The sequence below is a fragment of the Lissotriton helveticus genome, chromosome 1_1 (genome assembly GCF_964261635.1).
Source record: "Lissotriton helveticus chromosome 1_1, aLisHel1.1, whole genome shotgun sequence".
NCBI classification, from domain to species: Eukaryota; Metazoa; Chordata; class Amphibia; order Caudata; family Salamandridae; genus Lissotriton; species Lissotriton helveticus.
Window position 1 is genome coordinate 1,674,771,755 of NC_136057.1, and position 72,089 is coordinate 1,674,843,843.

Below are 72,089 nucleotides of genomic sequence, written 5' to 3' on the forward strand. Positions count from 1 at the left end.
GTTTTGTGAGATACAACTGAGTCACGTTTTAAGTTGTTTATAGGTTGTACGTAAAATACAAAATGCAAGTTTTCATTACGCACTTGTCTAACATGTCCATAGGGATCCAACAACATACCTGAACATTAATATTAAGAAAACCTGAGTGGGGCAGAATACATATTTGAAGATCATACATGTGAAACCTTTTTATGCCGGCCTCAGGGTTGTAGGCGCGTATGCAAACAGTTGTTGGTATTGATAATCTATGTTCTTGCGACAATAAAAGATTAAAAGAAAAAAAAAAACAATGAGTATTATAAACATGTATGTGTTGCAGCAGAGGAAACAGCTGCAGATGAAGACAGTGATTGTTCAGTCGGCCAAATTGAAAAAGTTGATGTCACTAGAAGTGAAGAAATATATGAACATTATACTGTTCATCCTTTGCATTCCAAAGAAGTAATGGGGAATGCAATTGAATTGTTTCAAATGAAAGCAGCAAAAGGAAGTCCTGTTAGTGTATGGGAAGAAAGTTTGGAAGCTCGTTGTTTTCCACAGCTATTTCCAACAGGTCGAGGTGGACGAAATGACGATCGACCACTTCAAATTCCTGCATCTGAATATCGAACTGTAAGATTATATGCTGAAGATCCAAGGTTTCGCCAATGCATTCCCTATTTGTTTCATCTACTGTATGAAAGTGACTTGTCTGGGCTTTCTTATGCAGTAAACCATATACTGAAAAGTGGAGCACATCTGCAAAATGTTTAGGCGAGGGACTTTATGGAGAAAGTGAATCTGCAAGATAATATTTTGGAATCTCATCTAATCAATCTCATGGCATGTCAGCGTGGTACAAACGAGTATTGGTACCGTCGTCATGGGGAATTGAAATGTATGCTAAGAAACTTAGGAACTCCTACATGGTTCCTCACTCTTAGCTGTGCCGAGTATGCATGGGATGACTTACTTCAATTTCTACGAGAGGCAAATGCAAATATACAAAATATAGAATTCAAAACACCTGGAGAACTGTGTTCTTTGGATCCAGTAAATGTATGCAGATATTTCAATCATAGATTTGAAGCTATGATGTCTTTTATTACCAACAAAAAAAATCCTCCCCTTGGAGAGGTTTTGGATTTCTTTTGGAGAAAGGAGTATCAAGCGAGAGGTGCTCCTCACATACATATGTTGTTGTGGATTAAAGATGCACCCAAATTTGGAACAGATTCGGATGAGACAGTGATGAGCTTTATTGAAGAGTATTCAACATGTGCTGTCTTGAAAACTACTGAAGAAAACAGTTTAAGGCAACAAGTTTTACGCTTTCAATCCCATCATTGTGGAAAGTACTGTCCTCGAAAATTCAGAAACAAGGACAAGTTCTACACAAAATGTCGTTTCACCTTTCCACGACCAGTGATTTCTAAAGGAAGAGTAAATAATTTGATGTCTTCTCTGCGACATACTGTGACGAGGAAATCACCAAAAAATACATACAATTTAAAAAGAAACGAAGAGTCCAAGTACATCAACGACTACAACCCAGTGATTTTGTCCATGTGGAATGCTAACATGGATATTCAATTCGTTGCTGACAACTCTATTGCTGTGGCTCGATATGTGACGTCTTACATCACAAAAAAAGAAAAGACAGAACTGAAGGAAATGTGGGAGGACATTTCACATGAAAAGAGTCTAAGCAAGAAATTATACAGTTACAGTCTGAAGATGTTGTCGCATCGAGAAATTGGAGCATATGAATGTTCTGATCGATTGTCATCAGCAAGTCTATATGCCAAATCTAGAACCATCATTTGGGTGAGTCTAGGTCTTGCTGCAACACAAAATCGAGTTTTGAAATCTGAACAAGAAATAGAGTATTTGGCGGAGAAAGAACCAGAAAGTACAGATATTTTGAAGACAAACATGTTGGATACATACTATCCAAATAGAAGTCCTCACCTTGAGAACGTTTGTCTCTATGAAGTTCTGCAAAGATATATTTATAAGAGGAACATCAGAGAAGATATCAATAATGGAATATATGGAATCATTGGATGTGAAGGATGTCTAGTGAAACAGAAAAAAGGTCATTTGATTAATCATCGAAAATTGAGTTGTGAAAATCCAGACAAAAGAGAATTTTACTATTTGGCTCTTTTGCAACTCTTTAAACCATGGCGAGAAGAAGAGGAACTACTTGGAGATTGTCTCTGTTATGAAGACTCTTTTAATGCTACGAAGGATACCATAGAATGTCCTGTTTTTCCAAATTATCTGCAAATGTTGAATGAAGAAATAGAGCAAGAATCAACAATTGCTGCAGAGATTGCGAGAGATAGTTCTCAAGGCAGTCAGAGGTCTGCTTCATTGAGTCAGGATCCACTAGGAGGACCAATTATCCAAAATGAAGCTGCCACTGCCATGGATGAAGTGGAAGGAGCTATGGAGCAAGCTCAAGAGGATGTAATTAATTTAGAAGATTTGGTGAAACAATTAAACCTTGAGCAGAAACTGATATATGACGAAGTCACAGAACAGGTTGAACATGGATTGAGTCATGAGAAGAAAGAGTGCTCATGTACATCATTTAAGCCTGTCCGACTGTATGTGAGTGGAGAAGCGGGAACTGGAAAAAGTTTTCTGATTAAAGCAATTGCATCTTATCTGCAGAAAAGGACTGAATCACCGCTGTCTTGTGTTGTTACCGCTCCAACTGGGCTGGCAGCACATAATATTAAAGGGATTACTTTACATCGTTTACTGATGCTGCCAGTGGAGCATGATAACAAATTGCAATATCACAAGCTATCTGGAGATGCGTGTTCCGAAGTTTCGAGAGTCCTGAAGAAAATGAAACTTCTTATCATTGATGAAGTAAGCATGGTGTCAAATATAATGCTTGCTTTTGTGCATTTGAGAATGCAAGAAATTCTTAGAACAGACTATGATGTTTTATTTGGAGGAAAACATATTATTGTTTTTGGAGATCTTCTGCAGTTGACTCCAGTGAAAGGACAACCTGTGTTCAAAATGCTCACACATGAAGATACCAGGAAATGCCTAGGAAGCATTGGAAACGTTAATATATGGTTAAACTTCAAATATGCAGAACTGCTTCAAAATATGCGGCAGGCAAAGGATGAAGATTATAAAAATATTTTACGAGATGTAAGAGTAGGAAAAATAAGTCAGCAAGGGAAAGAAGCTTTACATGGACGGTTAATTTCTAATTTGTACCCAAATGAAAACATTCTTCCAGAGAATATTTTTAAGAAAATTAACAAGAAGAAATCTGCCATATGTTTGATGCCTACTCTGAAAGAATGTTCCATGTTCAACAACAAAATGCTGAAGTTAGAAAATGAAGAGATAGTGAAACTGGAAGCTATAGATAAAATAGAGCATATGGGAGCAACAGTTATTTTGTCAGAAAATTTGAAATCAAAATTGGATTCATTGGAGAAGACTATATCTAAAACTGCTGGTTTTGAAAAGACTAAATGTGTGTTTAAATTGTCGTATTATTTTGAGAAGGAATTTAAATGTTGAAAGAGGTCTGGTAAATGGAGCAATGGGTCATGTTGTTGGTTTTGTGAATTACAAGAATAGAGATTGAATTGAAATTTTAAAAATTAAATTTGATGGCATTGACGAAATAGAACAAATTTGTCGTTGTTCAGCTAGATTTTTGCTTGTGAAAGACTTATATGTTCGCCGAAAACAGTTTCCTGTTTGTTTGGCATATGCAGTGACAATTCATAAATCTCACGGTTTAAGTGTAGATAGTGCTTTGGTGAACATTGGAAGTTCTGTGTTTAAAGAGGGTATGGCATATGTGGCATTATCACGAGTGAGAACTTTATCAGGATTGTACTTGATTGAGTGTGATGAAACAAAGATTTGTGCTGATCTAGACTGTGTTGAAGAATACAATAGGTTAAGAAGAGTGTATGCTCCACATTTGCCTCAATATCCTCTGATTGAAAAACGTGTGGTAGGCCGAAAAAGAAGAAATGAGAGTAATTGCAGTAAGGTAGTAGCAAAAAGACAAAAAATAGATGAAACTGTAATTGTAAGCAGAAAGAAAAATGATTCTGTTGAAGATGTTGTTGGATTTCAGTTTGAAAACAGTTCCTGTGTCAACTGCTATGCTAATGTAGTAGTTAATGTTGTTTTTTTTCTTCAAAATTTACAAAAACAGATTGTCGAAAATCGAGAACAAACATTGTGCTGTTTATTGAATTCTGTGTTAGAGAAATGTAGTAGTGATAGAGGAAAAATAGAAAGTGTTTCAGAAATTAGGAATCTTGTAGACATATGTTCAGGAAAAAATCAATTTTCACAGATAATTCAGCAGGATTGTCAGGAATTTTTAATGTATATGTTTGATGTATTGGAAGATGAAGGAGTAGATATAAAAAATCTTTTTAATCTTTCTTATCAATGGCAACATGACTGTGATAACTGTGCTTCATCAAGTACTACTAGAATAGACACTGAAAGATTTATATATTTGACTTTACCAGACTGCAAATCAGTGCCTTTTAATAATCTAGTTAAAGCAGCTGATCACAATATGGTGTGTACCCAATGTAAGTCTACAATGCTGTCCACATTATTTCTACAAAATTATGGTCACTATGTCATTTTAATGTTCCAACGATGTAGACCTGATGGAACTAAATTGACAACTTCTATTAAAAATTTCGTGGCTTCACAGTTATCGATATCAGGAAGAACCTTTGCAACTGTAGCTATTATTTTTCATGATGGTCCTTCTACAACATCAGGGCATTACACATGCTATTTAAAAACTTCTAAAGGTTGGACCAAATGTAACGACACTCATTTGACTTTCAAACAACGTTTGCCTTTTGGCTTTATAAATTCATACCTAGTGTTTTTACAGCCAAAATTTAGGTAAAAGTAATTGGCATATGAAGACGGGAGTAGTTCATAAAGGTTATTTTGAGTAAAAGTGTTCCAGGCAATATAAAAAATTGACTTGTCATATAGGTACTGTAATTGGATCTCATAATAAGTGAAGTTAGTATTATACAAAATGATGAACATGAGTGAGTCAGAGATGGTTATACAAATAATTAAATATTGTGAAAATGTTGTAGAGCCTTTCTTTCAGAACGTCGGGAAAAAGATCATTTCAGAGTGCCTTAGAATTAATTTGAACATATACTCATACATCTGACACTATTTGGCCAAATGGAAAGGTGCAGGAATGAGTAAAGACATGACTGAAAAAAGGAGTATATGAAAATATTGAAAATATTTCAGATGTTCTTGGAGCTTTTCTTCTAGAAAGTCGATGAAATGGATTTTTAAGTGAACAGCAAAGTACTTTCCAACGAGAAAAGGACCACCATGATACAGTATTTGGCCTCAAGGAAAAGTAAGTCAATCTAACTTTAGCGTACATTTGTCATTTGTCAGTATCTAAGTTTTTTTTTAAACACAATCTTTTAGATTGTGTTTTTTTTCCCGCTGTCATATGATAAGTAATTTGAGCTCACTCTTTTAAGTGAAATTCAATATATTCTGAGAACAGCAAAAATAAACTTTGTAACATGTTGTACAAGTTATTTTATACTTTGGATTGTGTAAATTAAATTGTATTCCCATTCTCTGACATTTATAATGTCTTTCTCTCACTCTCTGTAACCCCCGTTCCCTTACTCCACTTCTTTGACAACCCCTCATTTTCATTTCAACTGTGTGTATCCTGTCTCTCCCTTGCATAACTTTTCAGCTTTCAGTCTGTCTGCTTTACTTCTCTTTTCCGTATTTTCCTCTTTTGCTCTTTTAGTAATTCCTGTTTACTCACTCAGCAGTATTATTGCACTCTATCACTATAAATCACCCACTCTCCTTAGCTTATCTTTGTTTGCTCCTTACTTTTGACCTCTTCTCTCTGTTTTTCGTTCACTACTTCTATGTCCTCAGTGCCTCACTCTACTTGTGTTATGTTCACTTGTGTTTATCTACCTTCTATCACTTCTTTTACAACAACTTCACTGCTCCTTTCTCATCATTCTTCATCCCATTTCTTTTACTCTGGTTCCATTACTATCCCTCATTTCTTTTCTTTCAATGTCCTTCTCTTTACTTTCATCACCAAATTATTTTTTCTCAGTACCACTGTTTTAGTCGTCTTCTCCTTTCTTTCCTTCTTTTTGCTCACTTACTCATTTCCTTTTCTCACTCATTGTACTCCACCTCACTCACTTTTTCTCTTAGTGTGTCTACCTTATAACTTTCTCAGTCCATTTTCCTCAATCGTTGTATATTATCCTGTCTCCCTTCATCCTTTCACTCTATGACTGTTCTTCATTTACTCTCAGTTATCTTGTATTCCTCATTCTTCTAAATGCATCCTTAATTAGACTGTTTTCTGTCACAGTCATTATCTTTTTACTTACTACTGTTTCCTGATTTAGTTTTGGTAACTCACATTGTTTTAGTATCTTTCTTACCTTCATTTCATTTCTCTGTTCTTCTCTCTCTTTTTCTCAGTGAATCTATATGCCTTACTCTTTGTAATTTGCTCTCCTTCTATTTCTTTTTCCCTCTTTTTGTCCTTCTACCTTAGTTTATTTCCCTTTCTGTGTTCTTCACTCTAACTTTATTTCTAAATAGAGCGTTATGATTTTTAACCTCTTCATTTGGATCTTTTAATTTAAAATACATATTTTACTAATTATAACTTATTTTTTCTTCTCTCTTTCACAGATACAAAGTGTAGTTAAAAAATGTATTTATTATATGGTAAGTATGACTAAAAAAATGTAGTTTGTGATCACCCTTTGCTTTAAGCTCACTAACATTTTCTTAATCTACCACACTCCTGTGTCTTTACTCTGCTTCACTCACTTATTCTTATTCTACATGTTTACTCCCCTTTTCCGATTTCCCATCTCATATTCAACCTCTTTCAATCCCTTTTCTTTACTTTACTTACCCTCTAATCCCTTCCTTTGCTTCTTCACTCATTCTCTTTTTCTTAATTATTTACCTTACTCCTACACATACACCTCATCCCCATTCCAACACATACACACACCTGTAACATACACCCCACACACACCACACACACACCTCATACACACAAAAAATCCCCCCACACACACTCCTGAAACACACACACACATTCCATACACACACATACATCGAACACATATACACCCCACACTCATACACTCCTCACACATATTTCACACACCCTCACCTCCACCCACAGCTAAACACTCCACACAGCCACACCCACAGACACACCTTACACACCCACACTGCGACCTACACCCACTGACTCCCTATAAGTCACACACACTGCATTACTTAATTTTTTTTGCTGTTTTACTCAAGCCCATTCAGGTACTGTTTCCTTTACTCTCTTTGTCCTTTCTCTTTGTCACTCCACATGTGTTTTCGTAATTCAATTTTTCTCCCTCCTTCACCCCTCTTTACTTATACTACCTGGTCTTTTCTCACTTTTCCTCATTGTTCTATATTTATCATGATTCAGCCACTACCCTTCATTCTCCATTTTTTACTGTCCTTTCTTTTTCTTTTAACAGCCAATCACAGTCTCACACTATCTCTACTTTAGTGTTCTTCCTCTCTCTTCCTTTCTTTCGCTCCTTTAGTCATTTTACTTTTTTCACTTTCATCCAATTACACCTTCTCTAATTTTTTACTATGTAATAAACAATCCCTCTGTGGTCATCTTGTAGCTCTTTTTCTCTTAACATAACTCTGTGTCCTTTCCTCACGCTAACTGTTTCATTAATTTTTTTATTTTTTTTTGGGGGGGGGGGCGCGCCCCGGTACGCGTACCCTAAGGAGAAAAAATTGACAGATATCCTTTAAAAATATAGGTTTAATTTTATAAATGTGAGGTAGTTCTGATAAGAACTTTTTTTTTAATTCTTTTTGTTGTTTTATATATATATTTTTTTTGAACATTTTTTGTTTTTTTTGGTTTTTATGAACTATTTTATATTTTTTTAGGGAAGAAACAAAAAACTGGGAATTAACAGTGGCTCGACAGGAGCCAAAAATAAAAAAAAAGCTACTGCTTTCTTTTCTTGCTGCAGTGGTGGTTGTCTACAGAATCATTAATGAGGGAAATACTTAGTTGCCCGTAGCAGAGGGTCTTTCCACAAAAAATGCAGACCATCTTTAATACACCAATTTTTTTTTGTATGTTTGGCACCATTTGGCGCCCTTCTGGTGCTGCAACCGAAAATTCACCTGTGGAGGTGCTGGCCTGAGGATCTCTGTTCTTCTGAAGCATGGCCCGTACCTCAGCCTGTGCCAAATTGTTAGGATGCCACCTCTCCATGTGGCGGATCATTGTATAATTCCCAAAGGAATACTTTTTATTTGGGTTGCCCCTGGAGAGGACTGTGTCGCAAATCAAACAGGTGACATGTGGGGCATTCACTTTTTTTTGCCCAGCAGGGCTGGAGAAGTACTTCCATATAAAATGCACTTTCACATGCCTTTCCCTAGGTTCTTCCCACAAGAATCTCCTAGGCTGTTCCTCCTCATCATCATCTTCCTCCTCTTCTTCAACTCCTGGAAGGATCTGGGGTGGTGGACCTTCCTTTCTGGGTGGTGGTGGTGGTGGTGGGGGTGCACCAGCTGCAGCTACTACTGAAGCCATTTCTCTGCTCACAAATAGCTCTTGCTTTCTCAAAGAAGAAAGTAAGAATGAGGAAAAAAGGAGGGGGCTTTCATCATTTGGAGAAAAAAAAAGTTGAGAACCAATGAAAAGTGTTATTTTCAGGTCACATGTCCCGACGCGCTTACGCTACGCGCCCCGGCGCGCTTACGTTTGGCGCTCCGGGTCGCACCATGGAGCGCTTCCGGGTGCGTTTACGCAGCGCGCCGAAAGAACGCATCACGTGGTTACGTGATACGTCACGCTTACGCGGCGCGTCACGATGTTGTTTTCGTTCACGCCAATTGCGCTGACGGGGCGCTCACCGTTACACGCACCGGGGCGCTGAATAGAGTTGCGCTTACCGGTGCACTGCCCGGTGCGCGTAACGGGAGCGCACCAGGGCAAAAATTAAAAAATAAATAAATAATTAAACAAAAAAAATTGTATTAAAAAATATAAAATACATTATTCATTTTAATGAAGTATCTATTTTACAGCTATTGATATTTGCTATTAAAAAACCATTGAAATTCACAGAAAAAAACATAGGTTTGAGACCATATATAGTTAGGTGAATATTTTAATCATACAAAACCAATGAAATTTCCATATATAGTTAGTTGCACTAACTATATATTTCGCGCACCCGCAATCCACTGCTGATGATGTCCCATATTACATCATTCATGACATGGTCAGAGACATTACTGATGACATCACTGATGACATCTCAAATGACATCACTGATGACATCACTGATGACATCTTAAATGACATCACTGATGACATCTCATTTGACATCATTGATCACACCACTGATGACGTCATTCTTGTGCTAATACGATGAACCTCTTCAGACTCTAATATAACCTTTGATACACTCAGTGTATACAGACACTCACACACTGTCACTCATCCATGGAGTTACTCACACACCTAGTCAGTCATGCAAAGAATCAATCTCACCTCCATTTCCTCAACTATACAGTTATACACTCCTTACTTATTCAAACATATACTAACACATATTTACTCTCTTATACAATCCCTGATACAAGTTCACAATGATCCATACAGCAACTCACACATTCACTGGTTCTCATGCACAGTTATTTATATATGCCAACTCTCACATGTACTGTGTTTTACATATGTACTTACTATGACATGTAGCATTAATATATCCATTCACTCTTCAATACACTCATGCACACAGTCAACCGCCCATGTAGCTGTTTCCACATGCACTCTTGAACTCATACACCTAGTGAATCAACTGCTCACAAATCTATGCACAGAGTCACACACCTCCCAGCCACCCCCACACACACTCAATCTCCCATACATATAGTTAGGAATTAGCATTTAAAAAAACCTAAGAAATTCACTGAAAAAAACCATAGGTTTCACACCAGTTATAGTTAGGAATTAGCATTTAAAAAACTGATGAAATTTAATGAAAAAACCATAGGTTTCACACCAGTTATAGTTAGGAATTAGCATTTTAAAAACCTATTAAATTCACTGAAAAAACCATAGGTTTCACACCAGTTATAGTTACCTGGAAATTTTACTGACATAAAACCATTGAAATTCCCACGTTATAGTTAGTTGGACTCACTATAACTTGCGCGTGTAATGCACTGCTGATGACATCACATATTACATCACTCATGACATGGTCAGTGACATCACTCATGACATCACTGATGACACCATCCTTGTGACAGAGTTACAGACCTCCTTTCAGTGTAATGTAACCCTTGAAACACATTTTCAAAAAAGAAACTAAAATTTTCCAAAAAAAAGAGATATCCATACCAGTTACAACCAATTCAGTATTATCACGATCTATATACACATCCACTCATTCATCAATAGTTCTATATAGTCACTCATACATATACTCACTCATCATATGTAGTGATACACCTATACATCCTGTTAGACACCGACAGTCATCAAAAAGTTACTCACATACATACTCACACATGCAAATAAACTATTGAACATCCATTTATTTGCATATACAGCTATACACACACTACCACCTTACTTCTAAGGAAACTTACACATACTTACTCTCTTAAACAATCACTTATAGAAACACATACTTATTTAAACAACTCTTTCAATCTCTCACACTCACATATACTCACTAAGCATGGGCGTAAAATCCGTTCCGCTCGCGGATTTTGCGGATTTTCGACAAATTCGCAATCCGCGAACTCTCGCGAATTTGCCGAAAATCCGCAAATCCGCACACGGCGGATTTTTTTGCTTGGTGATACAATATTGCGGCGCGCGGCGTGGCGCACGGCGTTCACTTTCCGTCATTCAGCGTTTGCCGAGTTGTTTTTCTCGATATTTTGCGAGTGCTGCGCCATTTTGGATCTTGCTGCGGAATCCCGCGGGAGTTTGGCGCCCGCGAATACGTAATCGCGGCTTGCCACCACCTTGCACAGCACGCATCGCGAGAGTTCGCAATTGCGAACATGTAGGTGCGGCGGGCAGGAACAATCTCGCACTCGCGAAATAGAGATTTTGCAATTCTGCACAAGAAATCCACCAGCAAACAGCATAAACCTTCAGAAAATGATGATTTTTATCAGAATCATTCCTCAAGTTGACATTTGCCTGCACTTTATTTTGCAAGGAGTCCATTATTTGGGGGGGGGGGAGGAAGGAAATGCCCCACAGTCTCCAGCTTCCTGTTCCTGTCCAGCAGGCTCCTCCCAGTGCTTTCTTCATGTGCTGGTCACTTTCATTTGGACCTTGACCTGGAAGGATTACTTTTTGTGGGTGCTGCTGGATATTTGGATTTGAGGCCCTTTAGACTTTCTTTGGATCACATTTGGATTAGAAATCAACTTTCACAAGTAAGTTTGTTTGGGGCATTACAGTTGCTGCAACTACAATTTTGGAACTTTTTCAGAACATTAAATAAAATATATTGTGGGTAGCCACAGTATCCAGTAGGACCAGGGTTGGTTATGGGTGCATGATACAACTGTTTTGTTGAATTTAAACATCATTGAGGCCATGGATGGGCTGGGATTGTGCTGATTTTTGTGTTTTTTGTCGATTTTTGGAGGCTGCTGTTGGGGCCTTTTGCCCAGGGGTAGTGGTGCATGGACTGAGTCTGCCTGTGGGGTCTCACTCTCTTTAATGTAAACATCCTGGATGGCATTGGATTGTGGTGATTTTTGTGTGTTTTTCGTTTTTTTTTGGGGTGTACTGTTGATGTGGACTGGCCATGTGGTTGGTGGTGGTGGCCATCTTGAGTGCTGGTACAGGCAACATGTGCTTGGGGTTCAAGGGGCCATTTTGAAGAGAGGCAGTGTCTGAGGCCTGCACCCATTTTGCCTAGCTTTCATCCATTATGCCCAGGGGTAGTGAGTGGTGCATGGGCCTAGTCTTTCTGTGGGGTGTCTTCTTGAATGTAAACACCATTGAGGCCATGGATGGGCTGGGATTGTGCAGAATTTTGTGTTTTTTGTCGTTTTTTTGGGGCTGCTGGTGGGGCCTTTTGCCCAGGGGTAGTGAGTGGTGCATGGGCCTAGTCTTTCTGTGGGGTGTCTTCTTGATTTTAAACACCATTGAGGCCATGGATGGGCTGGGATTGTGCTGATTTTTGTGGTTTTTGTTGATTTTTTTGGGGCTGCTGGTGGGGCCTTTTGCCCAGGGGTAGTGGTGCATGGACTGAGTCTGCCTGTGGGGTCTCACTCTCTTTAATGTAAACATCCTGGATGGCATTGGATTGTGGTGATTTTTGTGTGTTTTTCGTTTTTTTTTTGGGTGTACTGTTGATGTGGACTGGCCATGTGGTTGGTGGTGGTGGCCATCTTGAGTGCTGGTACAGGCAACATGTGCTTGGGGTTCAAGGGGCCATTTTGAAGAGAGGCAGTGTCTGAGGCCTGCACCCATTTTGCCTAGCTTTCATCCATTATGCCCAGGGGTAGTGAGTGGTGCATGGGCCTAGTCTTTCTGTGGGGTGTCTTCTTGAATGTAAACACCATTGAGGCCATGGATGGGCTGGGATTGTGCAGAATTTTGTGTGTTTTTTGTCGTTTTTTTGGGGCTGCTGGTGGGGCCTTTTGCCCAGGGGTAGTGAGTGGTGCATTGGCCTAGTCTTTCTGTGGGGTGCCTTCTTGAATTTAAACACCATTGAGGCCATGGATGGGCTGGGATTGTGCAGAATTTTGTGTTTTTTGTCGTTTTTTTGGGGCTGCTGGTTGGGCCTTTTGCCCAGGGGTAGTGAGTGGTGCATGGGCCTAGTCTTTCTGTGGGGTGTCTTCTTGAATTTAAACACCATTGAGGCCATGGATGGGCTGGGATTGTGCAGAATTTTGTGGTTTTTGTCGTTTTTTTGGGGCTGCTGGTGGGGCCTTTTGCCCAGGGGTAGTGAGTGGTGCATGGGCCTAGTCTTTCTGTGGGGTGTCTTCTTGATTTTAAACACCATTGAGGCCATGGATGGGCTGGGATTGTGTTGAATTTTGTGTTTTTGTCGATTTTTTTGGGGCTGCTGGTGGGGCCTTTTGCCCAGGGGTAGTGGTGCATGGACTGAGTCTGCCTGTGGGGTCTCACTCTCTTTAATGTAAACATCCTGGATGGCATTGAATTGTGGTGATTTTAGTGTGTTTTTCGTTTTTTTTTGGGGTGTACTGTTGATGTGGACTGGCCATGTGGGTGGTGGTGGTGGCCATCTTGAGTGCTGGTACAGGCAACATGTGCTTGGGGTTCAAGGGGCCACTTTGAAGAGAGGCAGTGCCTGAGGCCTGCACCCATTTTGCCTAGCTTTCATCCATTATGCCCAGGGGTAGTGAGTGGTGAAAGGGCCTAGTCTTTCTATAGGGTGTCTTCTTGAATTTAAACACCATTGAGGCCATGGATGGGCTGGGATTGTGCAGAATTTTGTGGTTTTTGTCGTTTTTTTGGGGCTGCTGGTGGGGCCTTTTGCCCAGGGGTAGTGAGTGGTGCATGGGCCTAGTCTTTCTGTGGGGTGTCTTCTTGATTTTAAACACCATTGAGGCCATGGATGGGCTGGGATTGTGCTGAATTTTGTGGTTTTTGTCGATTTTTTTGGGGCTGCTGGTGGGGCCTTTTGCCCAGGGGTAGTGGTGCATGGACTGAGTCTGCCTGTGGGGTCTCACTCTCTTTAATGTAAACATCCTGGATGGCATTGGATTGTGGTGATTTTTGTGTTTTCTTTGTTTTTTTTTGGGGGTGTACTGTTGATGTGGACTGGCCATGTGGGTGGTGGTGGTGGCCATCTTGAGTGCTGGTACAGGCAACATGTGCTTGTGGTTCAAGGGGCCATTTTGAAGAGAGGCAGTGTCTGAGGCCTGCACCCATTTTGCCTAGCTTTCATCCATTATGCCCAGGGGTAGTGAGTGGTGCATGGGCCTAGTCTTTCTGTGGGGTGTCTTCTTGAATGTAAACACCATTGAGGCCATGGATGGGCTGGGATTGTGCAGAATTTTGTGTGTTTTTTGTCTTTTTTTGGGGTTGCTGGTGGGGCCTTTTGCCCAGGGGTAGTGAGTGGTGCATGGGCCTAGTCTTTCTGTGGGGTGTCTTCTTGATTTTAAACACCATTGAGGCCATGGATGGGCTGGGATTGTGCTGAATTTTGTGGTTTTTGTCGATTTTTTTGGGGCTGCTGGTGGGGCCTTTTGCCCAGGGTTAGTGAGTGGTGCATGGGCCTAGTCTTTCTGTGGGGTGTCTTCTTGAATTTAAACACCATTGAGGCCATGGATGGGCTGGGATTGTGCAGAATTTTGTGTGTTTTTTCGACTTTTTGGGGTATATAACTGATGTTCCTCTGTCTTCCATTGCTTGTAGGTGCACAAGAGAACCACCAGTGCCAGGAAGAAGTCCTGCTGCGGTGTGTGCAGCACAACGTCACGTGTGGCCACAGACAACTCTGCAACTTGTGCAACTGCGGCCTGCTGTTCAGAGTGACATCTGAAGAAGATGGCCCCAAAAAAAGTTCCCCGTAGCTCCTCTAGCAAGAAAGATGCCAGAAAGGAGCAGAAGAAGCAAGTTACCAAGCAGACTGGTGTGCCGCCCGCCACATTTTTTGGGAATAAAAAAAAAGTACGCCTGCAGCAGCAGCAGGATCTGCTGGGGACCAAGCTGGGAGCAGCACCCCCGCTCCATTGGGCTCAGTGCCACCACCACCACGCCAACTTAGGTCCAAGCCCTTGAGTGCTGCAGAGGCCACCAGTATAGTTGTTCAATCACCATCGACCAGTGATGTTGGCTCATCGCAAGAAAGTAGCAGCAATGTCCCTCAATCAACACAGGTTGTTGTAACTCATCTGACGAGTGTTGAACAACCACAGCCGCAACAACAATCACATGTGCAAGTACAAGCCCAAGTACATGTGGAAGAAGAGGCGGCGCAAGGAGAGGAGCAAGCAGAGGTGCATGGAGGGGCACAACAAGTGGCCACAATAGTTGTTCCTCCAGAAGTAGGGGCACATCTGGAAATCGACAATCAAGCCGAGGTATCATTCGAGGAAGCCACTCCTCCTGATGATCATTCATCGTTTTCCACATCCCGAGCAAGGAAAAGATCAAGGGTGTTGGTGTCTACATCTTCTTCAAGCCCACCTCCTTCTGATGATATGGATCTTACTTGGGAACCAGCACCACTGCCGTCTGAGAGTGAGCTTGAGGAGGCACACCATGATCTGACAAAGGTAGCTAAGCGTAAAAGGAAGGTCGTCGAAACTCTCATAGTTATGGAGTGTGATGACGCTCAACAAGAAGTGGCGTATACTCCTGCTGCTGAAGACTCTCACGACGACGACGCAGCCATCATCACTAACGTCACTGAAGCACCAGCGGGCATGCAGCAAACAGACATTTTGACCCTAGCCCGACAAGCTGCTGAGCGTGATGATGAAGTCGACGAGGAGGCAATGGGAACACCACAATCATTGATGTTAACTAGTACACCACAACCTACCACTTCCATATTTCTTACTCGCCAGAAGGGACCTCCATCCACCTCGACCTAAATTAGTGGTGGTGAAAGTGCACAACGTAGTAAAGTTCAGCAATACACATCCTCCACTTCATCTGGCATTAGCAGCACGACCACCACCAGTATCGCCTCCTCCGGCCCCCACAGACATTTGAAGTCCGCAGTTTGGGACTTCTTTAGTGTTTGCCCAAAAAGGGAAAACTTAGCCATTTGTAGCATTTGTAAGCTTGCAGTTAGTCGTGGTAAGCTTGGTACCAACTATGGGACTGGAGGCCAGAGAGGTCATCTTAAGAGACAGCACACTGTCCAATGGTTGGCGCACCTAAAGGAGATCAAGGAAGCCCGAATTGCAAGTCGAGAAAACGTTGATGTTCCATCTGATGATGACGAGGAGGAAGAAGTGTCACACACTTCACTTACACCCAGTACCCCTGTCAGCACACCCCCTGTGAGCCACACTAAGAGTGTGGGACAGAGTGAGACACCAATGCGAAAAAGTTCATCAGCGAGCGTAACTGGGTCGAAGAAGTCATCATCATCATCCCGTAAAATGGTCCAGGGCAACATTAAAACAATGTTGTTTTCAGACGCGCCATATGACCGCAACCACCCAATGGTGCGTCTGTATAACACTAAGCTGGCTAAAATGCTAGCGCTGGATCTTCTCCCTTTTTCTTTTGTAGAAGGGGTTGGTTTTCTAGAATTAGTGGCAGCGCTCTGCCCTAAATGGAAGGTTCCTAGCCGGTACTATTTTGCCCGAGTTGCGGTTCCAGCACTACATGAAGATGTGCTGGAGGTGATTGGGGCAGCTTTGCAGAAGAGTGCTGTTCACACTATACATCTGACAACAGACATGTGGACCAGTGGCGCAGGAACTGATTACATGTGCATCACTGCACACTGGGTCTCTTTTTCAGGGGTTAAAGCAAAGCTAAACGCAGGTGCTGACCTGGACCAAGTTTTTAAAGCTGCTCGGAAACATGCAACACTAGCCATGTTTGGCTTGGAGAAACGTCATACAGCACAAAACATTTTGAATGAGTTCAACACAAAGGTCTTTCACTGGCTGTCTCCAAAAAAACGCGGCATTGGTTATGTTTCCACTGATAATGGCGCCAATGTAGTTAAGGCCATGGAACTGGGTGACTATTTCAGAGTGCCGTGTTTGGCGCACTGTATAAACCTGGTTGTTAAAAAATTCTTGGATAAAGACAGTCCAGCATGCCAGTTAGTGGTCACCTGCCGAAAAATGTGCAACCATTTCAGCCATTCTTTTAAGGCCCGGAAGCATCTGAGGCGCCTGCTACATGAACGTCGAATGCCAGTGAAAGCACTCATCCAGGAGGTGCCAACACGTTGAAACTCAACCTTCTACATGCTTGAGCGTCTGTATGAGCAGTTTACGGTACTCGATCAGTATTTCTTAACACTGGGTACAGCTGTGAAGGAGGACCTGAGGTTAAATGCGGCGGAATGGGAGCTAGTTAAAAGCCTGACAGACATGCTTCGTCCTTTTGAGGTCTTCACGCGTGCAGTCAGCAGGGAGGACTGTAATTTGGGAAAAGCTATCCCATTGTTGCGCATGCTGGAGCACAAACTGAAGGCGGTGTCTTCAAAGTTTCAAAAAGATGAAGAAAAGCAAGAAGCTTTTGTTTTGGCGGAGAAATTATTAGAGCGCCTACTTGGCGATGAACGTCTTCAAAAGATCCACTCAGAACAGCATTACATTTGTGCTACTATTCTGCATCCACGCTACAAAAAGGCGCTGGCAGGCTGTGCATTATTTCCTTTTAGTGATGAAGATGTTACAAAGTGCAAACGTTGGCTAGCCTTGTCAGCCATCAGGTTTGAAAGAGAACGGAAGCAAATTGAAGGAAAAGGCAGTACATCAGCATCAGCAGGCCATCCCCAGTCAAAAGACTCCACTTCTGCACCTGTGGCTGTGGCAGAAGTGACCTCTCAGCCGTTAAAGACACCGGCAACCGCATCATCTGCACCAGACACAACAGAAATATCGGGTGATGAAGAGGATTGGCTAGCTGAGATTGGTTATGGTTCTCAAAAGGTCCGAGCAAACATTCAGCAAAGTGGAGGAACCGTGGAGAACTTTGAGTCGATGGTGCAGGACTATCTGAATGACTCAACAGAGGTCTATGTTAATGCTGACCCATTGGCGTATTGGCATGGGAAAAAAGAATTGTGGCCAGAGATCACCCGCCTGGCTATACATTACTTGTCTTGCCCACTCGCAAGCGTGTCTTCTGAACGTGTTTTCAGTGCTGCTGGTGGCATTGTAACTTGCAAACGGACCCGCCTCTCGCCCAAAAATGTGGAGATATTGACAATGATCAAGATGAATGAGCACCTCATACCACCAGATTTCAAAGTACCAGATTGCACGACGGAAGAAGACGAGGAGGACAGCAACTTAGATGAGGGAATTTCTTCTGTGTTAGGTGACACTGACCTACTCCTGTCTGAATTTGCAGAGTATGAGGACGAACTCTTCTTCCCTGACACCGAGCCCTGAAAATGAGCCAATGAATTCAGAAATTTTCTTTTTCGTACTTATTCACTTTTATTCCTGTGTTTCTGTCTTTCTTTGTTTTGCACAAGTTAATATAATTAAAACTTTAATCACCTGTACTTTTGCTTTTTGGCTGTTTGGGGGTCTTCTACTTGTTTTCGCCTGGGTTGACGGCTCTGGGGCCATTGCTGGGAAGGTCTAATACCGGATAAAACTGGTTTAAACAACATCCATGAGGAAAAAGGTTTTGCATTTTCTGACTTTTCGCTCAATGTAGCGTTTTCGGGGGCCTGTTTGGGGGGCTTCCTGGTGTTTGTGGGTGGGTTTCGGGGTCTGGGAGCACTACTGGGTATGGATAGTTTTGATAGCAAGAGGTTTGAAGGAAATCCATGGAGGCAGAGGGGAGTTAGGGCCTAGCTGCAGAGCGCGCGCTGAGTGATTTTGCAAATTTTCAGAAAAGTGACTAAGTCCACATTTTTGTACTTTTGCTTTTTGGCTGTTTGGGGGTCTTCTACTTGTTTTCGCCTGGGTTGACGGCTCTGGGGCCATTGCTGGGAAGGTCTAATACCGGATAAAACTGGTTTAAACAACATCCATGAGGAAAAAGGTTTTGGCACTTTTTGTAACTTAGGGTTCGTTAGGGTTAGCCCTAGCAGCAGGATTGCATGTGTTTCGGGGTGTTCTTGATTTTTGCAACTGAGTTCTGGGGTTTTAGAGCACTCGTGGGAATGTGTAATTTTTGTTGCAAGTGATTTGAAGAAACTCCATGGTGGGAAAGGGGGGATCACTTACTCTGTGAGAGGCACTTAGTGTTGAAAACATTTAGCCATTTACACTTAAAGGAAGAAAATGACACAGACTTAAGTTTCAGGAAAACAAACTTACTGTTAAACCACCACCCACCAGACTCAACAGCAGTAAAAAACAGGTATGCTCAGATAAAGTTTCAAAAAGTATATTTGTATAGCCCTAACAAAATAATCTCCCTCAAGACCCTCCCTAACCCCAACGATTGTCTTTCAAAAGTCCCAAAAAGAACCCAACTCCCAAATCCCACCCCCCAAAAGTCTCTAAAAAAGGGGCAAGGGACACTACGGTAGGATGCTGTTCGCTGTAGCGGCCAGGGCATCATACTCCTTGCCGAGGGTGGCATGGTCGAAGCGGAGGCCCTCCACCAAGTTCTTATAGGTTAAGACCTCCTGCTCCAGGTAGGACACTCTGAGGGATAAGCGGCGCTGGCGTGCCTTGCAACTCCTGTGGGGGGCATCTGATGTCTTTGCTGCTCGGCGGTGGCGGTTGGCTTTGGTAGCCCGGCTCCGTACCGCTGGAGCACTGCGCTGGGTGGCTGCCCGTGTGGGCCCGGAGGAGGATGCAGCTGTCGCAGTAGATGAACTAGTAGACTGCGTGTCCTCCTCCTCCAGGGCCAGCAGCCGCCGATATTCTGCCGGGCCATTCGAGCCTGCTCCTTCCTTGATGGTTTGTTGGATTTGGAAGGAGCAACTATATAAAGAAAGAAAGACATAGTCTGTAACCAATGCTCTTAAGATTAACACAAAATGATTGAGCAGAAAGTTGTGTCACAGTACAAGTAGCAACTTGAAAGCACAGTACATAACTATTGAGGCCAGTATCTATCTAACCTCCCACTTCTTCATCCTTGGCTTGCTCTAACATTAGTGTGAATTTAAGGAACAAATTCTACGAGCACTATGGACTTCCATTACAGTCGACTATGACAGTGGTACACCAGTCTTATTCTTCTTCTTCTCTCTTGTTTATGAAAATTGGTATGTTATCTTCTGCAAGCCGGCATAATGCCAGCACAGTGAACTTGCACCCGAGAAAAACAGACGCACACCATGATGAGTGAGACAGACTTGCGTTACTGTACCGGTACAGTACATGCAGGTGGTGAAGCTCATATTTTTCCATTACAGGTGGCACTGAGAATACTCTGTTAAAAGAGCTACTGCTTAATTAATTTAACTTTCACCCTACAGTGCAAATGAGTACTAGAGAAGGAAAAAGAAGAAACTAAATAATCTGATTATCTATCACTTCACATGGCATGTATTTGATTACATATGGGATGACTTTAGGCGCTTTGCTTTTTTGAGTGAACAGTGATACACCCACACATGAATGACGTACTACTACTAAACTAAAATTATTAAGAGAGGTAGGGAGGGTCCACCGTAATAACGGTATATGCTGTGCTTGCAGTTGCATACAAACTACTGCTACTATTCATGGTAGTATTTGGACAAAATTACAACTTCTTTTCCTTGCCTTTCCTACACTGGAACGGACATGCGGGTGCGGTGTTACATGCTCTTCAAAGTAACACTTAGTTCAGGGGTCTCCAAACCGGTCCTGGAGGGCCGGATCCATGCCAGATTTTTTGGATATCCCCATTGAGATACATGTAGTTATTTTAAAAATCTGGCATGTATCCGGCCCTCCAGGACCGGTTTGGAGACCCCTGACTTAGTTCATCCAGTGACCGTCTACTCTCTCTAGATACACATATGCTATCTAAGAGTCAGATAGTACCATGATCCAGGCATCCATCCATTCAAAGTATATGCACACATACAGTTTCTGTTTCACCCACCAAGGCTGTTCTCCTTCCACCCATTCTTGCTTCATCATTCACCCAGCCATGCACCATACCATATTCTTCTCAGCCACCTTGGGGACCAAGCAAACACATATCATTCTTCTTTGCCAGTCATCATTAAATTTTTCGTCCTTCCACATTTACTTACACCCTTCTTTCTCTTTTTGTTTTTTTATGTGCACACTAACAAAAGAATCTCTGTGACAAAAGCAGTAACCACAGACATATGCACATAAAATACTGCTTTTCGTTCATCCCATCCATCAAGTTCATCTCAGATCTGATTGGGATTCTTCTCGCCAAAAACTTCACAGCTAAGTCGAAGTACATTTAGAGGAGGCTACTACCTGGTTGATACACCCGTGCAGAAAGCACACTCTGCAGTCTTCAATCTCAATAAGTAAGGAATATATAGCTTACCTCTGCCCGCCACCACCGTGTGAACCCTCACAGGCACATTGGTGTCGTCCGGCACTTGCACCGCCTCCTCCCCAGAAATGTCCTCCGAGTCCTCATCCACCACCACCACCTCCGCGCTGGCCCCACCACCAGATGTTCCACCTACAAAGTACATTTAAGAATGTTAGAATACACCACTCACTACTATATAATATTTGGTCTAGGAATAAAGAAATGTGAAAAAAACCCAGAAAACAATGTAATAATTTGTGACTGTCTAATCTAAAGTAAAAATGTTCCTTTTTCCAGGGAAGGGTCAGTGCATAGAGCTATTGCTGACTAGAATGGGAGTCCAATGGAATTGCCAAATGTGCAATCTTAGTTAGCTACACAGACAGACTAATGAGAATAATCTAGTAATACCACAGGGAGTCATAGTCGAGGCAGGATAAGAATTTAGATACAGTCTAGAAGAAGATCAAAGACGATTTATAAAAAATCGAATGAGGAACGCTAGGAAAAAATAGGTACTCTATATTAAAATGAAAACTTACTGGGGCCTGCAAAGGAGCCCTCGCCTGGCCGATCCTGGCCTTCTACAGCAGCAGCAATCACCTCCTCCTCTGTCCTCTTGCCCCTGGGGGGAGCTGATGTACAACATGAAAGAAAGAAAGACCCGAAAACATGGATGATTGTTGTCAACCAAATCAAACATTTCAAAAGAACAATAACAAAATATTTTGGCGAAATAGCAAATAGACAACTATTCCACGGGATATATTGACCGATCTCATGTGGTCTACTACGTTATTAGTATTGCTTGATTTGCGGACCGTCGACTTGGAAAGTTCTTATGTAACTCACTAAACAAACTACTAAAAAGGTTCGCCTAGGACTGGCAGGCAGCAGTCCGCAGCACGCGAAGTCACAGACAAAGTCCATCGTGATTGCAGATCAGTGAATACTCAAACTATCAATCCACCACCACTATTTCTTCTTATCGCCATGTGTACAAAGGAAGGACTGGACTTGAGTCTGTAGGGGCTGATTTAGAAGCCCCATGCGGCTCTTTTGCTCCATTGTTGCGTGACTTTTGTGACGCAGCGGCAGAACAAAAGAGGCGCCATGGTGCGGCGTATATTAACAACGTGACGCATATGGGAGATGCATCACGTTGTAAAGCCCTGCGCCATCAGGGGGCGTTCCGGCGCAAGTTTATTGCTCTTGGTAAAAAACAAAAATTTGCAATATAATAACACACAGAGCGGGAGAAAACAGAGTAGTGATGAAATAGCTAGAAATAGCTACTACTACTCACCAAGCCCGGGGATCTCTACGCCGAGCACGTCCAGCAAGCTGCGTTCCCGGTCCATGAGATCCGTCCAGCGGTGGGTGGCCTGGTTATAGGTGCGCCGGACCCCAGAGTGTTCAAACATGGCCCGGCACACCTTCTCCCACCGCTTCCGGCGCTCCCGGATCCCGTAGCCGGTAGCGATCTTGCCGCCTCCCATGATGGTCTTGGGGAGGCAGCGCTGGAAGTGAAAGACTAGTGCGGCCACCTCCTCCGCACTAAAAATCTCCCGAGCTATAACTGTCTCCCCCCTCAAACGCCCGCACGGGAGCCGGGCACGGGGTGCGGGACCCTTCTCCTTCGCGGGCTTCTTCCCGGCTCCCTTTGCCATGGTCTGGGCAGAAAGGAAGCAAAATAATAAAGAAGAAATAGAACAGGGAAGAAGAAAAGAAAAGCGTTTAAAAAAGTAGTTTAAAATTAACAAAAAGTACCAGAAAACACAAAAATATAGAGCTAGAAAAATAGAGGGATAGATAATAAGTAAAATAGATGAAAAAAAACTTCAAACAAGCAAAGGATGGCAGAGATTCAGAGAGGATACAGAGAGCATGCCCAGAACCATAGCAATGAATGAGAAACAAGATGGCCGCGCCCGTTCACGACCGCGTGGGTACGTTCGCGCGAGATTTTCTTCGCGATCACACGCAAAATTGTACTAGCGAGCCGCACACTTTGCGAGATTACACATAGCGCCCGGAAACGGAATTACGTCACGCAAACAAGATGGCCGCGCCCATGTACGACCGCTAGGGTAACTTCGCAAACGTTGCGCTACAAGCGGCTTGCGAACACGCAAAAAATCACGCGAACAAACACGCCGCAAAAAAAACAAATCGGGTATTCGCATGAATTTGCGGCTTCCGATATCGATCTCGCACGGATTCGCGCCCCGCAAATCGCGCGAAATTGCAGAAAAATGATTTTTGTAAAACTGAAAGCACTCAGCATGTGCAAAAGTTCAATCTTAACATTAGTAACCATTCACTCTAGTGCTTCCTGAGGGGCCCCTCCAGAGTTCAGTTGCCTATTTGCAACTATTCTATGACCCTGCTCTGACCCTCACAGCAGGCTCATAGAATAGCTACAAGTAGGCCATAAAGGTCCTGTGAAAAAAAATTGCACTGCAACAGAAAGCAAATTACAGATAAGGAAGGAAGCAGGTGCCAGCCAGACTGGAAGTTTAAAAATCAGTGACACATTAATCAACCCCAAATTAATTCATGGCAGTTGAAGCAGGGCAGGTGTGCTTGCTTTTTTACACCCCCATAATCTACAGTGATAAACCAACCAGAGGGTGGCAGTGATGTACCAGAGGGTGGCATGGGTGTACCAGAGGGTGGCAGTGGTGAAACAGAGGGTGCTGTGAACCTGTGATGATGAACCAGACGTAGAAACAACATAGTCGCGGCCGTTGCGAGCTGACAAGTAAGTTCGCAATTGCGAACTGGTACACAAACCTCGCAAACTGGCAGAAACCCATGCGAACACAAAAAAACACAAAAATCCGCAAATTCGCGAGAGTTCGCGGATTTTGCGGATTGCGAATCCGTAAATACGCAAGTTGGCGTACGCCAGATTCGCAAAATCCGCCCATACTTAATACTCACTAATATACATCAATACTCACATATACTAGATTAGAACAAATGTAGTTAATGATAAAGATACTAGTGTGACAGTCATTCACTCACTAACACACACATATACACACTCATCCACCCATACAGTCCTGCACATATGCTGTCTTAAAAACTCATACAAACAGTGAATCAGTCACCAACCCATGCAGCCAATTATACACAAAATGAAACACTGATACAAACATTTAAATATTTAAACAATACTCGCTAATATATGTATTCACTAAGATACACTTAATAAGCCAGTTAACCAATCAAATTTTTTTTTTGTTAAAACATCCATTAAGACACTTATTTAAACATGTATTCTTCCATCGACCTTTACATATACATATATAAAACATATTTATTTTTCAGAAAGACACACATTCACTGGATGGTGTCATCAGTGATGTCATGAGTGATGTCACTGACCATGTCATGAGTGATGTAATATGTGATGTCATCAGCAGTGCATTACACGCGCAAGTTATAGTGAGTCCAACTAACTATAACGTGGGAATTTCAATGGTTTTATGTCAGTAAAATTTCCAGGTAACTATAACTGGTGTGAAACCTATGGTTTTTTCAGTGAATATATATATATATATACATATATACATATTGCAAAAACGCTCGACACTGGAGGGCACTTCCACAAACTCCTGGACGCCGCAGCAGCAAGGAACACGAGACCCAAAGTTCAGGTGAGTAGATTATTTAATCGGCACCTTCGTCAAGCATAACGTTTCGGCCTTCGAAAGGCCTTGGTCACATGACACATGGAGAGCACGATCAAAATTTAAAGTGCTAGTGTTAAAATTCCACAACATTTCATTGGACACAACTAAGTCTTCAAGAATGATATCGAAGACAGACTGAACACATGTTAAGCATCACGGGATAATCCCATGAAAATATCATTGCATTTAACAAAGTGACTTGTGCATTACCATTGGGAACGTGATATGCTTCATATCATTAAATAATTTTAAGATACAATAGACTGTTTCTCGGAATAGCAAAGTACAATTGACTGGATAATCCAAATTGCAAAAACCAAGAAAAAAGTTATGATGCACTTGCCATAATTATTTTCACATAAACCAACTAACTAGTTAATTGCTGTATAAATACAATAAAGCAAGTGAAAAATTGATCAGATGTTCCCAAATAGAAAAACCAACATACCCAAAAGTCACATACATAATGTCCAATTGTAAGCGTGAAAAATTAAGTAAACAAACAGTGAATGTGTGAACACATATTAACAAAGAATATACATGTGATTCATTTTTAAATCCTATTTCATAGGCTGATCCCAACCTATAAAAAGATGTTATTTATTTGCTTTCCTTCCCGAACCGGTTGTTCTCATAGGTCAATTGTAATCCCCAATGCTATCCAATAAAACATTTTTGTACCACAAGTGAATTGGATGTATAGAGGGGATGATAACATAGCCAAAATCAGGCACCATAAGATGTTTACAGACATGGAGTATTTAGTCAGCCAACCATCACTGGTACTACATGTCATAAGATTTTAAAGACACGTGTACAGATCTTCAGTAGAGTTTAATCCCCAAGGGGATTTACTATTCAGCTCAATGATGAATTTAGTCTCCAACGCTCTGAGGATACCCTCCCTGTCACCACCTCTTCTCAGGGGACCCACTGCGTCAATTGCAAAGTACCTAAGTAGTGCACTGTTGTTACTGTGACACTCCTTAAAGTGCCTAGCAACTGGGTACGTGGCATCGTTCGTATTGATGGCTCTGATGTGCTGGAGCACCCTCTTGTGAACCTGCAGTTTGGTACTCCCAACGTAACGCAGGCCACACGGGCACTCCAGCACATATAGCACGTACTCACTTTTACAGGTTAGCTGCTTCAAGATTTTGCGGGCGTGACTGAAAACGGAGTGGTATATTCAGTTTTGTTCACACCGTGCAAACAAGCTTTGCAGCTCGAGCATTTTCTGAAACCCTTGCTACCTGACAGCCAGTTCTTTGGCAAAATCACCTCAGGACTAGATTTCACTAGCGCATCTTGTAAAGAATGTACCTTCCTGTAAGTGATTGCAGGTTTCCTGGGCATACGTTCTCCAATCACCGGATCGAACCTTACAAGATCCCAGTGTTTATTTACGATTTTTCGTAAAGCCCCATGCTGCCTGTTGTAGGTCCAGATCAATCTGGTGGGTTGTTTATTGACATCATTAGTGGGTTTCAGGGTTTTCTTATGAATAAGGGCAGTATCTCTGGATATAGCATTTGCTTTGGTCATAGCGGCATCAATAATGCCGACACTATATCCCCTGGCCAGGAACCTGTGCTTGCTAGCCTCTTGAACCTGCTTGCATTGATTTTCTGTGCTGCATACCCGCCTGATTCTGAGCATTTCCCCATAGGGGATGCTCCTTATCAGGTGGGAGGATGATGACTCGTAAATATATATATATCCAACAAGAGCAGGTTGGCCCCAAAAGAAGCGAAGCCACATGAAGTCACTCGGCACTCAAATTTGGATCCATTTCATTGCTAGCAGATAGCTCACAAATGCAGTCTTTAACGTTAATATCTGCCTGACGCGTTTCAGGAATCTCATCCTTTCTTCAGAGGCAATCATTGAGAAAGGGTTTGGGAGCAGTTTTTATTACGCACTTTCGTTAAGATTTCTAACACCTGCCTCAGTGGGCGTGTCCATTCACAAAGCTTTCTGGGCTTTGTAGTGCTCATACCTTCTTCCCCCAGTGGGGCAGCTTCCAGTCCCTTCAATTTGAACATGTTTAAAATTCCAAGTGGGAAAGCACTGCACAGGGTGATGCCTGCCCTGTTTTCCAGCAATGACAATGTGCCACGAGACAGCGCCATCCTGCACTGGCGCTGCGCTCCTTCATCCCATAACTGCAGGCAACCTCTTAGAGCCTGCAAGGACCCGCTTCCAAGCAGTGGGCAACTCTCCACGGCTGGGCCCCAGCCGTAATTAAATCTAACAAGAGCAGGTTGGCCCCAAAAGAAGCGAAGCTACATGAAGTCACTCGGCACTCAAATTTGGATCCATTTCATTGCTAGCAGACAGCTCACAAATGCAGTCTTTAACGTTAATATCTGCCTGACTCGTTTCAGGAATCTCATCCTTTCTTCAGAGGCAATCATTCAGAAAGGGTTTGGGAGCAGTTTTTATTACGCACTTTCGTTAAGATTTCTAACACCTGCCTCAGTGGGTGTGTCCATTCACAAAGCTTTCTGGCCCTGTGTAGTGATTTCCCACTTGGAATTTTAAATATGTTCAAATTTGAGGGGATTGGAAGCTGCCCCACGGGGAGAAGAAGGTTGGTGCACTGCAAAGCCCAAAAAGCCCACTGTGGCAGGTGTTTCACCGCACTCCTGGAGAATCTGGTGAATTCTTTACGTTTTTATTTGCATACGTGCAAATTCCACCACCAACCACCTCTTCAAGGAACATCATCGAGGAGTTAAGAATTTTAAATCTGCACTTTTTCTATATGCACTTACCTTTTGATATTTTATCCCTCAATATTTTGTCTACAATATTATGATTCCATCATGTTCCTAAACTCGATATTTCATGGTACTATCGCCCCAATGGGTGAGTTCCTTGTTCTGAGTGATACCTTTCAGAAGCGACAGACACAGTGGCATTTGATTGTCCCCTGTGATTTCCAGGTTGCAACAGTCTTGTGAAGCTCAAGAGGAGAACTCAGGACCGCTAGAAGACCGCCAAGGAGCATTGTTCTGCAACAGGACATCAAGGGGACCAGAACTTACCGCACATGACCAATCTGGTGTGTCGATGATACACAGAAGTCCTCAGAAAAATGTCACACTTTGAAAAGAAGACATTTGATATAGTCTACAGATGCTTACACTGTTTACGCTCTCTGAAAACCTGACTGTGCTTTGTTCCAATATTAGGAATTAGGAATTACACACAAATTTAAGAGTCAGTTAGACTCAAAAATACACAGCTAAGTTTGTCACTCATGAATGAACATGTATGGACACATAGAATAGTCTACAGTTGACAGGATATCTTTCATTCACTATGCAAAGGAAAAAGCCTCAGTAGGGTCTTTTGTACATTGTAAGTACAGGGGCGGTGCCTCCATGAGGGCAAAGGATTGTCGCCCCACCGCTGAAAGTGAAGGGAAACATGAAAAATAAAATAGTAATAAAATAAATGTATTGCCATTAGATTTTTCATTCTGGCAAGCAGCCGAGTCTATGAGTGTGGGGCCAGCAGCATGTAGGATCAGTGAGCACAGTGCACTTCAGTTTAAAGTGCGCATGTCACTTTAGCTGGCTGTCTTGCCACGGCCAGCCTGACATGTGCACTTTAAACACTCCAACCTAAGCTGTCTTAAACAGCTGGGTGGAAAGCAAGCACAGGCTTCCAGGGCCTTAAGGAGCATTGTACCAGGATGCTTAAGCCAATCCCGGCACTGCTCTCTTGCGGCCTGAGCACCCTGAAAGCAGCGTCAGGATTGGTAGAGGGGAGTTGGACGAGGCTCTGGAAACTTGATGCCTGTGCTGGAGGAGCCACTGAATGCAGAGACAGGTTAATAAATCCTTATTTCTTTATTTGAATTTTTATTACCTCAGTGACCATCACTGTGAGGAACTTGCAGTGACTTCAGCCTCAACTCCAGATCTACCAATTGTGGTCCATTATAAACGCTGTTTAAAACAGACCATGATAGACAGCTTTGGCACTGAGCCTAAGGGCATTGCTGTTTTTTTTTTTACCAATGCCTGTCTGTGGGTTAAATATTCACCCAACCACTTTTGTTTGCTGCTGGCTGCCACTGTGTATGAGACAGGTAGGGAGCCAGTGTAGTGCATCGTGGTGCAGATTAAGAGATGAGAAGTGCCCCAGCATTGGTCACGGTAGTAGAGAGCACATGAGTTGGCATTGGGAAATGATCTGTTACAGTACACTGTAGAACTGTCTCGGAGATAAGGAACAAGCCACTGTAGAGCTAGCGTGATGGAGTAGTCTGGAAATTATACATGACCGTGCACAGTAGCACAGCGCAGGAAGCAACATGTATCCCATTGTAGTGCAATGTTATATTGTTTAGGACACAATCAAACACTGAATAATCCATAGTACAGTGTAGGAGAGTATGATTGAGTCATTGTAGTGCTCCACAGTATCGTTCAGGTATCGAAAAATTATCAATTGTAGTGCAACATAGTACAGAGTAGGAGCTAAGCAACAAGCCACATGGTGCACCATAGTCAGGGCCGCTGGAAATATGGGATTGTTTGTCTGCTGCGTTTTTCGCATAATTATAGCTTTGCTGCATTTGCCATATAATGCACCGCCTGCTGCATAATCTGCAGATTTTAACAACAACAAAAAATGTACTAGCTCAAAGTTACCCAAAATGCAGCAACACCGGTTGCCGGGCTGCAGAAGGCACTTTGCAAAAGTTGACCGGCCACTTTTATGTTGCTATTTCTGTATTTGGCTATTCAACTGGTACTAGTTATGTGCAACCAATGCCCAGACAGTGTTAACAAGTGTAAACAGTACAAAATAATGAAGTAATACTTTGACAACATATGGCGCATTGTGCCACATAATTTGCCTTTTCTTGTCACATAATTTACTCAACCCTGTTGCTTAATAAGGCCCTATCCTGGTGCATAATTCCCGGGCCCTGACCATAGTGCAGTACAGGAAACATCAAGAACCTCTCCTGGTAGGGCTCAATATTGTAATGTAGGAGACAGCAAATAACTTGTGGTGCTCTGCAGTACTGCATCATTTTACAGTGTATGAGATGAGGAGCAACAGAGGTATTGTCGTGTTTCCCAATGCAGTGTAATCATATCAGATGACCACATAATGAGAATACATACAAAAACAGATGATGGCTTTGCACAATGTACAGATTTTCCCTTGGGTCCTGCTTCCCACAGTCACCAGATGAAGTACCTACAAAGATTGTGTCCATGCCATACTTCCTTACTGGCCACTAAGTGACACTCTCAAGCTTAAAAAACAGTTGGAAGTTTTCAAAACATCCCTAATGAATTGAGGGTTAACTGCTGGTGAAGCCTTCTGGCAATTCCTTTAAGTTTCAAGGTTTGCAAATGTACTCTGGGGAATCCAAGATGTAAGCTTTGGCAAATTGATCCTTGATGTTTTGGTATCACTGCAGCCAATCATGCAACTTTGACTTAAATTTTCAGAGAAACCAGTTTGGGGGCAAAGGTATGGTTTGTGTGTGTGTGCCCACTCGCTTTAAATGCGCATACCATACATTTGTGACTATGGGCTATGTCATTTTTTTTAGGTCTCGCCAAGGAATGTGTTGTCTTGAAGACATATAGTGTCTGGGATATGTGCTTCAAAAAAAAGCCCACTTTTTCATTGGTTCCTCTTACTGCCCTTTAGAAATGCTGGCTTATCATTGGTAAAAACACCTAGTAGTCCCTCCCTTTGTTCCGCCCTGAAGACCGACGTTGGTACATGGATCCTTTCACTATGGGCCATATTTTTTCCTTCAGTGCACTACTTTGCTCCGTTCTAGCTGCAGCTCCCAGTTCATGTAATCAGCCTGCCTTCCCAGAACAACACCTCTGCCCCTCCCAGTTGCTTGTATCCTACATAGCTGCTCTTCGCTTTCTCTCATGCTGCCACTGCCACCTCCTCCCTATGCGCCCCCTCTACCCTCCCCCCTTAATGAGTTGATGAGGAAGCTGGAACTTTGTTTTAATAAAATACTCCCTTGTTTGTACTGTGTCTTTCTGTGACATTTATTGATCTGTTTGGCTTAGTGGTGATTGTCTTTCTAGGGGCACAGATTTGGTTTTGCCAGACTGACTTTGTGTAGCTCTGTGTCCCACAATGACTTAAGTGGCATTGTGGAAATGTGCCTTTTGTAGGGGCACACCGGTGCAGGGTTCACCCTTCTCTGTCCACGGGTCCTTAGACTAACAAAATAGAGATTGACACTGAAGCTGAAAATCAAAATAACAAGTTTATTCACTCATGAGTGAGACCACGTCCATACAACACCCTCAAGTGTTCCAGGAGGTAGTGGAGTGAATACACAGACCATGGTGCTTATATACTGAGTTTGTTGCAGAGTAAGCATGTAGATACAAATAGAAGGTACAGGCCTACATAGGAATAGTTCCAGCCAGACATGGGCAGATGAGTAATCACTTATTCAGCAAAGTGCAAGGGGCAACACACCTGCTTACAGCAGCCACAAATAGTCGACAGTTACATCTTTAACCAGGTGCATTTCAGCAGCTACAGGCCTTTTCTCAGCATGTGCTTTGCTTTGGCTCAGTAAAGAAGAAGTTAACTAAAGTTGATGACTCAAGCAGAATAAACGAGCATTTACATTTTGGACATTTGTTTTAGAAGGTAGACAAGTAGTACAAGTGGAAATACAGAGGGAACAAAACCTCTGTCTGGTCGACTACAGAGACACGTTTTCCCCAACTACCAGCATAATGATTGAACAATTACAAATCTTGTAAATCTTGTCTCCTCCGCCCGCTTAATCAATTTGCGCATTACAACCGGTTCAGTTGTCTGGACACGGTCGATTGACCACAAAATAGACGGAGGACAGTTGTTCGCCCCAGTGTTCTGGGTCGGGTTAACATAAACGCACACTCATCGGTGAATCCTAGTCACTCGTGCGTAGGCAGGCCCCAGGGTCCCGACAAGGAAACGCCGTGCCAAACTCAGGCATTGGTACGCTCATCCAACAATTTTAGTGACATATCTACTCACCCAGGCGATCTGAACACCTCACAAACTGCCCGGGTTACACCGGTGCAAATAGGAAATAGGCCCGAGCCGAGTAGCAACACACTTATAGGTGAATTAGGCTCCTTGTCTATTTTGTCCTGGAATCTGGCAGGGCTAATGAACAAATTAAATTCCCCTGATTGGGGGTCATTTATCGACAAACAAGACGTCTGTCTATTCCAGGAAACATGGGCCAGGGAGCCAGGGAGGACAATTGGCGATCTGGTGTTGCTGCTTTCTCAATCCCGGCAAAATGGGGGTGGAAGGGACGCCCGTCTGGGGGCTTAGCCATCTGGGTGGGTTGTCATCTAGGTTGCAAGGCAAGGTCACTTAACACAAATTCGGAGGCTGTACAATGTGTGCTATTGGAGTGGCCAAATGTGGCCAAATTAGCACTGGTCAATGTATATTCCAGACCAGTGGGTGTAGCAAATGTCTCAGGCACAATTGGCGAGCTCTCCCTCTTCCCTACTACCACTCTGCAAGGTATTCCTTGCCAGGTTGGGGGCGACTTTAACTGCCAATTCGAGCCGTTACCATCTTTGCTGGAGGGTGTGTCCATGGAGGAGGATGACCAGTGGGAAATACCTCCCTTAGTGGGCCCACCGGTGAAGGCATGGATGCCACTAGCCACTCAAATTATGGCTCTGACTCTTAATAACTCGATTAGGGCGTGTAATGGCCGTGTTCAAGGAGACATTCCCCCGAGACCCACCTATAATAAACCAGGGCACGAGTCACGATTGGATTACATCTTAGTGGAAACTCGTGATTGGGCGAAGGTCATTGACTTCACCGTAATTGTGAGAGTAGAAAGTGACCATAATGCACTGATACTACATTTTGCTATGCCTGGTCTCATTAATGACAACCAGACGGCCAATGTCCCTCCGGACTCTAGAGCGGTTCTATCGAATGATAGACGCAGAGCCAGGTGGTCTAAAGTCCTGGAAAACCCAAAAGACATTCATCAGCTCTATGCTCTAATTGTCCCAGTCTTACAAGGAGTTGGGGCGCTAATCCTGCAACCCCCATCTGTAGAGAACTATAAAAAACTGGGGGCACTCCACCAGGAGCTGACTGGAACACTGGCGGATGTGCTGAACCCCATTGCGACTAAAAGAACACACAAGGGGACTAGAGCCTCCTGGTATAATGGAGCATGCAGGAAGGCTAAAGCAGACCTCCTTGTGGCCCTGAAGCAAAAAGGGAAGAACGTGCAAATAAAGGCTAGGAGGACCGAATATAAACAACTAATCCACTGTGCCAAGGCTGAATGGGACCACGATAATTGGGTTAACATGCTAGGCGCCCTTAAATCCAGGGATGCCCGCAAATTTTGGCAGATTGTAAAAACAGGGACGGCAGAGCCAACTCCAGCAGTTGAAGCTAACATCGCGGCTAGCGGGTGGGAGGATCACTTCCCTGCCCTATACACACAAGCAAACCTAGACCAGGCAGGGGACTCAGGAGGGCTTTTGGCCGACCCCAGTCCCCATATAGATTGGGATGAATTCACTGTGGCAGAGGTTGGTGCTGCAATCGCTAAACTTGCAGCCGAAAAAGCCCCAGGTTTGGACAAGTTCCCGGGTGACCTGTTCAAACATGAACCCACAGTCTGGGCCCCATACCTATTGGTCATATTTAACGCCGTCCTGAGTGGGATGGCGGTGCCTAGTACTTGGCTGGGGGCAGAGATTGTCCCTATCTTCAAGAAGGGTTCTCCTCTGCTCCCAGCCAACTACAGGCCCATCAGTCTCATCGACGTACCCCAAAAGATCTTTGCGAGGCTGATTCTCGACCGCCTCCAGGATTGGATGCTAGACCATTCAGTCCTGAGCCCATTTCAGGGTGGGTTTAGGAATAAAGTTTCCACAACGGACCAAATCTTCCGCTTGACCCTTATATTCTGGAAAACGGTGTTGTTGGAGGGTGGTAAGGAAAATGAGAGTGTCCCTAAAGTCTAGTCCTGCCGTTGATATGGTCTCAAGGAATTAGGTACCCACTGCAATTATTTATTGGCACAGTCGCCACATATACCTAAAGTGTCATCTGGATGAACCACATGCCATGTGTATAAGAAACCTCAACTGCGTGCTAGCATGCAATATAAACACTCCCTAGGAAATTATACTATACTATACTATTATCCTAATAGGACAATTTCCTAGGGAGTGTTTATATTGCATGCTAGTACGCAGTTGAGGTTTCCTATACACATGACATGTGGTTCATCCAGATGACACTTTAGGTATATGTGGCGACTGTGCCAATAAATAATTGCAGTGGGTACCTAATTCCTTTAGACCATATCAACGGCAGGACTAGACTTTAGGGACACTCTCATTTTCCTAACCTTTCTCCCCTGGTCCCAGACCTTTAAAATTAGGGGGCCTCCTATATTTTCGTTGGAGGGTGGTAGCCTCTACACCGTTTTCGTAGATTTGCGGGCGGCATTCAACCTGGTCCCCTCCCTTGAAGGAAATTGTGGTCTGTGCTCTTAAACTTGGGTATCCCCCCTCAACTCCTAAATATAATTATCCGTTTACACACGGATAACTATGCACAGGTCAGATGTGGCAGGAGTGGTACGCTATCGAATAGATTCCCTGTTGACAGAGGGGTAAGACAGGGCTGTGTGTTGGCACCGACCTGGTTTGCCTCTACGTCAACGGGGTAATCGCCCATCTGAATGGGGTACCAAATAGTGATGCTCCTAAACTTGCTGGCAGTAGGGTGCCGGCGATTATGTTCGCGGACGACACCCTCCTGCTATACAAATCACCCATGGGAATCCAACGACTGCTTGATGGATTCCAGGCATTCTGTGGTGAGCATGGTCTTGAGATCAACTCTCTCAAAACAAAATATATGATCTCTAATCCTCCGTCAAAAACACGCCCAAATCCAAGAATTGGTGGAAGCAGGTTAGAAGGGGTTCAAACTTTCAAATACCTGGGGGTTACTATAAACAAAAGAATGTCCTGGGGTGATCACCAAATCAAATCCCAACTGAAACTGGCCCAACTGGCGGGCGGAATCATCAGGCTTGTAAATAAAAACAAATCTACCATCAAGCCGATCGGGCCACCCCTAGAGATATACAAACTTCAGGCCAGGGGAGCGGTTATGTATGGTGGTGAACTTTGGGGCCACACGTGTAAACGCGAGCTGGTGGCCACTGAGAATAAATTCCTCAGGCAGCTCTTAACCCTACCCCCTAGTACTCCCCTTCTTCCCCTGAGGAGCGATCTGGGTCTTAGACCACTCAATGAGGAGCTGGGTGTAAAGCCCCTAATTTTTTGGCGGTGGATTTGGACTACGCCTGAGCTAGTGAACTACAGGTTAGAGCTACAGGAAATCCTGACCCTCCCGAATCTGGGGAAAATAACATGGTTTAATTACATAAAAAATGAACTTGGGCACCTAGGTCTGCACACACTGTGGCCTGACCCTGCGACCGCGTGTGCCGGGTCACACGTAAGCAGTTGATTTCATTGTTTTATGAAGGTAAACTTTTAGCTCACACGCAAGGCACACAACCCGGCACTCTTACCGAAATGTTCTTAAAGTTCAAAGACTTTTTTAAATTTGAGCATGTCCTAGATGATATATTTCCGATTACCACAAGGAAATTGTACCTACAATGGAGGTATGGTACCTTGCCGATCCGAGATTTTACAAGTAAATGGACCCAGCCTTCCTTGAGCTATTGCCCTGGGTGTAAATTTGAGCAGGAAAATGACCTACATATATTGTTCTTTTGCTCTACGTATGCAAAGGCAAGAAGGTATTGGATTATACCTGCATGTAAAAACATGGGCTTCACACACTGTATGCAGGCATACAGAGTTTTCAAAACAGATCTCTCACATATGGTTGTTTTTGCTGTAGCCAAATTTCTGGAAGCAATGTGGCATAAGAGAAGACTTTTATCAATCTGGGACACTAAAGAAAATGCCAATTTTTAAACCTCCGTTAATAGTAATACCCCTCAATTTTTACAGTGGACCTTTTTACACATTGCATGTATTGTGTAACGCTATTATATTTGTGGTTGAGCCGGTTTATTCTATTGTGTAGGTACCTAGAGAGAGTGTTGTGACCCAAATCTTCTTGAATGAAGTCACTTACCATAGTAACCGCAGGATTGTTATGTTATAATGCAATGTTTTATTTGTATAATGTGCCTTGCTATCTTTTATGGCAAATTTCTGCCGAAATAAAGAATGGAAAATGAATGAAATCTTGATAGTAGGTTGGGGGAGCTAAAAACACAGGTGGTAGAAGGAAGATTATGTAACAGGTACCAGACGAGCCTGGATGTAGGAAGTAGTATGCCTTAGTTACAAAAAAATAAGTGTGACGTTATGCAAGGAAGCTGCTTTGACCTCTAGTAGACATTTGCAACACTGCAGTACAGTTACATTGGCCCACTTGCACATCGCCTGTTTTTTGTACACAAAGGGGGCCAGTAGTCATGCCAACAGAGATAACAAAGGGTCCATTTCCTTTAGCCAACCTAGAATTTGAATACACATAGTTTGTTGCTACACTTCTTTTACTATATTCTTCAATTTCTAAAGCCGTCCCTTTTGCTTGTGGGTCCCCATCTTTGTTAGGGTAACAGATTTTGTTCATTAGAGGCATGTAAAAGTTTGAATCAAGCTGGGCATGAGCCATTGTGAGAGAAGTGTAGTGGTGACAACGGGATTCCTTTTAAGTTCTGATGAGGAGGAATCTCGCCACAAGCCCAACAGTTAGTAGCATTGCTTAGCTGGTGTGTTTGAGGCAACATTTGAAGACATTTACTATTTCTCAGATTTTGCCAGTATTGCTGTTCATGTTGCGGCAAATCAAAATGATGATACTCTTTTGCAGTAAGTGATGTAACAGTAATGTTAGGCAAGGAGGCTCCAGGCATTACTTCCTTCACTACCCACATTACAGTAGCGATGATGGCAACAGTCAAAGTTAGACCAAGAATGCAAATTGTACAGCCGTTGCACATTGTCGCAGAGATCTTCTTCTTAGGCAAGCTCATTTCCTTCGGCAAACAACAAAACAGATGGTGCCCTAAGGTCCTGGGCAGGCGTTTGTTTCATCACTAACATTGAGACGAGTAGTCACTAAAAGGCTAACCCCCTTTGAAGTCTCTCTTTAAACACCCAGGACAGTGGCTCAAGCAGTCTTTTTCAACGATGAAGTGTCTTTCTTCCTGGGTCGCAGCTGATATTGAGATGTACCAGGGATCATGTGGTCTGGGAAGACTTCCTCAGGTCCTTCAAGTGACGTGGCTTGTCCTTTCTCTGTGGCCAAAATGTCTTGGTGATCTGTCAACGCAGTTGGGCTCACGAAGTAATGTGGCATGGAATCGCCAGGCCGCAGATTGCGACCTTCACCCTGTGACCTGTCTGGAAGAACTTCCTGTACCTGCTGATAAATAGAAGACAAGCTGTCAGTTAACTGGGACAAATAGTCACTCATCAATACATAGGGTACATCATGTATAGGGTGAGGCTTATGAAATCCCCAAATATTCATTGGCTTTCCAAAAACCACCTCATACGGTGTGAGGCCAGATCGCATATGTGGTATTGATCTGATAGAAAGTAGTGCTAGGGGCAGGGCATCAGGCTATTTCAAAGACGTGGAAGCCTGTTGTGGCAATAGCTGGAATTGTATGATGTAGCTGGAATTGTATGATATAATTGTGATGCAGTAGAACTGCATCACAGGTAAGATTCCAGAAATGACCAGTATTTGAATTATAATGCTGAAGGTTGCTGGCATGTAATTTATTACCAATAAATTACTTCAAAAACCACCCCTGGAGCAGTGTGGCTTACTACACCTGTATTTTAGCCAGTTTTAATTTAAGGGTAGAGTTGTAATGGTCTATTAGCCCTGCTGATTGCGGGTGAAAAGCAGCATGAAACTTCTGCTTAATTCCTAACCCTTTCATGAGATACTCAATAACTTGCCCAATGAAAATGAGGTCCGTTGTCCATTTGCAGGACCTCAAAATGTGTAGTTGGTGTCGCAAACCCTCCTATTGAAGTTTGCGTCCACTTTCCAGGATTAAACTGGAGACAAATCAGACAGGACTGGAGTAGTTACCTAGCTGTACCGACAATCTCTGGGTGACCCCAATAAGTTGCTTTGCTATTGAGGATGCTCCATCATGTGCCAGCCCATGTCCATGTGAATCGTAGGGTGTAAATAGGCTGCGTGTAACTTCCAACAGCCCTCATCATCCAATGGTCCCTCCTTGGACCATTGGTCTAATTCATCAACAGAGGCAGATTGTTGCATGTCCAGGACCACTTGCCTGGCATCATGCCAACGTTCAGCCTGTGATTTAACTACATACATAGATGTGGTATTTCGTTGCATGGCAGTCTCTCGAGCTGTGTAGTCTGCAAAGGCATTGCCTCCTCCTATTTTGTCAGTCACTTTCCTTTGTGCACTACACTTAACAATTGCCACTTTCTTAGGATATGTCAAGGCAGTAAGGAGATTATGTACTAATTCCTCATGCACTATTTGTGTCCCATGTGAAGTGAGAAAGCCTCTTTCTTTTCAAAGTTGGGCAAAGCTATGTACCACGCCGAAGGCGTCCTTAGTGGAGTCTGGAGTTCCTAATACTGTGCCAAACAAAGAGCGTGACGTAAGTGTTGAAAAGCATTCTGACATTCAGTAGTCCATGGGAAAGGCATCGGAGTGTCTTTAGTCAAAAAGGGCCATCAAAGGTTTAATTATGTGTAAAAAACTAGGGATCCACTGTCTACAAATAAAAAAGGTAAGGCCATACAGTACACGGACATCCATCTGAGTGCAGGGTACAGGAGTGTCTAAAATGATCTGAATGCGGACTGGTGTGAGTGCGCGACCCCATTAGACAGGAGGTGATCTAAATAGGTAACCTACTGTCTACAAAATTGTAATTTCTTTCTAGAGACTTTGTAATGATGGGAGGCAAGAAATAGGAACAATAACAGTGTTCCTTCTTCACACTAGGTAAGGTAGCCATAGCGGCATCCTCATCGATAAGACATGATCTCTCAACCATTGAATAATTGTTATTTTAATATAAAAAAAAACACCTTCCGGAGAACAACGTATTGTGGCACGAAAATATTTAAGCATATTGATACCCACAATATTGTCAGGTGTGGTAGGGGAAAGCAAAAAATGGACATGCAGCAGTAAATTTGTCAAGTCCGAATTCAAGTGACTGTGAAAGTGGGCAAGGTGTAGGTGTCCCATCGAATCCTATCGATGTTATCATTGTGCCGGACAGGAGAGCCCTAGGAACCAATTTTAGAGAGAGTACTACAGGCAGCCCCTGTGTCAATCAGAAACCAATCAGTAGATGCCAAGACGCTTGCATCAACATAAGAACCCATTTGATCGACTGGCACCTCAACTGGTTCCTTACCCCATCCTAGGCATCCCTATGCATAATCAGAATCTGCAAGAGCATCAGCAGAATAATCAGACGTTTGATATTGATTTCATCTATCAAAAGTATTAGAGTAATTTTGTTCAACTGCTTCAAATCTCAGGCGAGCTCCTGTTCCTCCCCTGTTTCCTGAATTCCCTATGCATCTCTTCTCACACTACCCCTTCCCCGGTGGTACTGCTGACTTTGCAAATGAGGGCACTCAGAACGCCAATGCCCAGTCTCTTTACAATAAGCACACTGATCAGGGGACAAATTTGCTCAAGGGAGAGGGGGCACTCCTGGTGTATACATTGCACATCCGCCTCTTCCACTTCCCCTAAATGGTGGACCATATACTTGAGCCAACATAACTTTTGTCTTTAACTCCTTAACCTTCCTATCCTCCCTGCCATTTGCTTCCAATTCCTGATGCTCATAATACTGGGCCATAGTCAAAAGGGAAACTGGGGAAGACGTAGTCCATGAACTCTCGCTGGCCTTTAGGCAACTAGCTATTTCTGGCAACATGTTAGCAACAAATTTATCAACAAACAAATGCTTACCTGTATCATTGGCCAATGACTGACCACTAAAATCATGGAATGTCTCTTCGAATCTTGAAAAGAAATCAGAAACTAACTCATCATTTTTCTATTTACAGGATGCTTACGTGGTCCAATCTATTTTCCTAGGGGTATGAGAGTCTTCAAATTAGTTACAATAGTTTTGGGAAGATCTAATATCACCTGTTGCGGTTTCTGAGCAATCTCCCTAGCCACATCTATTTCCTCTAAATGCACCCAAGTATCACCATAAGCTGCAATATTGTCTACCTTCCGAATTGTTCTCCACATATCAGGGGACAAAATAAGTCCCCAAAAAATATCAATATCTGGCGGGGTCATAGTGCAGGAGCAAATACGTCTTTCCACTTTTTCATAAAAAGCAGCCAGATTTTTCCGCAGATCAGGCAAAGCAGTTTAAGAGCCATAACATCTGCTCTACTCCAAGGGGTATAGACCCAATTATAAATAAAATATCCCTTTGCATCATCTGAGGTTTAATCTTCATCCGTTTCTGATCCCTTTGGGGGAACATACAGAGGTGCTGCTTCACGCAATGGTTTCATAACAGCTTTACTACTACTATGTTTATTTGCATCTACTGAAGCATCTACTACCTTTGTCTGAGATGAAGCTATTTCTACAATGTTATTTGTTCTAGCTAACTCTTTCTCTTCTCGTAAATGAAATGTTTTATCTCGTAATTTGACCACTCACCTAATCATATCAGGTAAGTTTGAAAAAAGGAAAGTCCCATCTACTAACTCTTTATAATCAATACTTATATTATCTGGCTCTGTTTCATTAGAATTATGCCGCCAACCTTATATTACCTCCCAAGGGAATTTTTCTAAAAAATATAGCTATTATTAATTTTCCCAAGTCTGAACTGTAACTGTGAGGACCGTCGCTGTAGAAGACTCTGGCAATGTCCTGTAATTTATCTTTCTCTTCCTTGGTCAAAGTAGATGAGTTAGCCGCCCACCTTGCTTATCTTTATCTCTTTCATCTGAAGACAAATGCTACTCGTCAGAAACTCATTCTCAGGGGCACTTGGGAATTTATACGGAGATGGAGGTCTATCTAACATGATGGATTCATCTTGAGGTTTATTAAGTATGGGATAAATAGGGCACCTAATAGGGTACTGGCCAGTTACCTCTAAACAACGCTCCCTATCTTCTTTTTCTTTTATTTCTTTCATTTCCTTATTTTTCAATTCTAATGCTTTTTTATTTTCTTATTCCTCATTCCCCGACTCCCCACCCATATCTTCTATCTTAATCCACCACTGGGCTTTTTTATCTCATAAGCTGGTTAGAGGATTGAGGCATAAACTCCACCTGTTTTGAGTCTGGCCATTCTTTAAGCGATCCTTCTTGACCATCTGACTCATCAGGTGTGTCTTTCTCTTACTCTGTTTTTCGTCCTTGAATCCCATATAATAAATACCAGCGAGATAGGCACGGGCTTAATCATCGGAAATCATAGTCTGTGTTATTCAACCAAAACATATAAGGAAGGGTACCCAAAAACCTCGATTTCTTTTAGTATGATCTGAAATATCGAGCTTAGCCATATACCTCATGGCTAAAATCCAATCCAATAAATTAGGGCTAAGTGGTGAGACCCATAACTTGCATATCTCTCTACGAGCTAGCAACATAGCATAGAAGGTAAGCCTAACATTATTATTCATGCTTTTGTTTTCTAAATCATATCTTCCTGTAATCATTAATTCAGGGCTTACCTCAATGCGCAGATTCAAAGATTTGGATAGACAATTACTTACATCCAGCCAGAATTGCCTTATGTTTGGACAAGAAACGAACATATGAAGGTCATCCACATTTGGGGCCTTACATTTCGGACACCCCACAACTCCGCCAGCTTTAAATTTGGATAGTCTACGAGGGGACCAATATGCCCTGTGGATAGTAAACAAAAGATTTTGCCTTAAATGTGCAGGTTTAACAATACTGTAAAGCATAGACATTGTTACTTGCCATTGGTTCTCTGTCGCAATCTTTGGCAAGCTTTCCATCCACAGGGCCTCCGGTAGCACAAATGGTCCATCTTCCATTTCCAGTATCGTCCAATACCATGTAGCCACTTCCTTCTTGAAAATCCCTATTCCAAGCTTCAACTCAAAATCATTCTGAGTCCTAATTACATTTTCCAAATCATTTGCCCAACTCTGAATCTGTAAGTACTTATATCTCGAAAAGACCTGACCCCACAGTTGTTGACAAGAGCCCCAAGACAAAAGTTTACCATCCTGAAACAAATCTTTCCATCTCTGCAGAGCATCTTCTTTTTTCAAATGCTGAGCCAACGCATCTTTTGTCCAGAGTGGAGCACCAGGAGAGTCCCATATTGGGGCCATAAAACTAAAATAAGGCAATTTTAGTAGTCTTCTTATTTTGTACCATACCTCCGCCAAATGCCGTAGGATCTTAAGTCTCACCTTTTTAAAATATTTAGGGTCGCCAAACTTATATAAAAAACCAAAATCATCATATCCAGAACTTTTCAGCAGCACACCAAATATTTCTCCGATCGTAGATTTAAATAGGGTACCCAGCTGCATCCTGCAGTTTTGTAAACAAGCCCATGCATAGATTTGTAAATCTGGAGCAGCCAGACCACCTTTATTAATTCTCCTCCTTAACTTTTTCCACGATATCCGTGAACCCTTTGATGCCCAAATAAATGATATTATCTCGCTCTGCAGTTTAACCAGCCATTCTTTTCTAAATCCAAGTGGGATAGTCTCGAACAAAAACGTATTTTTTGGCACAATCACCATTTTCACTAGATTAGTCCGACCATATAATGAAAGGGGGAGATTCATCCATCCTTTTAAAGTGGCCACCACTTCTTTTTTAATCCTATCAAAGTTAGTTTTAGCAAGATCTTCAATATTTTGAGTTATCCTAACTCCCAAATATCTCATTTCTGATTTACTATTTACCCCCTTCGTATTTAGATTCCAGGCCATTATCTCAGTCTTATCCTGATTTATCTGATAACCTGAAACCTTTCCAAATTCCTTCGGTATTTTAACCAGGTTCTCCAAGGAATGCAGCAGATTAGAAGAATAGATAATAATGTCATCTGCATACAGACCTAGTTTTTTTGACCAGTCATCAACTATAAAAGGGGGTATCTCTTCTGAGGCTCTAATTCTGCAGGCTAATGGCTCAATATATAAGTTAAAAAGCAAGGGTGATAAAGGACACCCTTGTCTAGTGCCACGCATTACTTTAATAGGATGAGTAAGAATTCCATTAACTAGAACACGCGATATTGGTGAACAATACAACGAAAAAAGGGATTGCGTAAAGTTCTCTCCTAAATTAAGATATTGCAATAATGTTTTCAAATATATGAAGTTAACTCGATCAAAAGCCTTGGCGGCGTCTAAAGCGATCACCGCCAAGGGGTACTCATATCTGGAAGCCATATCTATTATGCCGATCAAGGTATATGTTAATTCTTTTAGGTATCTCCCCTTAATAAAACCTTTTTGGTCTTCATGAATCAATTTATGAATAACTTTGCTAAGTCTGTCGGCTAAAATTTTTGAAAAAAATTTGTAATCACAGTTCAAAAGTGATATAGGTCTGTATGCATCTAAACTACTAGAAGACTTTCCTGGTTTAAGTATTAGAGTGATTATTGCCTCATTCCAAGAACTAGGTATTGTTACCTCCCCTCTAAAAATGTTATTGAACAGTTGACATATTGTGGGAGCAATTGTGTCCACTAGGACTTTATATACCTCAGCCGGGAGACCGTCCGGGCTAGGTACTTTCCCTCTTTTACTTTCCTTGATCACTTTGACCACTTCGTCTTGCGTAATTCCCCTGTTTCGGTCCCCCACCCAGTCAGCAGAGAGTGGTTTCAACAGATGTAGCCAGCTTTCCATTTCAGTTACCTTTGGAGAGAGGTCTTCTGTATAGACATTTACAAAGTAATCGTGAAAAGCTTCTGCAATTCTTTTACTTTCTGTAATAACTTCTCCGGAATCAAAATTTTTAATTTCTTTTATTTGATTACATACAAGATCTTTCTTTGCTTTCCACGCTAGTAGTTTGCCACACCCTTCTCCATATGAGAAGTGAGCTAACTGACTGGCTTTCCATCTTTCTTTAACTCTTTGTGAGAGTACTGCTGTGAGTTCTATTTTTAGATCCAGGAGCTTATTTTTAACTTCCTCTTCAGATGGATTTCCCCCTTGTCTGGTTCGATTAATTTCCCAGACTCGTATTTCTTTCTCCAAATTTGAAATCTTATTATAATATAGCCTCCTCTTTTTTGCGCCCTGTGCTCCCAATCTCCCTCTCAAGAATGCCTTACATGTCTCCCAAACTATATCTTCTTTGGCTGATCCTTCATTTACATCCAGGAAAACTTGCAACTCATCCTTTAAGAATTCTAAATAGTCTTCATTAGCTAGGATGGCGCGGTCCAGCCTCCAGATAGAACTCAATTCGTCAGTTCCTAATTCTAGATTTAAACCCACGGCTGAATGGTCTGACAGATGCGCTCCTAAGTGTATCACTTTCGTTACCCAATCTTTCAGCCTGATATCTACTAAAAAGAAATCTATTCGTGAACTGTGATTATATTTTTTGTTGTGAAAGGTGAATCCTAACTGCTGGCCTACTTTCAACCTCCAAATGTCACATAACCCTTGCTGTGCCATGATCAACCTTAACCTAGCCGCCATTTTTCCGTTTACTATTGCCCTACTGTTTCCAGTCCTATCTAACTTGCAATCTAATACTGTGTTAAAGTCTCTGGCCATGATTATTTTTCCTGAAAATTCCATTAATTCTATCTCTATATTGTCTAATGTTGTTGGATCATCGACATTCGGTCCATAATACCCCACTATTATAAAGACTTCCCCTGCCATTCTTAACTTAACAATCACCCATCTACCTCTTTTATCTGCTGACTTGTCTTCAATAACAATATCAGCCCCTCTCCTAATCAGAATTGCCACCCCTTTCGTTACTATCTCTTGAGGTGTAAAGAAAGCATTAGCAATCCATTTTTGAGTGCAGAAAATCTCCTTACTTTCTTTCTCAGTTAAGTGGGTCTCCTGTAAGATAATCACATGAGCAAGGGAATCTTCTAAATATTTCAATATCCAAAGTCTCCTAGCTTTAACCCGAAGACCATTAACATTCCATGTAAGGAACCTTAGTTCCCTAGTCTTAGCCCCACTCATAAAAGCTAGCCCATAACTCCGATTTTTTCATTTGATGGCGAAAAAGCTCCTGCGGATTTTTTTTTTCTCCCACTTCCCTCCCCGCCCCCTCCGTACCCCAACCTCTATCCCTACCCCTATCCCTACCCCCAAACCACCCTGCACCATCACCCCCCCCTCTTCCCACCCTGGAAAACCCAACCAAAACTCCTATGGCCTAGGCCAGTGGATGTCGTAGTAGCGGTGCCTCTATTTTTCTATGTGATTTATTCATTTCTTTTAAGGGTTTAGTTAGCAATCCAACCCCTTAATACTATTCTTCTTGGGGATGATCCAAAAAGGCATCTGCCTCTTCAACTGTACGAAACGTGTACATTTTATTTTGCCACATTAATTTTAAAAAAGCAGGGAATTTCAACTGAGCAGTTGCCCCTATTGCCCTAAGTGGTGCCAATCGCTTTCCTAATTCCCACTGTCTGCTTGCTGTAGCTGGCGATAAATCTGACCTAATATCCACTGCGATTCCATCCACCATTATATTCTTTTTTTTTAGGGCTGCTGTCAAAATCTTCTCTTTTAGGTTATACGTAAAAAAGTTAATCAATATTTTCCTCGGTTTAGAACGATTTGGATTAAGGCGGAAGGGGTCTCGATGTACTCTCTGGATGTTGCGTAGCAACATTTCTTCTGTCTCTACTAACTGTAGTTCCTTTTTCAACAATTGAACTACGTAGCTTTTTATATCTGACCCCTCCTTTCCTTCTGGTAATTTTAAGATCTTCAAATTATTTCGCCTTTGCATGTTCTCCAACCTCTCGACTCTCTCATCAGACTCTCTATTCTTACATTTTATATTCTCAATTTCCTTTCGGTTATCCAACATTCTTCCCTGCATAACTTTCACCCCTGTCTCGATAGCTTCAGTGCGAGTGCTTAATTTGTCAAGTTTGTCCTCTAGTAAAGTACATGTAGCACTTATACGCTCCTGATTTCTTTTAGAGGCTTCAAAACCTATATGGATATCTTTTTCCAGTTTCCTTAGCAGCTCCAAAACCGACATATCTAGTGTGTCAGAGTTATTTTGCTGAAGAGCTGTCTGCACCTTCTCCAATCCTTCCTGAGATGTCAACACTCTCTCAATACTTATGCTGTTTGCCTCTTCCTCCATCTCTTCTTCCCTTTCTTCACTTTCTCCTCCTATTGCTCCTGCTACTCCGTCAGTGGCTAGTAATGTGTTCAGCTGCTGAGACCCCTCCTTGTTAGTCATTTCTGTGGTCTTTAACGTGCTTTCTCCCTCCTCTGCTTCCATCTCAGTTGCTAGTGCCTGAAAAGGGTTCGGAGTTAAATGTACAGACCAATCTTGCTCTTCTATAAGTTCGGGCAGAGGATGCGCTAACTCACCACCCTTAGCCGAGGCGATAGTAATGTCTTGAACTAGAAGTACAGGGTGTGGTTTCAAGACCAATATTTTAGGAACTGGTTTAAAATATGAGTTTAACAATGGGGTCGCTGCTAGCTTATGTTCAGCCCCCTTTTGCTTCCCTTTTTTTTAGGCTTTTCTTAAAGAACACTCTCCTGGTTTAATGGTCTTGGTCTCTTTTACAGAGCACTTTTTGACGTTTTTTGTAATATTTTTGGCTTCCCCAGAGCAAATTCGTTATTATCGAGTTTGGTACTCCTTAATAAGTATCTGGGGTGCCCCAATGACAGTTTCTTAGCATCCACCCCACTCCTTACTTGTTCCGAATCAATCTTCACTGAATTTGCTGCCTGCGTAGCCTCCAACGAACCCTCAGCTCCTCTCACCTCTGAAGGAACAGAGGCAGACTTTGTCAGATTCTCTTCTCCTCTCCCCCGACCTCCGCTAGTTAGCGTTCCGATCCTGGCAATTGTTTGGCGTCCTCTGCCGATTTCCTGAGCTGCCCTTCCCCAGCTCCCAGTCCGTGAGCCCGCAGAAGGACGCGACTCCGCCTCCTCACTCTCCTTTTGCTGCTGAACTGGGGTCTCCGCCATGCGCCGTGAAACGCCAGCAGTCGGCTGGCAAACGGCCTCCAAAATTGCCCGGAAACTCGTGGCAGATTCCTACGGGCGAAGCCCGTTCCTCGGACAGGTAAAGACCTCCTTGGTTCCTCGTAATGTGGTCGGTTGCTGGCAATTACCCCGACGGCACCGCTGCTACACCGGACATCCGCGACCCGCTAGCTAGCGGCCGCCATGTTTTCCCCCTCCTCAAGCACCAATATTGAAATCAATTCTAATGCTTTTTGATATATCATTTTACACTGCTCTTTTTCTGCTATAGCTTCTTCTTTCCTCACACTCTCTTGCATTTCTTTCTCCCACATTCGTACACATTCAAACATATCTTGTTGAGTTTTCTTCTTAAATAAACACTGCTCTAAATATTGAATCTTTTTAAAGTCACTGACCCATTCACAGGCCATCGTAAATCTGGATCCTTTTTTTTGTTGTATATTTGTTCCACAGTGTACTATACATTATGGAAGAAATACTGTATTTAATGTACATATGCCTATTAGGTGTCCCCTCTAGGGGAGCAATTTTGGTACCTCCAAGACAGCAACACAAACTACGAAGTGTGCTTGGAGCAGGCATGTTACCAAATTGTAGTAAAATATTACAATTCAAAAATCTTCCAAAGTAGAGAAAATCTCCACTTTACCTGCCTTTATCTATTGCAACAGATAAATAAACAAACAAAACCAGAATCGTGGCCAAGCAAATCAAGAGTGCCGCTTCAGCGACCTTACCAAACAAGAGTCTCCAACCTCCAACTGCCAATCTATTGGTCGACCTAATGGTCACTGCAAATACTTGCACCAAAGGAAACCTCAGATGGGACCGCTCACCACCTGGAATGTCAGATCAAGAAAACCGGAAAAATCACTTTGGCTGCAAAGACAAGGGTCTCCTCATGCAGGACGTCTCCTCAGCAATATTCCGTTCTTCCATCAAGACCACTCCTTTGGATGGCCGCGTCTCCAATGAGGTCCCATCTGGGGTGCCAAACTGTGGAAATGTGTCTTTTTTAGGGGCACACCGGTTCAGGGTTCACCCTTCCCTGTCCATGGGTCCTTAGACTAACAAAAAAGAGATTGACACTGAAGCTGAAATTCAAAATAACAAGTTTATTCACTCATGAGTGAGACCACGTCCATACAACACCCTCAAGTGTTCCAGGAGGTAGTGGAGTGAATACACAGACCATGGTGCTTATGTACTGAGTTTGTTGCAGAGTAAGCATGTAGATACAAATAGAAGCTACAGGCCTACACAGAAATAGTTACAGCTAGACATGGGCAGACGAGTAATCACTTAGACAGCAAAGTGGGAGGGGCAACAGAACTACTTACAGCAGCCATAAATAGTCGACAGTTACATCTTTAACCAGGTGAATTTCAGCAGCTACAGGCCTTTTCTCAGCAGGTGCTTTAGCTCAGTACAGAAGGAGTTAACTAAAGTTGATGACTCAAGCAGAATAGAAGGGCAAGCAGCAGTGAAGACAGAAGAATTACACAGCTAACAAAATGGATGCCACAGACAAGATGGCTTCAGCTTATGCTAACAGAAAATATTTTCGATTTCCACAGCATTGCCACTTTAATGGTTCCCTCAAAACTTCCCTTATTCTTTTTCTGTTCTCCTCCTTTTTCCGATCGTGATTCTCAGCCGCTTTCAGGGAGGGAGCCTCTGTTCTTTGCTTTCCCAGCCCTTTCCAAAATGAACAGTTTGGTGAACTTAGGCTTCCAACGGCCCAGGCAGGGGCTCCATAGGAGAGGGGCCACCGTAGTGCCACATGAGGGCACAAACCTGACAGTCTACTGTCTGGACCCCCTCGTGGGTCAGGGCTTCCTAACCCCATAATTTCCGGCACACCAGTGGGTGGGGAGGTAAGTATATAGACCTCACCCACCCATCTGGTAATCCTTGTGTGCGCTGAGACTTCACGCTGTTTGATCTTGCGTCGGGGTTGTGCTGGTTTCATCCCCTGTCTCGTGATCGGTGGCCGTCCTCGTCCGGTTTGCAGTGAGTCAGGGCCCTTACTTACAGCAGTGGGGGACAGCCCCATGGGGGAGAGTTAATGTTGATGGGGACGCTGCAATTTGCGGGTGTCCGGTCCTCACAGGCACCGCATTCTCGTTGTTTGCGTCTTGGTGGAGGGTCAAATAAGAGTACGGCCTGAGTGGCCGGTGGGCCCTACGGCTCACACGTCATGTTTTCTGTGTTTCCATAGATGACGCTGTCACTGTTAGTCCAGTCTAAACATCCAGCTAGAACAGCTCGCCACTGTCGTCTTCAGTGACCGATGCGAGGCACACTCAGCATTCCATCATTCAAAGACGGTAAAGTGAGAGACATCATTTCATTGGATAATAGCAACATGAGGTTAGAGTTCGCTTCATTAGTGCCCCGTAAAATGTATTATGTACAGCGCTTAGGCACTGCAGGAACAGGCTCTGAAGCACTAGTAACTGAAAATAATATAATACTGAAAATAATGAGCTACAATGCCCGTGCTTTGCGTTTCAGCATTTATCCTGAGAATAGCAATTGCCTGCAAGGTTAGTTGTTATGGACGGCCTGTAACTAACCCTGGGTGTAGTTCACGTAGTCACGCTACACGTAGCTGCGCAAAGTGCACTTCGCACTACGCAAGTTAAGCGAAGCTTCGCGAACTGCGTAGTGCGGCAGGGAAAATGCTGTTCGCACTGATTGCACAGTGCCGGATGCTTGTCCGCACTGTGCAATAATTGCAAACGGCTTCTTGCACAGTGCAAGAAGTCGGTTTCTGCCACTCGAGTAGATTTGTACTCGAGCGGCAGTTTTCTCAATGCGGACTGGTAGTATCTCATCGCGAGCGGTCGCGAGCATAAGCGACCACTCGCAATGAGAAACCTGACCTCCCCGCGTTGAGAATCTCGCCGGTAAGTTTATTTTCCACGCTTGCGATCGGCAACTTAATGTTGCTGATCACGAACGAGGAAAAGTCTCGCCGGGATGTAATTTTTCTCACTTGTGGTCGCCAACTTATCGTTGAGTAACGCGAGCAAGCAAAAAATGCCCGCTACATGTTTTTGCACTGTGCTACGTGCAATTCATGTAGCGCGTAGTTGCGCAAACTACACAAGCTTAGCATAGTCCTACGCCCAGGGTTACCTGTAACAGGATTTTCCGCGGATGTATTATGTCGATAAATTATTTGTGTGGGGCCCCTACATCTGCATTTAGGTTTGCCGCCATTCACAGAAGTTTGACGCCTGGTCTCGCTTTGGGTTGGAGGCAAGTGGGTGTCAAGGCTTGTGACCCACGGTCCGTTTCACAGCACATAAAATAAAAGCCACAAATTCCTGTGAACTTCTGCAGAAAATCTCGCCGCCTGAAGGCCCCACCACTGTATGCCCCTAGCATCAGGTGCCCCGTGGGCATCAACAACGCAGGGAACAAGTATTATATCGCTCTCAGTTTGCCAACTTGGAAACACGCTCTATTAAGGCTGATGGACAATTGCTTGGATGACACCCAGTGTTTCAATCAACCCAGAGCCCACAAGAATATGGCAGCTGAAGGTGGTTTTCCCTGTTACATTACTACCAGGTATACAGATTTTGTTGCCAAAATCAAGGAGTAAATCGATTTCCTGGGAAGCACATTTACTATAGTAGGAAACATACTCTGTATCAAACCAGGGCTTTTTCCGTTAAAGAAACGCATTCTTGAAATACCAGTTCCGCCGTGAGTCCGGGCCCTGTGGGAGGTTACTGTCGTGACCTGGGCACAGGGGCACTAGGACCCTGTACCCGATTGGTGGGGAGGGGGCAAGGTACCGGACACCACTGCCAGTCAAGGGGTGGGGACAGCAGAAAGCCAGGAACAGGGCACGAGGCTGGACATGTGGTCTAGCGCAGCGCATTAGAAATAAAGTACCTTAATCCTGCAGCAGGCTCCTGTCATACTTTAAGGGTAAAGACACAACAACTTGCGACAAAGGTTTGAAGACAGACTTGGCGCATGTGTCCAGGCGCACCAGGAGCGAAGAAACATGGAGCCAGGAGCCCACCCTGATCCAAGTGAAGAAGCGGGGGCACGAAGCGGGAGCCCACCCCGGCCACAACAACAACAGCGAGGGAGGAAAGAAAGAACCACCTGGCCGTGACTGCAAACCAGTAAGAAGCCACATAGCTGCCCGAGAAGAAAGCGCGCGTGAGAAACCAAAAATAAATCTTGCGCGAGATCTAGCAAGAAGACGGCAGCCATCTTGAGGTCAGGCGAAAGCGGCCAATCAGCATCACGGAAGGCCCAACGGCCATCTTTGAGTCAGGCGGGAACTCACAAGGTCCCGCGATCTCGTGAGATGTGGGCGGCCATCTTGGAACCAGGCAAAAACAGCCAATCAGGAGCGCGAGAGGCCCGGCGGCCATTTTAAAGTCAGAAAACAAAAGGAATACAAGAAAAAGTGCGAAAAAGACGAAATAAAGCAAAGGAAAAGGAAGAAAAAGAAAGAAAATTAAAGACACAAAGTGACAATACGGATAAAAATAGTATAACACATTTTAAAGCCAGGAAACAAAAGGAAATAAGATAAAGTGCGGAAAAAGACAATAGAAAGTAAAAGAAGAGGATGAAAGCTGCGCAAAAGAGACAATAAGGATAGAAAAGAGTAAATAAAATAAAATAAATCAAACAAAAGGATGAAGAATACAAGGGACAAAGTGACAAGGAGCCCAGTAAAAGAAACACAAGAAAGAAAGAAGACAAAAGGAAAGTGACTAATAAGAGAAGAACAGAAACTATCACGGAGGTATCAAAGAAAGAAGGGCTACAGACCCACAATGACTGACCAGGCAAATGACAAACCCAGTGCGCAAGCAACGTTCCGGAGACCCCTTCCATTCAACCTATCAGAACCACAGATAGGCATCAGATGGGAACGATGGATTCGCAAGTTCGAAAGATACATGCGTGCCATGGATGTTGCGGATGCTAAGCAGTTGGATTTCTTTTTAAACCTCGTAGGGGATGAAGTAGACGACCTACTAATGAAATTCCCTGAAGACCAAATGGCAACATATAAAAGGCTAATCAAGTGCCTCTCAGACAGATTTGACCTGCAAAGAAACGTAGATTTTGAGAGATACACCTTCGCAATTGCATTTCAGCATACAGATGAGTCCCTTGACGATTTCGCGACACGACTGCGCAAACTGGTCACACACTGTGAATTTGACAAGTTCGACAACGAACAAGCAATTCGCCTGCGCATCATTGAGGGATGTCGGTCGGTGGAGTTCCGCACGAGAATTCTGAAAGAACCGACCTCGCTGGAGAAAATTCTGACCATGGCCAGGGCAGAAGCGAGGGCAATGGCGCAAGCAAAACAGATGGAGCTGGGTAAGGAAAGGCGAATAGAAAAAGTGAACCACATGGTCAGAAGCAGTCGAATGAACAACTGGAAGAGAGAAAACAATGAGCAACCGCCAAGAAAACAACATGAAACAACATGTTACAGTTGCGGACTGGAGTTCCCGCACACCGGCGCGTGCCCGGCAATGGGTCAGACATGCAGAAATTGCAACAGGAACAACCATTTTGCAAGGGCATGCCTGGGCACACAATTCAGGAGTGAGAGAGGATGACCTGGAAGACACGGGTAACGACAAACAGATATGCCAGACACATGGAAACGACAAACCACAGCTCGTCAGCTGAATCCGACGGAGAAGCAGTGCAGGAGAACGTAGAACGACTATACCTGATGTTCGATGGCGAGAGAGCATCCACCTAATAGAGAAACATCAAGTAAAAAACCAGCGACTGTGAACATAGATGTGGGACAACACAACACAGGCTTCGTGCTAGACAGCAGCGCCACATGTAACATAATGTGTGTATCAGAATATGAAAAGATGAACACAAAGTCGGCGTTAGTGCCATCAACTGTTGACGTATTCACGTGGGGATTAAAAAAAAACTGTGATCAACATGGGGAAATTTACAGAGACACTGACGTACAAAGACTGATCAAGCGAGAAAGACATACACGTACTGAAGGGTGACATTCCAGCACCATGTCTGCTGAGCAACGTAACAGCGCAGGTGATGGACCTAATAGCAATGACATACCACATGTCAGAGAAGAAGAACATCCTGTGAGAGTATCCAGGAATCTTACATGGCCTAGGGAAACTAAAAGGTCGGCAAATAACACTGCACATCAATGAAGCAGTAAAACCAGTAGCTCAACATCACAGACGAGTGCCGATACACCTGCAACCACAAGTAGAGGAGGAAATACAAATGTTGCTAAGTCAAGACATTATAGAGCCGGCAGACGGGCTGACGCCATGGGTGTCACCAATAGTAGCAGTCCCAAAGAAGAACACAACCAAGATTCACATCTGTGTTGACATGAGGATACCAAACACAGCAATTGAAAGGAAAAGACACCCTGGACCACACATAAATGCCATGATCAGCTGCCTAACTGGCACATGCCGATTTTCAAAGCTGGACCTGTGCAAAGGGTATCATCAGCTAGAGCTTGACCCACAGTCAAGGTACATTATGACATTCTTCACGCACATGGGTCTATTTCGATACAAGCGACTGAATTTTGGCATCTCATCGGCAGCAGAAATATTTCAAGAAACAATACGGCATGTCATAAGGCCGGTGAAAAACAGCCTTAACTACAGGGATGACATTCTGGTATTTGGTCGAACAGATGACGAGCATGACAAAGCATTGCAGGACGTATGTTCCCAGCTGGAACAAGCAGGTTTAATGCTGAATGAAGACAAATGTGAAATAGGAAGAAACAAACTGGTATTTTTCAGACAGACCTTCTCTAAAAAAGGAATGCGACCAGATCGCAGCAAAGTGGAGACACTGGAAAAGGCGAATCCTCCGGGCGACGTCGCAGAAGTGAGGTCATTCCTTGGGCTTGCCAGCTACTGTGCGAGATACATAAAAGTCTTTGCCACGGTAAGCACACCACTGAGAGAACTGACAAAGCAAGGACAGACCTTCAGGTGGACAGAAGAATGCAACAAGGCGTTCGAGGCCATCAGGCATGCAGTGATAGAGGTGGACCATCTTGCGTACTTTGATCCAGTGTTGTGCACAGAACTGACGGTGGACGCCAGCCCAGTGGGACTAGGAGCGATCCTGGCACAACACATGCCAGGCAAAGACTCTATCGTATCATATGCAAGTAAAAGCCTGTCTGACATTGAGAAGGCATACTCACAGCTGGAAAAAGAAAGCCTCGCAGTAGTATGGGCGTGTGAGCACTATCACATGTTCATATACGGGAAACCATTCACTATTGTAACGGATCACCAGGCCTTAGTAACGATCTATGGAAATCCAAATGCGAAAATACCACCTCAAATCGAGCGATGGGGCATAAGGCAGAAGGACTACAACTTCAAGATCGTACACAAACCAGGGAAAGAACACAACCCGGCAGACTACATGTCGCGGCATCCGTTGCCACAGACACCTCAGGCCACATCAATAGTGGAGGAATACCTAAACTTTGTACTGAAACAGAACACTCCGGCATCGATAAAGATGGCGGAGCTGGAGCAAGAAACAGAGAGGGATGCCACAATGCAGGCGGTAAAAATGGTAACAAGACAACAAAGATGGACACATGTCAACAACAACAGCATCATGGAGTGAGCAAAGAAGAAATGCTGGCATTCAAGAAGATTCATAAAGAGCTATCAGAGACTGTGAATGGAATAATAATGAGAGGGATAAGAATAGTGATGCCAAGGGTACTGCAGAGACAGACTGTAAACTTGGCACATGAATCACACAGAGGCATGGTGGCAACAAAGAAACTGCTCCGGGAGAAAGTGTGGTTCCCGGGGTTGGACAACATGGTGAAAGCCACCGTCACAAACTGCCACATCTGCCAAACGACGGGGCAGCCAGCAAAACCAGAACCGCTACAAATGTCAGAGCTCCCACGGGCAGTGTGGATAGAGCTGGCAGCAGACTTCTACGGGCCTCTGGAAACAGGCAACTACCTGCTCGTGACCATTGATGAATTCTCTAGGTTTCCCATTGTGCTACAAGTATCGTCAACGTCAGCAGTAACACTGCCAACTCTGGATGACATATTTGCAGCGTGGGGTTCCCCACAAACGCTGAAGAGTTGCTTCCTCGAACAAGCAGAGGACAGGTGAGGACAGGTCTTGTGACTGTCTCCCTCCCCCCTCTTGCTCTCTTAAACTCCATTGGGGGCATGGGGTAGGCGTTCTGCCTGAGGCACAAGCATTGCTGCTCCATGAGCGGGGGTTAGCAGGCTGTATGAGGTGTAAGGAATTATGGGCATCTTCAACCCATTTAGTGAGGGGGTGGGCATAATAGCACAGCACCGGAGCTCCCTTGGGGGTTGCGGTGTCAGCGAAAGCTGCACCAAGGAGCACTGCGATTATTTAGGCCTTGCTTTTTGTCCCGCCCGGTAGAAGGTTAACCACGTTTAAATGAACAATTGTGAAGTAGTCGTGATGAGTATGAGCGTGTTACACTGTATCAAATTTGTCCAGGTAATGTAATTATCGGGAGAGCCTGGACTTTTCACAAAATGCCTGTTCACATTTTCCTCAGCAGGCTTCAATAGCAAACGCTGCGTGCTGGGGCCAAACTACTTATTTTTATCTTGCCTTGACACCTTTTATATACTCAATCAAGTTAGACAGCAGGAGTCAAGCACTGCCCTAGCTAGTGAGATCAGAGCCACTGGCTGCTTTGGATTCCTTCCCACTCACTGGCTTCTCTTTTCTGTTAACTTTGTGCAACCTACGCCAATGGGTTTCGGTTACATTCGCCGGTGCAGGGCCAGATACTTGCAGACTCACTCCACTAAAAAACGGATATAACATTAGGATAATACTGAAGAAAGCCTGTTTTTATTTAATCTTATGTGGCAAAGACTGCTATGCGGCCATTCAAGCCTTAGTCTCAGTGTGTCCCTAACCCCAGCTGACTGCAGGAATCATCTGGAACCTGGCAGACTGAAATATTCTAGCAGAGGGAGAGTATGGAGTGTGAGAAAATTAATAGAAATGGTTTGTATGTGGGGGTTATTTATTAGGTTTTCAACTCACAAATGTCACATTTTGCATACCTCTTCAAGGGTGCTCCATGAGCCACGCACTAAGATGTTGGAAAACTTTGTTTATAATATTGTCCCTTTCTCCGGTGCATACTTACTGACTTGACTCATTTATAAGGCGCACAAATCATCACCAGGGGGATCTCTCGACACCAGAGAAGGAGGCAAATGTAAATTAAAATATAATATTTGTTCATTAGAATAGCCACGTCTTAAGCAACTTCTTGAATTGTGGAAGGTTTGGGCAGGCACGGATATGTTCTGGGAACTCATTTCAATGTTTGGGGGCCAGGTAAGAGAACGCATGACCCCCCATTGTGACTTTCCATATTCTCCTGCTACAGAGCAGGCTGCGATTACTGGATCTAAGTTGTTGTCCAGGTTGATAGCGTTCAATTTTATTAGTCAGATAAGAAGGCACCGTACCGTGCAGGGACTTAAAGACCATGCAAAGTAACTTGAAGATGGCGCGACCCCTTACAGGAAGCCAATGTATATGGCGAAGGAGAGGGAGGGAAGGGGTTTGTGCTGGTCTGTTAAGGGCAAGACGCGCGGCAGTATTTTGCACCACCTACAGCTTGCTTAACAGGTCTTCCCTAATTCATACCAACAAGGAATTGACGTAATCAAGGCGACTGATAAGGAGCGACTGAATGAGAGTCTTTCTGGCGTTCAATGGAATCCAGGGAAATATCTTTCTGAGTAAACGCATGGTCCCATAACAGGTACCTGCAAGAATTTTCACCTGCTCTTCCATTGAAAGCTTATTGTCTTTTCTGACCCCAAGGTTCTTAGCCCACCATAAGACGCTTGTTTGAGCTATTGACATGTAAATGACAATGCCTGCGGGATGGAACCTAAGGGATGTGTGGAGAGCGCTTCACCCAGAAATGAAGGAATACTCTTACTACTCGCACATACACCTACTCCACACCAGAATAGATAGGTTCCTGTGCTCCGAAACATTGGTTTCAAAAGTGGAGAACCCAGAGTACCTGGCAAAAACCTTCTCTGATCATAGGCCCATGACAATCAGCCCCCGGTGGGGCAGGGTTCTGACTCCGGTCCCTACCTGGCACCTCAACCCGCTCTTGTTAGAAGATGGCCCCTTCAGGTCCTTGTTGTCGGAAACCCTGAGTAAATACTTCGCCAAAAATTGGGACTCAGCCTCCACGAACCTGGTGGTGTGGGACGCCATGAAGGTGGTGGTGTGCGGCGCAGCGATAGGCCAATTAGTGGGGGCCAGACAAGAAATCCGCCAGAAGCTCTGCGCTATAGAAAGTAGGTTAAAAACGCTAGAACAGGAGGCAGGGGTAGACCCTGAGAAGAAGAAAGAATTACAACTGAGAATATAGAACATGCAGATACTTTAGAAACGTTGCGACTTATAGACCACAAAGAGTATCTCCGTAGACAACACGCGGAGGTGGATAGGTCGGGTGCGCTTCTGGCCTGGATGGTGCGAGAACACCCAGATATCCCAGTGATATCCCAAATAAGGACCGGAACAGGTGTTTTAGTTCACACACAAACAGAGATTAATAAGGCATTTTATGATCACCTGACTGCGTTATATGCTCGACCTGCGCGGGAAGACCCGGGACGTCTGCCCGACTTCATGGCCGACCTTCTATTCCCAACCTTGCCCGCGGATGCTCGGAAGAGCCTTGAGGGACCCATAACACAGCATGAGATACGTGTAGCCATCAAGTCCCTAAACCGTAACAAGACGCCTGGCATGGATGGGCTCCCGGTGGAATTTTACGCAACTTACTCAGATATCCTAGTGCCGGTATTGTAGCGGATATACCGAACGGCGCTGGAGGAGGGCCACCTGCCAGACTCTACCATGCAGGCGCTGGTTGTCTCCCTGCCAAAGCCCGGAAGGGATAGCCTGGAGATATCTAATTATCGCCCCCCTGTCGATGCTTTCTACGGAATACAAAATACTTAGCAAAGCAATTGCATTGCGAATACAGACGTACCTGCCTACCTTGATCCATAGAGACCAATGTGGATTTCTCCCGGGTTGGAACACTTCCATGAACACACGCCGCAAGACCTCCCTCGAGCAGGCTGTATAGCACTAGATCTTAGGCAGGCATTTGACTCATTGACTTGGTCATTCATGTTTTTGGCCTTGGAGAAGTTTGGGTTTCTGGCCCCACTCCTGGCTTGGATCAGACTATTGTATACCGCACCTTCTGCGCGGGCACGCACGGGGTGACATATATCTGACAAATACACGGTTCACCGTGGCACTTGACAGGGCTGCCCCCTGTCCCCACTTTTATTTGTCCTTGCCTTGGAGCCCCTAGCTATAGCCCTGAGAACCAAGGTGTTGCAAACAGGTATCCCGAGCAATGGCTCTCATGACTTGTTGTCGATCTACGCTGACGATATATTATTGTACCTCCAGGACTTGGAGGCGGATCACACGGCCATTTACGAGATTTTTGGCAGCTTTGCTGCTGCCTCAGGCCTGACTATCAACCCTGACAAGTCGATTGGCTTCTTTTTTCGAGACGTACCAAACCCAGGCCTCCTGCCCTTCGGGGCCCACCTTATCCCGGTGGCCCCGTCCACATTCAAGTACCTGGGAAGCAAGCAAGAGGACCAGATAGATGGGAACCTTAAACGAGCCATTACCCGTCTGCGCAGCTCTGTAGGGTTTTGGTCGACGCTGCCTTTGTCCGTTATGGGCAGGATTGCAATTTCCAAAATGGTAATGCTACCCCGCATCCTGTATTATTTTGTAAATCTCCCAGTACTTCGACACACTCAATACACTCTTAATTACCCTGACATGGGGAGTGGGGAGACGGCGGATAAGTCTCCGGAAACTACAGCTGGGGACTAGAGCAGGAGGACTGGGGGACCCGGACTTTAAAGGATATTACTTTGCCAGTCAGCTCCAATGGCTCTCCTATTGGTTAGTGGGGCGGAATCTATACGAAATAGATTACTCGCCAGAGCGACTGAGCTGAGGTGAATTACACGCTTTGCTGCTCCCGCGAAGCCGTGTTCCCGCGGACTGCCACCCGCTCCTCCACAAGGCCTTAATGTGCTGGCAGAAAGCTCTAACATACACATCCACGGCAATAGCATACGTGGCAAATATCCCTCTGTTGGGCATTCCAACGCCACAGGGTAGACTTAACGATAGAGTGCTGCACCCCTGGCAGGAGGCCGGCGTAACGACAGTGGGCGCCTTTTTCGGGGATGATAACCTACTTGACCACGACACCTTCTTACAAGTCACCGGCGCCCCCCCCCCCCCCCCCCCGGTTGTATTTACTACGGTTCCATGATGAAATATCGATTACTAAAATATCGACCTACAAAAATATCGCTACAAATACATCGTCTACAAAAATATCGTCACCATATACTTAAACAAGGATTTACACAAATATCGATATTTTTTTATCGACTACTCTAATATCGTTAACAATTATATCGACTACATAAATATCGACTACTACATTATCGACAATATTTAAAATAACATTACCTTCTACACTAATATCGACAACACTAATATCGACTACCTTTCTACTTATATTAATATAAAAAAAATCGTCATTTTCTTTATAACCTTATATACACATTACCTTTCTGTTATTCACTTTTTCATAGTTATTTAAATTCAAAAAAAGCTTTTCTAACATATATGTATATACAATATGTATTATTTATTTATATATATTAAGAAAAAATACATTAGTAATATAAAGTATGTATGACGTTACAACGCATACTTTTACAACGCATACCTTTACAACGAAATTTTTACAATGCAAAAACCATTACAACACATGTACTTACAACGCATGTTTTTACAACACAGGTACCTTTACAACGCATACCATTACAACGTAAGTATTAGTAAATATATAATAATTTTTTTAATATAAATTAATTAAAATGAATAGATTTTAATTAAATTTAATTTAATTTAATTTAATTTAATTTATTTAATTAATATATTAATTTTTCTTTTTTTACCCTGTACCCCTGTACCCCAAAGACACAAAACTGACTCTGAACCCTAAAAATTCCCCTTTAACCAAAAACTGAAAACTGACCCAGAACCCTAAAAATACCCCTTTACCCAAAAACAGAAAACTGACCCTGAACCCTAAAAATCTCCCTCTACCCAAAACCTGAAAACTGAGCCTGAACCCTAAAAATACCCCTTTACCCAAAAACTGAAAACTGACCCTGAACCCTAAAAATACCCCTTTACCCAAAAACTGAAAACTGACCCTGAACCCTAAAAATACCCCTTTACCCAAAAACTGAAAACTGACCCTGAACTCTAAAAATTCCCCTTTACCCAAAAACTGAAAACTGACCCTGAACCCTAAAAATACCCCTTTACCCAAAAACGTAAAACTCACCCTGAACCCTAAAAATACCCCTTTACCCAAAAACTGAAAACTGACCCTGAACCCTAAAAATACCCCTTTACCCAAAAACTGAAAACTGAGCTTGAACCCTAAAAATACCCCTTCACCCAAAAACGTAAAACTCACACTGAACCCTAAAAATACCCCTTTACCCAAAAACTGAAAACTGACCCTGAACCCTAAAAATACCCCTTTACCCAAAAACTGAAAACTTACCCTGAACCCTAAAAATACCCCTATACCCAAAAACGGACCCTGAACCCTAAAAATACCCCTTTTCCCAAAAACACAAAACTGACCCTGAACCCTAAAAATACCCCTTTACCCTAAAAGCCAAAACTGACCCTGAACCCAAAAAATATCCCTTAAAAAACCCCAACATATTACATTTTAAATATAATTATATACTTACCAATACTTACGTTGTAATGATATGCGTTGTAAAGATACCTATGTTGTAAAAACATGTCTTGTAAATACATGCATTGTAATGGTTTTTGCATTGTAAAAGTTTGGTTGTAATGGTAGTGCGTTGTAAAAGTTGCATTGTAAAGGCTGTATACCAATATAAACATTTCCAAACACTATCATACACTCTTATCGGATTACTTTAAATCACATTTCACTAATTTTAACATTGTAATAAATATTTACCATTAAAATAAAACACATATAATACATTTGGTAATAAAAATCGAAAACAATTATTGATGCTACTAACTCTTTACAAAATAACGGCTTTCAAATTCAAACTAATGTTGTCAGCCAATGAATTTAAAATATATTTAATTGAACCAATCAAATATAACCATTAATTAACTCACTACTATAAATACAATTACAAACTTAACTTAAATTACCATTTTTTGGCCAAACTTGGAGGAAAACGGTTACCTTGCTGAAAAGAAGAGAATACACACCTACTACAACGACTACAACACAGCATACTACAACTCAAGTAAGTCAAGTCCCATTTCATTTATCATACAAACCTGTCGAAAAGTAGCTAAACTCCCTAAACTAAAAACATGGTCTTTATATTTGTTTAAATATAACTACAACATCCTATCAACAACCACCACAAGATAATAATTAAATGAAATTATGAACTGCCTTATCCATGTCTACTTAGAAAGCTTTTAAATAATTTTAAAAAGTTGCAAAGTAAAGTTGCAAAAGACTTGATATGTTATTACCTACTAATATATTCTAATACAATAAATAACACAAATTAACTTTCTTTTACAGAATATACAAACTTCATCTTACAATCTACAACAAAACTAACAACATCTTCTACTACATTAAGTAAGTATACCCACTGTGTCTATTAATAATCAGAAAGAAAAAATAAACAACTATAAAACTAAATCATTTTTTTTATTATTCTTTACCACAACTACAGAACATTAAAGAGTGAAAATCTACATATAAGAACAGAAAACATAAAATTAGCAGGAAAACAACATTGTAAGTAAGTTTTTGCACTTTTTCCTGTTAACGTACACATCTCAAGAAATGTTTATCACTTTTACTAAAAAAACATATATATGTCTTCACAGATCTACCTTAGACATGGCAACAGGAGTTACTTTTATTACTTCTCAAAAAGGGAAAATAATGCTGAGCTACATGGGTTACACCTACACCCAAGAAAGAATAAAAGGGAATAAAACTTACTGGAAATGTAGTAAATATTACTCAACTGCATGCTATGGTAGAGCAAAGACTGTTGATAACAATTTTGTAAATGTACATGAGCATAACCACCCACCCAATGTAACAGAAGTCAAATTAAGAGAAGCACTAGAGACATTGAGAGAAGCTAGTACAGGCTCACAAGAAACAAGCACCACTATTTTGAAAAATGTTTTAAGCAAGGTGCCAGAACATGTCACAGGACAGTTACCTTCAATACCCAACTTGAAAAGATTAATTGCTAAAACAAAACGAGATTCTGATCCAACTCCACCAGCACCTGAAACTTTTCAAGACATTAAAATATATCCTGAATATACTATTACACACAATGAAGATAAATTCTTAATGTATGATAACCACAGTGATGATAAAAGAATTTTACTTTTTGCAACAAATAGCAATTTGCAAAAACTAAAATTGTGTGAAACCTGGATGATGGACGGAACTTTTAAAGTATGTCCCAAACCTTTCTATCAACTTTACACCATCCATGGTGAATACCAAGAAACAAATATCCCTTTAATTTATACACTGCTGCCAAATAAAACAAATGCTACCTACGTAGAAATTTTAACAACTATCAAAGATTTTACTGATAATTACTATCCACAAAGAATAATAATAGACTTGGAAATAGCCATGATTCAAGCTATACTTAAAATATATCCTCACACATCTATACAAGGGTGTTATTATCACTACAACCAAAGTATATGGTGGCACTTACAAAAATCTACTTTAAGCATTGAATATTCAACAAACAGTAACTTTGCTTATCAGATTAAAAAGTTAATTGCATTGGCATTTGTACCAACAACAGAAGTTGCTAACTATTACAATTTACTACTTGACAGCCCTTTCTACCGCACCAATGAGAAAAAATTAACTCCCTTCTTAGACTATTTTGAAGATACCTGGGTGGGAAGATTACATCGTTCTGGCCACCGCAGACAACCTAAATTCTAAATTCCATGGTGGAATGTGTATGCTAGTACTATGGCACAGAAAGCCAAAACTAACAACGCGGTCGAAGGATGGCATAATGCCTTCCAAGCCACAATAGGAAGAACACAACCCACACTTCATAAACTAATCCAAAGCATCAAAAAAGAGCAAAGCTACCAAGAACTAAGAATAGAGCAATCTCTATCTAAAATCGGCCCTAAACTAAGTAAACAAACATTAAATATGTACGAATACCTACAGCAAAAAATAAGAATGTACCCAAGTATCGAAGGTCTTGAATACTTAGAACTAATAGCAAATTCAATTCCTTTAACAAGCAACACATAAAAACATTTCAAACAATAAATAAAAAAAACATTTTTTTAATGTAGTTAAATTATGTCATGTAAAAATAAATGTAATCTATTATTACAAGACATAATAAAACGACATTGAAAAAAATTGCACAATATAGCACAATCCACCCCAAACAAAAATATAATAATAACTTAACTGTTCTGCAGCTGTCGAATGTGTTCCAAGAAGATGGTTTCAAGACGAATACAACCAAAATCAAACCACATGTTTTAAAAAAATCCCCACTATTGCAAAAAATACAACTGTTTTATAAGGGTCCCACGTAGCAATCCTCTGGAGAACGGAACCATAAAAAACCCGAAAAATAATAACGATAACATCGGTCCTAAATCCCGAAAAATCAAGAAATGTAGTGAAACAAAATCCATCTGCTCACCAAAACGAACACCAGTAAATAAATACAAACAAAACCCACCCACAATAAATACGAAAGCCACAAGCCTAAACATAACATATAAAACATAGGAAAACACCTGAACTAATTCATTTACACAATACATAAACCTTAATTTCATAAGAAATATCTAAGAAAGTACGTTATCAATAACGACCTTAAATAACACGTATTTTTCACATAAACTGTAAAGTACAACACATAGCAACACGTACACACTACAACTAGCTCTATAATGTCTTAAAATGTAGTTAAAATTAATGTAAAATAAACTTACATTCACCAACACGAAGCAGCTCCCAACCGCGAGGTTCCGTTTTCTGAAATGACCCAAACAACGATGTAGATAGACTAAAAAGTGAAGTTCAAAAAACAAAATGGCAGCACAATAAAAATAAAAATAGGACTAAATCCCCATTATTAAAAAGAAACAATAGAGATGAATAGCAATTTATTTTCCATGTTTTGTAATAATTTACTTATTGTTTGTAAATAAACATATGATTAATGTAAAATATACAATAATATATTTAATATATTTATATATTAATTAATTATTGTATATTAAAAATATGTTTTTGATTGTTAAAAAATATTTTTGATATGTATAAAACTGAGCACTATTTTATGTACATCCGGAGGGAGGAAGCGCGGGGTCACCGGAAGTACCCCATCTCCCAAGAATGGAAAGCGATATAATTAGTGTTAGAGGACATTGATCTTACCGAGACGCTCGCGCCGGGCCTTGACTCGCAGGGATGAAATGGAGGGGGAGGAGGCTATCTTCTGGAAACCTAAAGATTCACGAACATCACTGGCCCATATCACGCCACAACACACACTATAGTACATAAGAACCGGAGTAGACAGACTTCGGGGTTGGAGAGTCCTAGACCACCGGGAGATGGGAGAGCAGGATTGCTCAAGGGTGGGGGGTGAAGGGAGGGGAGAGGGTTGAAGTATACGTTTATTTCTATGTTCTTCGTTTCTTCCCGAGAGCAGCTGTCGGCCAATATGGATATGTAACTACGATGCAGCATGAGTGTATAATGGCCCTGAACACCCACTAGGTACATACCGAGGTATGAAACTGCAGGGATGGGGAGATATGTGTTGGGGTGAAAAACCAAAAAAAGCCAGCTGATATGTTGTAAATATCACCGGAATGTAATGTATACGCCCTTACCTCTCCGTCGGTACTCCAGTCAGCCTACCGGGCTGTTTGGGGAGGTACCGCGGCCCGTGCTGGGTACTTCCTTATTGGTTTTGTGCGCAATCGTGATTGGATGACAGAGTTCAGATAGAACTACCGTGAATCATGGGAATTGTAGTTCACAGTGTGTTGTTCATTATTATACACAGAATCTTCTATCTATATACGTTAATGAATCCGCTTACATTGGTGCAAATAATATTCGCGTATTCATACATTATTTAAGTCAATAGCTTGATCAAGATGAGGGCACTTCTTTACCTGTTTCGTGCATGGTCATGATCAAGTGCCAACGCTTGCGTGATAGAACTATCATGAACCCTGGGATATATAGTCCACGGTATGTTTTAAGGGACATTATTCATATATATACCCAAGATTCTCCCTGAATACACAAATGGATACGTATTGAGTAGTGGAAATTATCTACGTATTCATGTCTTGTATAGACCGATAACTAGTCAAGATACTAGCAGGTGGCCAGAGACTTCAAGGTCAACTTGGTGCATACAAAGCAATGTTTGTAAACAGCAGGAATATTTATTTATATGTTGGATGTTCATGAGGTTGTAGAACGATCTGCCTAGTTTACAACAGATTAGGCACACAGTAGGAAGGAGAATCTATAATGACATCCAAGGGATGTCTTCATTGAGACCGGCTTTGTCACAATTAAGTTTATACACCCACTTTTGTTCCATTTTGAAAAGGTGTTTGGACACGTCAGTTATATGTGCTGGAATATTAGGTTGTTCCAGTACTGTCCATTCAAAATCCGATGGTTTATGGCCCACTTGAATGTAATGGTTCGTTAGACGGGTCGCTTGTTTTTTGCACCTTATTGTGCTCTTATGCTCGGAGATCCTTGTTCTGATTTTGCGAGTCGTCATGCACAAATTCGAACAAGATCACGTCTTAAACACTGACAACCCATGTATAACATCAATACGTACATGGAGGAGATACATTGATGATATCCTGGTGATCTGGCGTGGTGACGAAATTTCTCTCCAGTCTTTCCACAGTTGGCTGAATAACCGCAATAAGTTCTTGCGGTTCACACTGGAAAGTAATCAACATTCATTAGCATTTCTGGATCTACTAATTACAGTGACACCACAGGGTCTCAAATCAGAACTGTATAGGAAGCCCATGGCCCGCAACTCATTGCTACAGTACACCAGTTGTCATCCGAAGTCCTTGCGTGACAATTTACCATATGGGCAGTTTTTACGCGTACAACGTAACTGCTCGACAAGAGAAGACTTCGAGAAACACTCTGAAGACCTAGCCCAACAACTTGGTGACAGGAGTTATCCGAAGAGACTTATCAAACGCTCAAAGAAGAGAGCGGCGAATAACAATCGGGAAGCCCTACTAGAACCATCTGTCCCCAAAGAGAAGAACGAAAGATTGACATGTGTCAATACTTTCAGCACAAGGTCAAATGCGATTCAACGCATAGTTTGAAAACATTGGAAGATCTTGAACACTGGGAAAGACTCTTTGGAACAACCACTGTTTGCTTTTAAACGAGCCACCAGCTTAAGAGACCAATTGATACACACCAGACCCCCAGCCAGAGAGGGTCACCAAGTTGGCACACTATGGAATATGCCACCAGTGGTAGGGCACCATCCGTGCGGAAACTGTGCTGCATGCCCTCAGACAAAACATACGACATCCATCGATATAGGGACAAGCCGCCGCTGGGAACAAAAGCGATTTACAAATTGCAATAGCAGCAATTTTATTTACCTCATTACCTGTCCGTGCACACTCAGGTATGTTGGAATGACGACTCGCAAAATCAGAACAAGGATCTCCGAGCATAAGAGCACAATAAGGTGCAAAAAATAAGCGACCCGTCTAACGAACCATTACATTCAAGTGGGCCATAAACCAACGGATTTTGAATGGACAGTACTGGAACAGCCTAATATTCCAGCACATATAACTGACGTGTCCAAACACCTTTTCAAAATGGAACAAAAGTGGGTGTATAAACTTAATTGTGACAAAGCCGGTCTCAATGAAGACATCCCTTGGATGTCATTATAGATTCTCCTTCCTACTGTGTGCCTAATCTGTTGTAAACTAGGCAGATCGTTCTACAACCTCATGAACATCCAACATATAAATAAATATTCCTGCTGTTTACAAACATTGCTTTGTATGCACCAAGTTGACTGTGAAGTCTCTGGCCACCTGCTAGTATCTTGACTAGTTATCGATCTATACAAGAAATGAATACGTAGATAATTTCCACTACTCAATACGTATCCATTTGTGTATTCAGGGAGAATCTTGGGTATATATATGAATAATGTCCCTTAAAACATACCGTGGACTATATATCCCAGGGTTCACGATAGTTCTATCACGCAAGCGTTGGCACTTGATCATGACCATGCACGAAACAGGTAAAGAAGTGCCCTCATCTTGATCAAGCTATTGACTTAAATAATGTATGAATACGCGAATATTATTTGCACCAATGTAAGCGGATTCATTAACGTATATAGATAGAAGATTTTGTGTATAATAATGAACGACACACTGTGAACTACAATTCCCATGATTCACAGTAGTTCTATCTGAACTCTGTCATCCAATCACGATTGCGCACAAAACCAATAAGGAAGTACCCAGCACGGGCCGCGGTACCTCCCCAAACAGCCCGGTAGGCTGACTGGAGTACCGACGGAGAGGTAAGGGCGTAATGGCAAGAGGGCAAGTAAAGATTAATGTAATAGTGAATGCGCGCTGTCTTAATAACGAACAGCGAAGCAACAGACTTGATGTGATGTATACCTCGCATTGACTCGAAGAATGCGCAGTGCGGCTGGTTTCTTTAACTATAGGGAGAGAGGATTCTGTGGGGAACTTGCTTCACAGTCGCGCACGGGGATACTCATGAACCGTAGGCTGAATTTTGAAATTCGAGATTCCACATCGCAAATAGTAGGTCTGAACGATGTTGTTCCTTTATACCTAGTGTGATTCCCACACAAGATAACGGGGTATGAGATAAATCGGTGTTTAATTAACTGTTCATCGCGAGGCATTCCACCAGCGCCTAGCGCGATATGCATGAAATGATAAAAATGAAAATAAGAATAAATAAGAGACAATTCAGTAAACGAGCAATTCTACATAAGATAACATGATAAAATTGAGGCTCCTTAAGTAAGTGTTCTGAGGCATTGAGTCTCACATTGTCGAGTGGTCATATATTTCATCACAACTTTTTTGATATTCTCTGCACTACAGAGCGGTGCTTCAATTTCCTGAGCTGTTTGCCAGGTGAGGCGAGGCAGTTTCCCCTTACAAATGAAGGTGAGCCCTTGATAATTTGAGCAACGGGTTGCATATAAAGGTCATTGGACCATATATGCCAAGAATAACAATTTAGTAATGTTCAATGATAGCCCTTACTAATGATGGTGTGTTATCATATTTTGCATTCCTTGTCTATGTGTGTGTACGTTGGCGATTCTACAATTGGACCTTCTGACTCAATAAGGAGGAAAACCAGAAGTGAACAGGTGACATTTAGCATTTTTGTTCACAAGTGTCCTTTTTGTATTTATTCTTTCTCACGTAAAAGCAGTAGCAATCAAGTTAATGGGTCCTGAGGAAGCGGCAGGTACAAGTTTTGACCTTTAAATGTCCGCAGAAACATGTCGACCAGATTACCCAGTCAGAAGTTATTTGTTTGAACCATCTGACTTTTTTGCACTCTATTGTTTTTAGCTTTGGAGGTGCATGACTCCAGAATAAAGTTATATTGCATGCACCATCCAATCTTATTATAAACACATTCACTTTTTCACTAATCACCTATGCACTGCTTTCAGTTACAAGTATATAACATCTACCAGACATCCATCTCTAGTAACCATCTCCTTGCTTTATCTATGGAGATGAACAATGGACTACCTACTGTGAAGTAGACCAAATGATGTACTGGGTGGTACAGAACGAGTAACTGATGGTATGAATAACCTCCATTTTTACTGTGTATTGTGAGGATGCAGAAAATATACAGTCATGGCAGGTAGTTGGTAGCTGCTGCCTATCAAAGTTGATAATATGTTTTTGTCCTCTTTCCTTTCACAAAATTTTAGCCTTGAAGGAAATTATATGAACAGCCTGACAAAAGTACCCTCTTTTTGACTTATTTTAAATGATATTAGTAAATTGTAATGTATCAGTATTATCCTTGTAAAATATGTTATGGTTTTAATTAACTAAAACAATACACTTGATTTGACTTGAGTTCTTGTCACTCTCATTTGCCTGTTTTTTGCTGGAGCATAGCTTCTTTGCCATCTGTTAGACCTGGCATCTTTTGGCGTGTTTCCCCAGTCATTTTGCTTTCTGACCTCCCAGTTTTGACTCTGTTTTTGCTGGTTTCGTGTCTCTACTGCACTTTCTCACTGCCGTTCAGTGTTAAAGTGCAAGTGCTCCTGTTGTAAATTGCTATTTTGGATTGGTGTTTCCATGATTGGCATATTTGATTTACTGGTAGCCTCTAGTAAAGTGTACTGAGTGTGCCAGGACCTGTAAATCAAATGCATTAGTGGGCCTGCAGCACTGATTGTGCCACCCACACGAGTAGCCCTAAAAAGGTATCTCAGACTGCAGGGTCTGCGCGCAGTTTGTAACTGCCATGTCGATCTGACAAGTGCACCTACTTGCCAGGCCCTAATCTTCCCTTTTCCTATATATAAGTCACCCCTAAGGTAGGCCCAAGGTGCCCCTGTGGGCAGGGTGCTGTGTATGTTAAAGGTAGGACATGTACTGGTGTGTGTTGCATGTCTTGGTAGTGAATTACAGGGCATTTCGTTTTTCACTATGGAAAGGCTATCTGTCCCATAGGATAGAATGAGAGTTTTACTTATAGGATCTTATAAGCATAACTTCCCATTGGGACAAGATAGAGATATGGAGTTAGATACACCATGCCTGGACTAAGAATGTAAAAATGCATCTTTTAGTAAAGATGAGTTTTATGTTCTGTGTTTGAAAATACCACTTTTAGAAAGTAGGTATTTTCTTGCTTAGCCATCCTGTGTGCCTCTGCTGGGTTTGTGAATTGACTGTCTGGCTTTGGAGTTACAGGGGCTGGGGATGTGCATTATCTTCAGACAACCACAGGAGGAGTCAAGGTGTGCCCTGCCTTTCCTGGATGAGTCAGGGCTTTTGCTGCATTTAGAGTATGGGTGGAGCTTTTCTTGCATCTGAATGGGCCTGGTCTGCCTTGAACAATGCTGTCTCCACCTTCTGCCAGGAAGCTGGGCCAAAGGGGACATAACTGGTTTGGACTAAGCACAGACACCCTCTGCTTGAAAAAAGGAATTTTGAGTATAAATATTGGGGTCCAGAACTTTAGAACTCACTTCAATCAAGGAACCTGCCAAGAGGAAGAGCTGGAAGAGCTGACAGGAGGAGTACTGCCCCTTTGCTGTGTTGTTGCTTTGTTGGGTTGGTCTGCAGTTGATGCTTCTGCCTTGGGCAGTGAAAGGACTGAACCTAACTTTCTTTACTTGTGCTGAGTATCTCTAAGGGCTTGTAGTAGAGCTAGCCTCTATCCTGTTCTGAAGTCTCAGGGACTGCAAAGACTTCACCAGCCTCTGGGTACCACTTCTGGTACCATTGATTCAATTGCCACAGAGAAGGGAAAAGCAACCAACTCGTCACTGACTCCATCACTTGCTCCACATCCTGAAGGCACTTCAGAGGGCCCTCCGCATCTCATACTGCAACCCTGGTCTCATCGACAATGACTGACGACGCCGCCACTGAGCCACTGCTTGCACTGTGACCAGTGGGCACCGCACTCCACACCCCCTCTCTTCACTTCACTGGCCTGGTTTCACCGACCCTTCCCGCAACCGGCTCTGTCAGCTGCACCGTTATCTGTCAGCACCGCATCGAGCACCCCCTTTACTCCGCACCGCAGCCCTGATTTCACAACGCCGCTGGACGACCGTCACCACGCCGCTGCCTGCTCTGCGCTTTAAGGACACCGCAAGCTGCACTGCTTCACTTCACTTCACATCGCAACTGCAACGGTTGCCACGACTGGCTCGCACCAATGTGTCGGCCACAAAGCAAAAGGTACTGTTTACAAGTCTGCCCGTACCCCCGACAGACGCAATCAGACGGAACTGTTGGATTCTGTTGTTTTCAATATCGCTGTAGCCCCGGGCGTAGATACCGACTCAGAAGAACTATGTTTTTGAGATATTTCTGCAATTTGCAAGGATATCTTGCAAAGCATATCTTTTTTTATGTACTGTATGTTGGATTCTTATCGTTTTGGTCTTGTTTTGGATATATAAAAAATATTGGATATTTTTCTAAACTAGTGTGGTGCCCTTTTTTAGTGTTTTCACTGCATCACTGTTGGTTATGTACAAATGCTTTTACACACTGCCTCTGAGATAAGCCTGTCTGCTCGTGCCAAGCTACCAAGGGGGTTATTTTAGAAGTGTGTCCCTCTTACCCTGACTAGGAAGAAGGATCCCTACTTGGACAAAGGTGCAAACCGTTGCCAACTAGAGACCCCCATTTCTAACACCATCCCTTGCAGTAAATTAGGCCTTAGAAACCATTTTCCTTTACATTTTGAAACATCTTTCTTTTTGTTAAATCTGCTCTGAAAAGTATTTTTA